This window comes from Nicotiana tabacum, chromosome 12 (assembly GCF_000715075.1).
Source record: "Nicotiana tabacum cultivar K326 chromosome 12, ASM71507v2, whole genome shotgun sequence".
Classification (NCBI taxonomy): domain Eukaryota; kingdom Viridiplantae; phylum Streptophyta; class Magnoliopsida; order Solanales; family Solanaceae; genus Nicotiana; species Nicotiana tabacum.
In genome coordinates, this window is record NC_134091.1 from 93,958,495 (window position 1) to 94,022,398 (window position 63,904).

The window sequence follows — 63,904 nt, forward strand, 5'->3', positions numbered from 1 at the left end:
ATCTGTTCGCTTTGTAGGGAGTGCCATATTTTGCAAACGATTTTGGGCCACAAACCCTACAAGTGGCTTTGAGGACAGCCTTACTGCCTCAATTTATTTTACCGGAAGAGTTAACTCCTTTAGCATGTTAGTTTGGAGATTAGATGATTCACCTTTATCTTTCTTCTTTTTAGGGACATATTGGAGAGAAGGAAATACTTTCTTGCCATAAGACGCAATATCCCCTCTATAAGATTTATTTGAGTTAGGTTGCACCTCTTTAGTAATAGCTTTGTCTCTACCAACAGTCACCTCAACTCTTTGAGTTGTGGGCTCGTCATTCTTGTTTTTCATGACATCATCAGCTTTTAGCTCCTTCACAATGCGGTTCTTCAAGTAGAACTTTGCATCGGCGAAGTGTGACTCAGCCTCGGTGAATGGCTCATAATCAACGACTATCTTTTTCTCGACTTCATCCTCGTAGTATTTTAAACATTGATGGTAGGCATATGGAACTACTTTATTCTCATGTATCCAAGGCCTTCCAAGCAAGACGTTGTATGAAGTCTTTGCATCGATCACATGCAGCCATGCACTTGATTGCATATCTTCAATGGTGATTCCCAACTTGATAGCACCTATGGCTCTTTTCCCCCCTGGTTGAATCCTTGAAACATCACATAACTTTTCGAGAGTTCGTTCATGGGAATACCAAGTTCTTTCACAGTGCAAATTGGCAAGATGTTCACTGAGGATCCTCCATCAACCAATATTCAATTTACCCTTTCATTGCGCATATAGCCAACCAGGTACAACGGGTGGTTATGAGAAGTGTCACCTAGTAGAAGATCGTCATTTATGAACGTAACTTTTTCCTCACAAGCATTAACTTCTTGAGGAATGGACTCGATGAGCTTTTCCGAAGATGGTGCTAATAGTAGGTCATCACTCTTTGCTTCCCCTTTGTCAGCATGGAAACAAGAGGCATCAATGCCCTCATGGGAAATCTTCGTGCAGAACCAACTTGGTAAGAACTCCTCCAAGGTCACTGGATATCGTCGCTCTTGAGGATGGTGTACCTCCACTTTTGCTTTCTTCAAAAGCTTAGCTGGATTCCATCTCCTTGGTCTTTTCACCATCATTTTCCTTATTGGTTGTTCTATTGATTCTTTTCGTAGGCTCCTTTTGTGGCACCTACATCGAGTCACCAATGGCAAACCCTCATCATCATCATCATCGTCATCTACTTCGACTTTGTTATTCTCCAGTAATTCTTCATCTTTGATTTCTTTTAAACTGCATAGCTCATCTAGACTGAATGAGCCAAAGGTGATAGAGACTTGGTTCGCACTTGACATCTCATCTTCAAGCACGATCTTCTTTTCACGGGCTAAGTCCATAACTTTGTCCTTGAAGACAAAGCACTTCTTTAAAGGGTGGCTCACGAGTCAATGGTATTTGTAGTAATTTTGGTCATTCGTTTTACCAGCTTTATTTGGCTGCTTCTTCTTCGGAAGCTCAATGAGATTTAACTCGAGGAGTTCTTCAAAAATTACTAGCACATCAGAATCCAAAAATAGGTACTCCTTCTCTTGCATTTCTTTTAGAGTCAACTTTCCATTTGGTTTATTTTGTAAAGAAATGGATTTTATACTCTACTTCTTGCTCACCTTCGTTGTGAACTTCACAGGTGATGTATTGACATTCATAGCTTCTTTGTTTTCAGAGTTGGCTGTAAACTTGCTTCATTTCCTGACTTCTTGCTTGTCGTTCCCTTTGCAAAGCTCATAGATAGGCAGCCTTTCGTTTCCAGTGGAGGCCATGCTTAACTCCATGTCATGGGCACGAGTCGCAAGTTCTTCAAATGTGCTATGCTTAATACCTTGCAATATGTAGCGGAGTCCCCAATGCATGCCTTGGATGCACATCTCTATGCCCGAAGCATCACTAAGCCTGTCTTTGCAGTTGAGGCTTGCATTCCTCCAACGATTGATAAAGTCGATAACTAGTTCACCCTTTCGTTGATGAGTATTTGTAAATTCTATCATACTCACAATACGTCTCGTGCTATAAAAGCGACTGGGGAATTCTTGCTCTAGTTGATCCCAACTATCAACAGATCCAGCCTCGAGGTCTGTGTACCAATAAAAAGCATTTCCTTTTAATGAGCGGACAAACTATTTGACGAGGTAATCTCCATAAGTCCCAGCATTGTTGCATGTCTGAACGAAGTGCGCCACATGTTGCTTTGGATTGCCTTTGCCATCAAACTATTGATATTTTGGAGGTTGATAGCCAGCATGCATCTTCAACATATCGATCCTTGAAGTGTACGGCTTTGTGTAGGTAAAGGAGGACTTGGAAGCAACTTTATATTTGTTTTTTATAGTCCCCTCAATGAACTCCTTTAGTTGATTGATTGGAATCATACCTTCCGAAGAGACTGGAATTTCCTTAGTGGATGTAACTTGTCGTGGGGGAGGATCAATCTCTTGAACTTTTGGGAGTTTTCCAGGTGCATGGGTGGATTCTTCTTCTATCAAGATTCCTACCTTGTCTGTCAGCTTGTCAATTCTAGCATCTTGATTTTGCATGCACTTGGTCAAGCCAGTGATTGCTTCCGTCAAGTCTTCCACAGATGAAGTGTTTGTCACCATGGCTTGTATGATTATTGTAGATGATGGGGAGTATCATGTATTGTCACACAGATTGATTCTCGAATGGCTCACACTATGCGGTGTAAGTGGAGAGGATCCATCACTTGAAGCATCATCATCTTCCTTCACAGCAGAGTTCTTGGATCCGGAGAGGTCAAGCAGAGCAAGAGTTTTCTTAATCTTTTCAGCAACATCGCTTCCTCCTTCGGGTGCGTTTGTGGAATATCTTGCTCCTTTTGAGGATGAAGATCCGAAAATAAGGATTGATGCGGACGTCACTTGGAGTGCTTGTTATCCTAAAGAGCTTTCCTTGATCCTTATAGTTGGTCCAAAGCTTTCAAAGGTAACATCAAGGATGCTTTCTACATCAGCGTAGAACCTGGAATTAACAGCCTTGGTGGAAGTTGATCTGAGGTTGATTTTCTTTGAAGCCATTTCGATGTTCTTAAACTTTGGTGATTGAAAAGTTAAGATGAGAGGTAGAGATTGTGCCACTGGGCGTGCCAGAATTTGTAGACAATAAAATTGCGTCGAGAAAATAAAATCAAGACCGAAAAAAATTACAACGATCGTAGTATTTGATTTCAAATAATATGAGCGTACAATCTCTATGAATCCTCCGATTCTTCTTTTCCAATATAAATTCAAGGGCCTTTGAGCTTGATCTTGAAGTTGAATTTGATTTATCCATTGCGAAAGCTTTGATTGTTGCCGCAAATTTTATCACGAACAAGTGGCCTTGATCTTGAACACCTTGTATTTGATTTGACTTCGTTCTTGATCTTGAATACTTGAAATTTGTGTTGAAGTGCTTGAATACTTGAACACTTGTAGTTTGGAGAGAATTGTGGCCTTTGATCCACGAGCTCCCTTGTGTCTTCTTGTTATAACTTATGATGTCTTTTCTCAGTTATGAAGCCCCTATTTATAGTTGTGGGGGAGAAGAGTTATGATAAGAACAAACTCTTTCCGACCAATCAGATTGAAGAGTGACAATGCCGCATTTGATTGGCTAGAACATGTCACTTGCACATGTGACGTGGTTTCATTGGCCTTTTAATTTGAATTGGCATGCCTTGTCATTTTGAAACGTGACATGATCTCATTGGCTCTTCTGTTTGACTTGGCGTGCCACGTCATTTGACACGTGGTACCAAACTGGGCCTCTAGGAAGATGGCATATTGGGCCTAATGAAGTGGGCTCATGATTTGTAGCCCAACTAAATGGACTAACCCAATGAATTAAGACTTATTTATTTAATCCATATATATTGGATTTATATAATTAATTCAATTATATTGGCCCATAATATTCATTTGGACCAATATATCTTGAATTTAAAATATAGTTCAAATTATTTTATGAATTTAATTTTAATAAAATTTATATGCCTACAAAGGGTATGTTTAAAATACTCTTAAATATATTTTTAAACAATCTTTGGTCCTTTTAAGTTAGCCAAGTGATTATTTATTATTTTTTGTCAAATATTTAGCAAATTGTAGATTTACAAGATTTTTTTTAAAAAAGAATTTAATTCGAACCACCAGAAAAGTCTTGCAAAATCAACACTTATTCTGAAAAAGTAAAAACAATTCTGGAAAAAGTATTTTCCGAAAAAATAATTTTTCGGAAAAAATATTTTTCCGAAATTTTAAAAAAATTACAAAATCAACACTTATTCCGAAAAGTGTTAATTTTGTGGTCCAAATGCCATTAAACCGTTATATATGTTTTCGAAAAAATTATTTATTTCGAAAAAATTATTTATTGATTTTTGAATAAGTTTTAATTTTGTATTTTTTTAAAATTTCGAAAAAATATTTTTTCCGAAATTTGTTTTACTTTTTTCAGAATAAGTGTTGATTTTGTATTTTTAAATTTTTTTTGGAAAACTAATTTTTCCGAAAAAATAATTTTACCATGTTGGATTGCTTAGGTGGATGGCCATGTAAGCAAATCTAACCCAGTTGGACTGCCATGTCACCTTCAATGACAAGACTAACAGATTAAGGGCATTTATAGTCCAAAATATAGACGACAAGGATATTTTTGGTACCAAAAATAAACGGAGGACATTTTTGAGCTATTTCAGATATTTCAAGGGCATTTTTTGCCCTCTTCCGTTAAATAATCAAAGTTGCTCAAGAGTATACTTAAAAGATTACTTTGAACTTACCACCAAACATAAGTGACCATTTTTGTCATCGGCTCTTCCATATTCACTAAAACAATATTATTAATCACGATTTATTAGTAAATTATCTTTAAATTAACTATAATCAAGTGGTAAGATTATATGTAAAAGATACAATTATGTACTTATTGATTGGATATAAATAATTTATATGAGTATTTTTCCCAATACCTACAATAAAACCTTTTATAAGAAAAAACTTACTCACACATGGTATTTACACCAAATGAATGAATGCATGATATGTATTAGCTACATATTATAATTTGTCACTTAATTGTGATTGATTAATTTATTCAAAGTTTTACCTATTATTTAACTATAATAAACTAATGACGTAGCTTAGTAGTTAAATTACTAATATTCTAGTTCGAGTTGTAGAAAAATAATTAATTTCCTAACGAGGGTAAAGTTTTCATTTAGAAGACTTTTGATTGTGTGGGGAGTGAAAGGTTGAGTGACAAAGCAAAAGGAAAACTTTTCAGAGCAAAGAATTTTGTAGAGCAGAGAAAATACTAATATGAATTAGTCACAGGCATTAATATGATTCAATGTAGTATTGAAACTCCGATGATTTTTAAAAAGTTTCACCAATAAACTCTAAGAATAAAATGTCATCTAATAATAGAGGCAAAATGCATAATCTGCATCTTGAACTTGTACGAAATTCGATTGCACACATGTTGTAAACTATCTCTTCTGGGTGCGTATTTCACTAATTTTAAAGGATAAAATGAATAAAAAAAGAAAAAATATTTTAGATTCTTTATAATAAACACACCAACGGTAAATTTCCTATCCGACCCACTTTTCTCATCTCTCGAGAATCCTATTTTTTTTCTTTATCTATAATCAACCCTAATTTTTTGCTAAAAATATGAATTTTCGAAGTGAATCAAAGCTTTGGAGCTGACACCATCGAGATTGCATGAATGTTTCCATTCAAAGTTGAATAATGTACAATCCAACATTATTTTTCTTTCGTTTATTTATTAGTTTTTGCAACTTTTTTCTATTCTTATTTTATTCATCTTGTCCAAAGTATATGGCTCCACTAGTGGCTAAACTTTCTTCTGATTTTAGGTAAGTTTCTGTGAAGTACAAGATGCGATCAATTAATTTGACTAGGTTTTGTGTGGAAGAGGATGACCATATTTTGAATGAAGAAGTTTGCCGCAACCATAGATATAGGGGTGAATATTCGTTACTTCGGCTCACTATTTAAGAATTTTAGTTCGGCATTCGATTTATCAATTATGCATACTAAATATCGTACCACAGTAATTCAATATGATTCGATATTTCTTAGTTTGGTTCGGTACGATTTCACTATGATTCGATATTTTCAACGTACGAAATAGTGTGGCTGACGAAGGATGAATTTCCAATGTAATACTAAAATCATAGAGCTGCAGCACAGAACGCAAATGGTCCCATATCTAATACAGTTCAAGTTGGTATAATAATATATTCAAACAAGATATATGCAACTTTGTGATTTCTTCTTCGCCCAAATTGGTACTCAAATCCCCGAAATATACTTCTTAAAGTGTAGGCAAAAATCTCAAATTTCCTTTCAAAATTCTAAGTTTTAGGTGTAGAAATCCATGGGTAATCAAGACATAAAGCCAAATCCAAGTGAAAATTGCTTACCTCCAGTGTACTAGTGAAATTGCTCTTCAAAATCTCCTTTTCTTGAATTCTAAGGCTCAAAATATTAAATAATGGGCAAAGTTCTGAAATTTGCAACCTAAATGCACAGTCCTGCAGTACTTATCGTGATCGCGGCCAAGCCATTGGATTACGAAGCACAAACAGCCTCGCCCAGAATTACTTCATCGCGAACGCGAAAAACCATCGCGAACGCGATCACCAACTTACTAGCCTTCCGCCAACGCGAGCAACACATTGCGAACGCGAAGGCCTACTCCCCCCAGCCGGCTACTTCCTCATCGCGAATGCGCCCAAGTTCTCGCGAACACGTAGCATCTGACCTCCAACCAATACGAACGCAATAGCCGTATCGCGAATGCGAAGTACATGAATCCAATGACCAAAATTACTCTACGTGAATGCGACCTTTTAGCCGCGAACACGAAGAACATCAGAACACCAGAACATCAACAATCGCAAAGTGGTTCAAAATGATGCGAAATCACCTCGAAACACACCAGAGCCCCTTGGGACCCCGTCCAATCATACCAACAAGTCTAAATATATTATTCAAACTTATCCAAAGGCTCAAAGCGCCAAAAATAATAATATTAAAATCAAAAATCGTCAATCAAGGTCAATCTCTTAAGTTCATAAGCTTCCAACTTCGAACCAAGCATCTCATTCAAGTCTACCAATTCAGAATGAACCCAAACTTTGCACACAAGTTCCAAATGACAAAACATGCCTATGACAAAACAAACATATTCCAATTTATGGAATAGCTATCTGACCCTGAACATGATATAATGCGCCTAGACCCGTCCATTTTTCATGCCATATGTTGCTAGTGCCTCTGTTCATCTCCCAGAGGATTTCATGTTCCACTTCTTCCCTTGCGTCCAACATTTTCTTCCAAACATGTGAGCCTTTCCTGAAGTGAATAGTAGTTGGAAATTCCTTTTTGCAGTATTTATTATGGAAAGTTCACATTTTTAAAGTTTAAGAATTTCTTAAGTTTGGTTCGGAGTGGGATTTGGTGTTATTGATCTCCGTTTGGGATTCAGAGCCTTGTAATAGGTTCGTATCATGATTTGTGATCTGTGTGCAAAGTTTGGCGTCATTCTGGAATGTTTTGATATGAATCAGACGTGTTCGTCGAAGTTTAAAAGTTTGGAAGTTTTCAAAAAGGGTTTTGATCGTCAATCTGTAGTTTTGATGTTGTTTGGTGTGATTTGAGGCCTCGACTAAGTTTGTAATGTGTTTTGGGAAGCGTTGGTATAATTAGTTAAGGTCCCGAGGGCCTCGGGTGGATACCGGATGATTAATGGATCAATTTTTTGACTAAGGGAATGTTAGGATTTTCTTGTTGCTGGTGCGATCGCTTCTGCGGAAGCTAGATCGCAGAAGCGACATCGTGTCGCAGAAGTGGTTGGGAGTTGAACTGGATGAGGTCGCAGTTGCGAAGAAATTCCCGCACATGCATGATCACAGATACAACCATTGGAACCCAGGTGCAGACCTTGCTAGGGGAGGCTGGGACCGTAGATGCGGTCGAATTCCGCAGAAGCTGAACCACACCTGTAGATGAAGCATCATATAAGTGAAGGTGCAGAAGAGGTGGAGGGGCCGCAAATGCTGAGGTTGAAGGGCCTGAAGGGAGCCGCAAAAGCGGACTCTGAGCCGCATAAGCGGATCCGCAGAAGCGGCTAATGTTCCGCAGATACGAGAGGTCGCTGGGCAGTGTGTTCTTGTAAGAGCGGGATTTGGCCCATTTTCTTCCATTTTCACTTGGTTAGGGCAATTTTGGAAAGCTTCAAGGGGAGATTTTCATCAATCAAAACGAGGTAAGTGATTCTCACATATTACAAGTTAGATACATAGTTTATATATGGATTTAAACATGAAAATTAGTAGAAATTTGGGATTTTGGTAGAAAACCTAAAATTTGATATTTTTGGATTTTGACCATAAAATTGGACATGGAATTTGGAATAAATTATATATTTGAGTTCGTGGTATTATGGGTAAGGTTTAGCTTTAAATAATTTCGGAATCTGGGTACGTGGGCCCGAGGGTTGACTTTATCAATTTTTCGAGCGGAGTTGGGAATTATTTAAATTGATTAATTATGGGTATTAGAGTATATTTTGATTGGTTTGCATATTGTTTGACTAGTTTTGGATCGACGTGCATCGGTTTGGAGTGTTAGAGAAGCTTTGGAGCCGGTTATGGAACTTCAGAGCGAGGTAAGTCTCCTGTTTAACTCTGCGAGGGTGAAACTACCCCTAGGTGATGTATTTGCTATGTGCTACTTATTGCGGGGGCTACGTACGCACAAGGTGACTAGAGTCCGTATGTAGCTAGATTCATGTTATGTCCGGGTAGACTTAGGTTCCCGCCATGCTATAACTGTACTATTTGAGTTGTCTTTTACCTATTAAATTCCTTTATTTTACATTGCAACTTGGGACTAGACTTGTGTAGAGTGATAGACTTGCTATTGTAGAGATTCAACGGGCTTCATGATTAGCCGGGAAATAACTGTACTCCTCTTACGAATTTCTCTCGCACTATGCGTGCTCATCGAAAGGTTTCCCAAAAGTTTATAATGCACATGTCTATTCGTGAGTGGGGTCAAGGACCCGTCAAAGCTTTTTATTCTAATGGGATCGGGCTGTTCGCCTCGACAAGCTAGATACATCTATGGTTCATGCCGTTCGACCCTCGGCAGCGCGCATATTATGATGGATATGATCGTACGCCTCAGCAGGATTATGTATCACACTTTCATAGGAGCGGGCCGTTCGCCTTGGCAATATAATAGATGTATCTATGGTTCGGAAATATTATGATGGATCGGGCAATACGCCTCAGCATTTCTATAAAATACTCTTATGAAATCATGCGTAATAATTGATAAGAAGGCAGTATATCTGTGAGTTTTTCCGATTTGAACTGTGGCGACCTATCTGGTGAGATCCATGATATATACTCCGATTGAGGAGGTAACTACTAGCCGAGAGTTTGAGTTATTGCTGAGAGGAGAATATTACCACGTATTTATACTTGTTATTTCGTTTATTCTCTCTGACTCACATTTATTTACTTCTACTGTATCTGTCTTATTGGACCACAAGTAAGTGTGGATGTCGGCCCCTCGTCACTACTTCTCTGGGATTAGGCTAGATACTTACTGGGTACACGTGGATTTACGTACTCATGCTACATTTGTTGCACTTTTTGTGCAGGTACATATATGTCTGGTGGTCGTTTGGGCGCAGAGGTGCGACTATTACGGGAACTTTATCGTGAGCTGCATTTTATGTTACGATTCGCAGTCTGCAGAGTGTCCATCAGAGTTATTTATATTTTACTGTCTAATTTGTATTCCAAACAGATGTTGTATTTTATTATATTTCCTAGTTGATACTCATGCACTTGTGATACCGGGTTTTGGGGGTTCCTTTGGTTGTTCATTATTGTAGTTCATGTAAATCCTATTTCATACTATTTAATTAATAAAAATTATGATTTTAAAGTACTAGAATGAGTAATTAAATTGATCAATCACTGTTGGCTTGCCTGACGGCGATGTTAGGCGCCATCACGACCTATAGTGGATTTTGGGTCGTGACATAGTGACTACTTCCTCTCTACCTTCACAAGGTAAGAGTAAGATCTGTGTACACACTACCCTCCCCAGATCCCACTTTGTGGGATCGCACTGGGTTTTTTGTTGTTGTTGTTGTTGTTGTTGTTGTTGTTGTTGTTGTTGTTGTTGTTGTTGTCGTCTTAGTGACTACTTAATGAACTATAGTTACTAGTAAAATATTCATCTGCTGCTGAAACAACCAATATCATCCCTTTGCAGTGTATCTAGGCTGTTGGTGCATCACTTGCAGAAGTTTCTTATACGTTTTATATATGCAGCACATCAAGGGAAATCTCCAATATTGAAGGATAGCTTATTGCCTTGAGAAATCTCTTATCTACTCGAGCTGCTTGTTCATGGTTTAGCTGAAGGAATTAATGTTGATTCTCTATCTAGCTTTGAGGGTTTGATGCAAGATGATAGTTCTATTTTTGGTGACAGAGATGCCGCCAATTCTGAGAGTTGGTTAGGACAATTTATAGAGAAGCTTGAAGTGCTGCTTGTTGAGAGGAGAGTGGATGAAACTTTGGATGTGCTGGATGAGGGTGAACATATGGCAAAAGATTCTTGTAGTAAACAGACATTGACTCTATCAACGTTATTATCATTGCAGAAAGCTATCACTGAACATAAGCAAAAGTTAGCAGCACAGTTAGCAGAAGCTACTTTCCAGTCTACAGTCAGTGCTGCTGAGCTTCGCTCTGCGGTGCAACCTCTAAAACGTCTAGGTGATGGGCCTCGTTCTCATAACTTGATGTTAAGTTCTCACCAGCAGAAATTGCAAGGTAATATGCAGGGTCTTCGGCCTTTAGGTACTTCACATGTAGTAGCATATAGTGCTGCTCTTTCAGAGCTTGTATTCTCGACCATTGCACAGGCCACAAGTGATTCCTTGACCTTATTTGATGATGAACCTTTTTTATTCATCTGAGCTAGTAACTTGGGCTGTCAACCAGACTGAGAAATTTGCTCGTGTAATTAAGAGACATGTGATAGCTTCACCAGCAGCATCAGGATGCTTAAGACCTGTTGCTGAGAGTATTCACATAAGTCTCGGGCACTGCTCTTTGCTCGAAGCTCGGGGGTTGGCCCTTTCACCGGTTCTCTTGAAAATCTTTAGGCCCTGTGTTGAGCAAGCACTGGTTGCCAATATAAAGGGGATTGAGTAGTGCACTGCTGCAATTGCTGCTGATGATGATTGGTCGCTAACTTCTCTAGGAACTGCATCTCTTGCTGTTGTCATTGCCTCCCAGCCAAAGTTATCAAGCAGTGCTCATAGATTCAACACAATGGTTTAGGTGATTCATTTACCAGCAATAACTACCTCTTGCATTTAGCTTTGGTTCTCATATATACCCAATTCTTGTTTTTGTTCCCTGTGGATGGTGTGATAACCGTGGTAATTATTTTCATTCGCGACCCAAAATAATTACAGGTGGTAGCACAAATAAACAAAACATATATTGATTATGCATATAGTATATTATATGTGTATTTATGTATGTTATATGTATATGTATACTTAATCTATATTATACTAAAAGCACGAATGCTCTTAGCGAAATGTCGTTTGCCTTTTTTACCCTTTAAAAATATATTTTATATTGGATAAAATTATAAAATCAAAAACATTTCGTAAAATTTAGGAGTTCAAAATCAAATAAGTTATTTTCAATATTATTATATGTTGGATATCTTTTACAAAAGCATTACCTGGTTCAGTGGAGAATGAGAATCTTGAAGGATCTGTAAATAGAATTGTAAGGATGGCTGAGACAGAATCTGAACAGATTGCTTTACTAGCCAATGCATTATTGCTAGCGGACGAGCTAATCCCTCGTGCAGTCGTCAAGCTTTCATATTCACAACAACCTAATAAGGCAGATGATACATCTAAACGGACTACAAATAGGCAATCCCATCATGTAGAGTAGAGAGAACTGAAGCGAAGACTCCAACGTCTAGTTGATCAATTACGTGATAGCTTTTGTAGGCAACATGCACTTGAACTCATTTTCTTAGAAGATGGTGGTGTTGGTCAGTGATTGAATAGAAGGGGGAGGATGTGGTGTTGAAGGGTAGGTTTATTTCTTACCTTAAGGCCACGAAGATGATTAACAAGGGGTGTATCTACCATTTGGTCCGGGTTACGAACACCGATGTTGAGGCACCTACACTTGAGTCCGTGCCTGTTGTGAATGAATTTTTGGAGGTCTTTCCGGATGAGCTCCCTGGGGTCCCACCAGACAGGGAGATTGATTTTGGGATTGATGTGATGCCGAGCACACAGCCTATATCTATTCCACCCTACAGAATGGCACCAGCAGAATTGAAAGAGCTAAAGGAATAATTGAAAGATTTGTTAGAGAAGGTTTCATTTGACGAGTGTGTCTCCTTGGGGCGCACAGGTACTATTTGTAAGAAAGAAGGATGGGTCGCTAAGGATGTGTATTGACTATCGACAGCTCAACAAGGTTACAATCGAAAATAAGTACCCACTGCCAATGATAGATGATTTTTTTGACCAATTGCAGGGTGCTAAGTATTTCTCCAAGATTGATTTAAGATCCGGGTATCACCAATTGAAGATCAGGGAGCAGGATATTCCGAGAACAGTTTTCAGGACTCGGTATGGGCACTTTGAATTTCTGGTAATGTCTTTTGGGCTAACAAATGCCCCAGTAGCTTTCATGGACCCGATGAATCGAGTCTTCAAGCCTTTTCTTAAATCTTTTGTGATAGTTTTCATTGACGATATTCTGGTATATTCACGAGGTTGAGAGGACCATGCCGATTATCTCAGGACAGTTTTACAGACTCTATATCAACACAAGTTGTATGCGAAGTTTTCGAAATGTGAATTTTGGCTTGCATTTGTTACATTCTTGGGTCATGTCGTCTCCAGAGAAGGAATTAAGGTCGATCCTCAGAAGATTTCAGCGGTGAGTAATTGGCCTAGACCTACTACCCCAACAGAGATTCGCAATTTCTTAGGCTTAGCTGGGTATTACAGAAAGTTTGCGGAGGGATTCTCTACCCTTGACTCTCTGTTGACTAAATTGACACAGAAGGCGGTTAAGTTCCAATGGTCAGATGCTTGTGAAAGGAGCTTTCAGAAGTTGAAATTGAGGTTGACTACGACACCAGTGTTGACCCTACCAGAGGGTACAAATGGGTTTGTGGTATATTGCGATGCTTCAAGAATCGGACTTGGGTGTGTTTTAATGCATCATGAAAAGGTGATAGCTTATGCTTCTAGGCAACTCAAGAATCATTAAAAGAACTATCCAACACATGATTTAGAGCTTGCAGCGGTGGTCTTTGCATTGAAGATTTGGCGTCATTATTTGTATGGAGTCTATGTGGATATATTCACGGACCACAAGAGCCTTCAATATATTTTCAAGCAGAAGGAATTGAATCTGAGGCAGAGAAGATGGCTTGAGTTACTCAAGGACTACGACATTGATATTCTATATCATCCAGGGAAGGCTAATGTTGTGGCGGATGCTCTTAGCCAGAAATCTATGGGTAGTTTAGCACACTTGGAGGCATATCAAAAGCCATTGTCCAAGGAAGTTCACCGATTGGCTAGTTTGAGAGTTCGTCTTACGAACTCTAGTGAAGGAGGGGTGATTGTGCAAAATAGGGATGAATCATCACTTGTTGTGGAAGTCAAGGAGAAGCAATACAATGATCCATTGTTAACACAATTGAAAGAGGGGATTCATAAACATAAGGCGATGGACTTTTCTCTTGGCATGGGTGATGGTACACTAAGGTACTAAAGGCGTCTATGTGTTCCAAATATAGATGGTCTCCGAGAGTGAATCATGACTGGGGCTCACACTTCTAGGTGTTCCGTGCACCCGGGCTCTGCAAAAATGTATCATGATCTTAAGGAAGTCTACTGGTGGAATGATTTGAAGTGGAATGTAGCGGACTTTGTGGTAAGATGTCCAAATTGTCAGCAAGTGAAGGTAGAACACCAAAGGCCGGGTGGGTTGGTACAAAATATAGAAATCCCAATGTGGAAGTGGGAGATGATCAATATGGACTTTATGGTAGGACTACCTCGCAAGTTCGACTCGATTTCTGTAATTGTGGACCGACTCACGAAATCAACACACTTCTTACCTGTTAAGGCTACCGACACAGTAGAAAAATATGCTCAGATCGGGGGGCACAGTTCACGGCTAAATTTTGGAAGACGTTTCAGCAAGATTTGGGTACTCAAGTGAATCTTAGTACATCCTTTCACCCATATACTGATGGGCAGGCAGAGCAAACTATTCAGACACTTGAGGATATGTTGCGCGCTTGTATTCTTGACTTTAAGGGTAGCTGGGATGATCATTTTGCCACTCATAGAATTTTCATACAATAATAGTTATCATGCTAGTATCTAGATGGCGCCGTTTGAGGCTTTATATGGTAGAAGAAGAATTAATAGGGCCGGACCTTGTGCATCAGGCTATGGAGAAGGTTAAGATCATTACAGAATGGTTGAAAACTGCTCATAGTCGTCAAAAGTCCTATTCGGATGTGCGTCGTAGGGATTTGGAGTTTAAAGAAGATGATTGGGTATTCTTGAAGGTTTCCCCCATGAAGGGCGTAATGCGGTTTGGTAGGAAAGGCAAATTGAGTACGAGGTATGTCGGACCGTATAGGATCATTCAGAGAATTGGTCGAGTGGTGTACAAGCTTGGGCTACCACCTGAGATGTCATTACTGTACCCGGTATTCCATGTGTCTATGTTGAAGAAGGTAGTTTGAGATCCGTCGCTTATGGTGCCAGTTGAGACTATTGAGGTTAATGAAGAACTGACCTATGAAGAGATTCCAGTCGCTATTCTTGATAGGCAAGTCCGAAAGCTAAGAAATAAAGAGATTGCCTCCGTGAAAGTGCTATGGCAAAACCAACAGGTTGAAGAGGCTACTTGGGAGGCCGAGGAAGAAATGACAAAGAAGTACCCTCATTTGTTTGAATAGCTATGTAATTGTATTTATGAAATTGTTGCCTATGAATTATATGTCACTTGTATAGTTGATGTTAAAGGGTGTTCCTTCCTGGTTATATGTTGCTTATGAGGCTATGGTTGGTATTGTTTTGTGTTATGTTACATCATTGGATTATGTATATGTTGTTAGGATCTATTTCTGGGGTCCTCTAGCAGGTAGATAGGCCCAATTACAGGGGAGACTCTGACGAAATATTTGGAAATTTAGAGAGTTACAAATATTTGGAACTACTGGTGTGTGGTGTAGCAGCTGAGTCACATTAGATGCTAGTGGTGAACTTTGACCCTCATTCGAGGACGAATGATATTAAGTGGGTAATAGAGAATTTTTGCGGCCCACTATACAGCCGCAGAATCACTCTGTGAGCCGCAGAACGATCGCAGAGTGAAGCAGAAAACTGGACGAATTTGGATGACATTTTGCGGTCAATTATGCGGCCGCAAAATATTTTCGCGGGCCGCACACCAATCGTAGAACCAACATGGAGATTTTCCAGAGGAAAGTTCTGTGGCGCATTATGCGACCATAGAACAGATCTGCGGTACATTATGTGACCGCAAAACAGGTCTGCAGGCCGCAGAACTGCCGCAGACCCAACCCGAAGGTCCCAGTTTTGGAACACCAATTGTGCGGTCGATTTGCGGACCGCATAAGTGTTATGCGGTCGCATATGCGACCGTAGATATGCGTTGGGGCTTCATTTTTATAATTTTATATTCTGACCCCCATTTCATTTATCTAGCCTAAGGGTTCATTTTTGGGGAATTACCTGATGTTTTAGAGAGAGGAGAGAGCTATTCTAGAGAGAGGAAAGAGAGGGATAAGGATTTCACTACTCAACTTGAGTCAAGCCTTGAAATCTCATCAAGAGGATCTTGTTAGGGATTCTAAAAGGTAAGAATTTCTTCCCCCAATTCTTTAATTTCGGAATTTAACTAAAAATGGGTAATTAGTAAAGTAATTCTTGGGTGTGGGAGTTATTTATTTTACATGCATGTACCATCTAGGGTAGTGGGGATATTGTTGAGATTTTTTGGGTGAACTTTGGGTTGTGGGGTGAAAGAATCCACCATAGAAGGAACTTAAAATAATGATGCACACCTAGTGTTTGATAAAATACTTAAATGGGGTGAACCCACGAATATCTTCCTAATTATAGTTCAATTTTGTTATGTTTCAAAATAGATTGAGGTTGCTAGAGTTTTTGAAACATTGTAGTAATTTAAGGAAGCTCAAAGCAAGATATTTTGGCTAAACTCTTCTCTTAGAATTGAACCCCACATTACCCTTGTAAGTTCCGAGTTGATCATCATAAATCGATTATTCCGAATAAGCTTTGTGGCAAAGATGTATGTTCAATACGTGTTTCAAATGCTCTTATTATGTTGTGCTACTAATTGAGGATGTGTTCAAAGTATGGATTGCGTGTCTTCATGTTATAACTCCAAGTCGTGTTTCAAATGAAAGTTATTATGCCAAATTGTGTAAAGATTATGATTGGGATTACACGTCCACCCATATATATATTGGGGTGAGGCGCCAGGTCCGCTTTGTGTAGGATTATGGTATTGTTGTTACACCACCACCCATACATATTGGGGTGAGGCGGCGGGGCTGCTTTGTTTAGAGTTGTGGTATTGTGAGTACACCTCCACCCACATACATTGGGGGTTAGGCGGTGGGGCTGCTTTGTGTAGTATTGTGATTGCACCTCCACCCGCATACCTTGGGGTGAGGCGGCAAGGCCGCTCTATGTAAAGATAGTTGTAGAGGATCCCCGACTTGAAATTTATAATGTTATTGGAAGTTCTTAATAATACCTGTTTTGACTTGTATGGCTATCTAAGCCCTATTATTGTTACCATGATTCATCATATTCATATTGTATTTACAAGTCCTTGAATAGATGTTTTGGTTTTCATACTAGTACTATTCGACATGTACTAACGTCCCTTTTGCCGGGGGAGCTGCATCTTTAATAGATGCAGGTGATTCCACAGCGGGAGGCATTGACCAGTGATAGCGGTACACTTTTTCCTAGCCAACTTGGTGAGCCCCACTTCATTCCGGAGTTGTGCATTTTTGTTCCGTATGTATTATGTTTTGAGGAATAGCCGTAGTCTTGTTGCCGGCACTAATATTGTACTCTTTTATATCTATTAAAGGTTTCATAGACATAGTATGGGTTGTGTATTAGTGTGGGAAAGTTAAACTAAAATGTCGTAATTGTATCTCATGCTTCCACTGTAAAACTATGGTTGTGAAATGTATTATTTTGGAGACTTATAAATGAAGTAACTAATGGTGATGGAACTAGTGTTGCTAATGAACCCTCGTGGTATTAATTAGTGAAGATTATATTCTCTTTGTATATGGGTGAGTTGGGTAGAAGGAAATCCAGCAGGCTTGCTCGGCCGGGTTATCTCGGTTGAGCTCCGGTCGTGCTCCCCGAGGTCGGGGCGTAACAGTTTGAGTCCAGACATGTACATAAATATGGATGGAAATCCAGAAGAGATAGAGTGGTTTCCATCTCCAATATATCAGGAACTGTTTGGGAAGTTGACTAGAATTGCTGGCATAGCATCAGACAGGTTTGTGGGAAGAGAAAGATTTGCTACTACTCTTTTGATGAGGCTCACTAAAACTATTATCCTATGGCTTTCTCAAGATCAAACCTTTTAGGAAGAGATTGAGCAAGGGCCAACGCCTTTAGGTCCTCTTGGGCTTCAACAGGTTTGTTCTTTTTTTGTCAGATTATTTAGTTTTAAGGGGAGCCTTGGAGCAACGGTAAAGTTGTCTCTTTGTGACTTATAGGTCGCAGGTTCAAACCATGGAAACAACCACTAATACGTGCGTTAGGGTAGGCTGTCTCACACCCCTTGGGTGCGGCCTGTCACGACCCAAAATCCAATATAGGTCGTGATGGCGCCTAACACCACCGTCAGGCAAACCAACAGTGATTTATCAATTAAATACTCATTTTAGTATTTTGAAAACATAATTTTTTTTCTTAATTGAACGGTATAAAATAGAATTTACAGAGTAAATGAAAATATTTATACAAACCACAATAATGAATAACCTGAAGAAACCCCCAAAACCCGGTGTCATAAGTGCATGAGCCTTGTTTTAAGAAGTACAACAACAATACATCATATGTCCAGAATGTAAATAAGACAGGATAAAATAGTTAGTACGATGGAGACTTGGCGGAATGCGATGCGTAGCCTGGGGTGTAGCTCATATAAAGTCTCCTCAATAGATGCGCCTGCGCGCCAAGATGATCTCCAAACGAACCTATCAGATGCTGCACATTTTGTTAGAAGTGCAGTATGAGTACGTAAATCAATGCGTACCTAGTAAGTATCTAGCCTAACCACAGAGAAGTAGTGATGAGGGGTCGACATCAACACTTACTAGCGGTCCAAATAAATAATAGGATAAATTCATAACAGATATGAAGTGTACTACTATAGTGAATTAAATCTGTAACCCATAATTAATTTCCAATTTGTTCCCTTTAAAGCATAAATTTTCTCAATCTTGTATTCTTCCTTAACATCTCAGAACATGCCAAGTGTCAATACCAAATAATTAGAAAATACCATAAAATAACGGGCATCAGTGAAAAGATTAGCTCGTAAATATTTGGGCTACTAGCGATATAACGCACGATACTGCCAAGGTCGTTTGACCCGATCCAGAATAATGTGTACACTGTCGAGGGACGTGCAGTATGATCCATAGATGCATCTATATACTGCTGAGGCATTCGGCCCGTTCCACAAGAAAAGGAAGGAAGCCATCGAATTACGAGACACATTTCTTTTAATAATACAACACATGAGCATAAAATGAATATAATTCTAACCATTTCTCAAATAACTCGCCCACGACTCGAAGTGTTAAGGCTTGGCCTAGTGTTCATATTTTTATTTATAAATCGATTTTCAGTTATAACTTCAATTAATTAAGAAAGCAGAATGAGTTCAAGTAATTCAAACATTTCATGATAAGATCCTAAGTCTACTCGGACATAAACATGCTTTAGCTACGTACGGACTCTCGTCACTTCGTGTGTACGTAACACCCACAAATAGTAGCACATAATAATAAATATCACCTAGGGGGTAGTTCCCCCTCACAAGGTTAGACAGGAGACTTACCTCGCTCCGAAGTTCCATAACCAGCTCCAAAGCCTCTCTAACACCTCAAACCGATGCCCATCAATCCAAAACTAGTCAAACAATGTGCAAACCAATCAAAATATACTCTAATACCCATAATTAATCAATTCAAATAATTTCCAACTCCGCTCTAAAAGTCAATAAAGTCTACCATTTGGCACATGTGCCCGGATTCCGAAATATTTCGAAGATAAACTTTACCCATAACACCACGAACTAAAATAAATAATATATTCCCAATTCCATGTCAGATTTCTTGGTCAAAATCCAAAAATACCAAATTCTAGGTTTTCTACCAAAAACTCTAAATTTCTACTAATTTCCATGTTTAAATCCATATACAAACCATGTATTTAACTTGTAATAGGTGGGAATCACTTACCTTGTGTTTCTCGATGAAAATCGCCCCTTAAAACTCTTCAAAATCGCCCCAACCAAGTGAAAATGAAAGAAAACGGGCTAAATCCCGTTCTTAACAACACACACTGCCCAGCGACCTCTCGCACCTGTGGCCAAACTACCGCTTCTGCGGTCACCCTTTAGCCTCCTAACCTTCGCATCTGTGGACAAGACCCCACCCCTATGACCAAGAACCCGTTTCTGCGGTCCCGCAGGTGCGACACAAACCTCGCACCTGCGCCTCCACCTGCCTCACTCCCTACCGCTTCTGCGACTACTGGGCCGCATCTACGGTCACGCAGTTGCGGGAAAATCATCGCACATGCGGCCACTGCTAGTCCCTTCCCATTCCGCTTCAACGAGCTTGCTTATGCGATGTCACTTTTGCAACCAAGACACCGCAGAAGCGATCCCACCAGCTGCTGCCCAGCTTCAGCATTTCTCAAGTCCAAAAATTAATCCGTTAGCCATTTGGAATTCACCCGAGGCCCTCGAGACCTTAACCAAATATACCAACATGTCCCACAATACAATACGAACTTAGTCAAATCCTTAAACCACGTCAAACAACATCAAAAATCATGAATCGTGCCTCGAATCAAACTCATAAATTTCCAAATTTCTAAATTTTATAAGTGCCGAAACATATCAAATCAATCCGGAATGGCTTCCAATTTCACACACACGTCCTAAATGACATAACGAAGCTATTCCAAGGCTCGGAATCCCAAACGGATATTGATAACATTAAAATCCACTTCAAATCAAACTTAAGAATTTCTTAAATTTTTAAAATACCAACCATTCCATAATAAGTGTTGAAATGCTCCCGGGTGATCCGATACTCAACCCAAACATACGCCCAAGTCCGAAATCATCATACGAACCTGTTGGAACCTTCAAATCCTGATTCCGAGGTCATTTACTCATAAAGTCAAACCTTAACCAATTCTTTCAACTTAAAGTTTCCGAAATTAGATTTTTCTTTCCAAATCAACTCCGAACTTCCCGAAATGCGATTCCGACCACACATATAAGTCAAAATACCTGAAGTGAAGCTACTTAAGGCCTCAAACCGCCGAACGACACGCTAAAGCTCAAAATGACCGGTTGGGTCGTTACATTCTCCCCTACTTAAACATACGTTCGTCCTCGAACGTGCTAGAGACTGCTCTAGAGTTGTCCAAAATCACTGTTTAACTCCTCGTGCACCTATCCATTCCACCATAATCCAGCTGAAAATATTAGCTCGAGTCAGACTGAAGATCCTCCCCTTTATTTAGTCAATAAGCTTAGAACCAAATTCCAACCTCCGATTTTCTCTACAGGTCGTGATTCTAACATATGAACACGGTACCAATCACCACGCACTGTACTAAAAAATGATCATGCACCATATATCACAACCACCTGCCGAATCAATAATTCATGGAGTCTCTCCTCCGGAAAAGAAACATTACCTCATTCTGAACTGATTAACGATATTTTCTCTTTAATGTACCTTATATAAATCTAATTGCACTAATTTCAGGTCCAAAAATCTCGTCTCACCCAGTACAAGCTGCTAGGCAATAAGCCATCTCACACACTGCCAAAAAAATCTTATATGATGCCCACAACGCGCCAACAAGCTAAAACTCGAATGCGATGCATAAGGAAAACGAACTCTGGAGAAGGACTACCCAGCCCGCGTAACGAATTAATCGGCCGAATAGATGCTGTGAACCTACCTCAGGGATGAAAACAAGGCTCACAAAATATGTGTAAGGAGCTATGCTCAACCTCTTATTGTTGCGGCGTGCAACCTGATCCGACATGACACTGTTGCGGCAAGCAACCCGATCCACATAACATGCCCGTGGTGGCGTGCCACCCGATCCGCACATAACAATCATGAAGAAAACACACATATCAAGCCGTAATGCTTGTACTTATGAAATGCCCTAATATCGACCACAAGCACTCCAAGTGCATAATACCAAATTCCGGGGAGATGGATAGTGCCATACATTACGAACCCCAAGCACAACTAAGGTGAAATAAATGACCTGTATTTCGAGAGCTATCCTGCTCACATAATACCACAAGCTACACAGGACCTCAACACGTGTGCGAATAATCAGGCCGTCTCACAACCCACATGGAACAATAGAGATCTACATAGAATAGCTGACGATGGTAAAAACATCCCCCCCGCCCGACGATTCCTCCGTAAGCAATGCTATGACGAACAAACACATCCGACCTGATGTAGAGCACACACTCACATTAGTCCCACCAACGGATCTCACACCGATTCTGATCATACCATACTGGGCCAATAACTTTCCAAAGATCCACATGGCCCTATTCATGACACATAAGAACAACCGTCAAATCTGAAACAGACTCACACGAGCCATAACCCAAGGAATAGTGCGCCTCTCAAGCATAAACTCTCGCATTTGAGATATTACCATAACCTCCATACTTGGTCTTAATCTTTAACAATCAAGTGACTAATATGCCACACTTATACAAATCTCCCCGTGGGGTACGCTCCCACTACCTTCCGCTCAGGTAGCAAAATCCGCACATCCAAACCACCAACCGTACTAATATTGCAAGGCAAATCACAATCCCCCAATTGATACACAATGCCTCTTCCACAAAACATCATTCTCAGGTGACACTAAGATAACACCAACTCACTCTAAACATATGAATTCTTCCCTGCTCATCCGAGCTCGTGACATTCTTATCAACATAGGACCTCAACCTTGATCCTCAACATTCAAATTCCCATGCTAGTCACTGCACCCATCACGCCGCTACGAGACAATACAAGAATTCATCATAACCCCTGAATTACCAGTAGAACAAACACTTCATTGGCTAGAAGCTTTTTACTTAACTCATTTCAGAAGAACCGATGCAACACGCAAGCGAATTCCCAAACCGTAGAAAAACACAAACCTCAAGTCGTGACCTAAACCGCCGTGACTCTTCTGAAATCTATTTACACGACAAGGCCATTAATCAAATGCCTCCTAAATCAATCAAGTTATGGTGGCTGTCAAGCAGCACATACGTCCCTAAACCACATGTATAACTTCACACACTGAAGGGACTGATCATTGACACAATCATGCCGATCAAACCATTACTAACCGACCCAACTCCTTTTAATTTACTCTTGACTTGTCTTAGAAATAATAATAGCTCCATTCACAATATAACAAACTCAATCCACACTCATCCCGAGTGACCCACATCATGAGACCACATCGTTTCAATACACATGAACCATCTCATACCCTCTTTATGCACACAATAGTATCTCCAACTGGTACACCCATTCTGCAAGACCTTCCGCAAATTCGAAGCTATTTATTCCTTTCCTCCAATACTGCACCACATACCCAATGATAACATAGAACGTTCCAAGTCCCGTTCATAATCCACTGTGAAAACTCGATCCTTAACCAGACGACGGACCCGAAATCCTTAGGCACTACACTTAAATTCTTGAACCCACTAGATCCGTTGTTGAGAGTACCCACTCTGACCTGATCCCGAATATCACCAAACTTCAACGCTCTGCTAGCACATGAACACACTCTCAAAGAAGCAACCAGCTAAATTCTTTTCCTTGTACATTACATTTATAAGAAGCATAAACTCGGAGTCTTCCTAAATCCTGCACCTCAATCGATAAGGCAAAGTATAGCACACATTCATCGAGTTCCTTGTTTGACTTACTCCTGACATTTCCTTTTCCTTAGTCGTAAATAATCCACCAATACATCGATAACCAGAAATCGCATAAGCAGATAACCACGCGATCCAATCGTGGATGGTGGGCTCCCTCACTTAGATTTAAACTACCACCACATACTGTAGAGCCCACAATGATTCCCCCTTCTCATTTACCATGATCTCGTACCGTTAACCTGCCAATTTTCTATTTCGAAGTCCTTTGTTAAGCTTTTCATGAACATTCTGAATCATCAGACACAATCACATATTTGACCTCATACCGGGTAGCAAGTAGTATTCTTCGCAGGAGCTACATCAACATCACGTAACCGCTAACCTGCTCACAGGAGATAACCCACCTGTGGAATTCCTTATCGACATCCTCCAACGATGCTGCACTGGGTACATCAACCACGCAATCAGTAAACTCTTCTGAACCCATGCTCTTCTACCAGCTGCACAAGTTTGTTCCTTCCCCGTTGACACCAACTGAAAGTTCAACAATACCTTCCAAACTCAAGCCATGTTTCATAAGAAATGACAATCAAACCTTCACATCCTTATTTATTTCAAGCCAAATCCTTTCTGCCATATTCAATCTTTCCCCATACAGTAACCACCATCCCAATTATAATCCGTGGACCTAGTCACTTCCCACCATGCCTCCCAAAATGCCCTAATCTTCCTCAAGGTACGTGGCTCTCCTACCACATAATTAATATGCTACTCTGCCACCCCCACTTCGGTCAAACCATCTCCTTTAAGCAACTTCCCAACCTCTGTTGTCCATACTTGACCTGCTAGTAATTCAACTACCGCGAGACACCTTCCGCCGTGTCCTTCCTCATACTTTGCTGCCCCAATGTTTCTTCAAATCAAATCCATACCTGTAGCACCATTTCACAACACCTTGCCCCGAAGGTAAAAACCAAAGGATACTATAACACTGACGAACCGTAATGCGTTCAAACAAGGGCGACGATACCAAATCACAATGAAATTTTCACCACGCTTGAAGATACCAAGTCTCGTTACTCCATCAACCAAAACCTGAACATCCATCGTCTGATTGCCTTTCCTTTGCTGGAATTAAATGCTGAACCTCTAAATCATGTACTGAGAAATCCTCCTTCCGAGCCATTCATTTTCACGATCCATACATAAGCACTGTACCATTACACCAACACGGTGCGATAACAACTCATGAATAACATAGCAATCAGTGCATAGCCTCAAAACCATAGGAAGTACTAATACTGAACTGAAACGACAACACATTCTTCCGCAAGGCAAAGATAATAGCCTGCCAGAACACGCAGGGAAAAACATCCTGCACCACATCTGCAGTACCTCTACAACTCCTTGACTCCCAATTGATAACAAGCACATTGCGTCACATAAGATCAAGTAGGAAGAAAAATAAAGGCACCAACCTCAAAGGAATCAAATCGCATGATGAGGAATCAAGAAGGGAAGTGCTACTAATAACCTTATAGTCTCTCGAAGATAAGTACAGACGTCTCCGTACCGTTCCGCAAGACTTTACTAGACTTGCTCATGACTCGTGAAACCTAAGTGAACCTAACGCTCTGATACCAAGTTGTCACGACCCAAAATCCACTATAGGTCGTGATGGCACCTAACACCGCCGTCAGGCAAGCCAATAGTTATTTATCAATTTAAGTACTCATTTTAGTATTTTGAAAACATAATTTTTTTGCTTAATTGAACGGTATAAAATAGAATTTACAGAGTAAATGAAAATATTTAGACAAACCACAGTAATGAATAACCTGAAGGAACCCCCAAAACCTAGTGTCACAAGTGCATGAGCCTTTTTCTAAGAAGTACAACAACAATACATCATCTATCCAGAATGTAAATAAGACAGGATAAAATAGTTAGTATGATGGAGACTCGGTGGGCTACGATGCGCAGTTCACATATAGTCTCCCCATCAGCTGCGCCTACGCGCCAAGATGATCACCAAATGAACCTGTCAGATCCTGCACATTTAGTGCAGAAGTGCAGTATGAGTACGTAAATCAACGCGTACCCAGTAAGTATCTAGCCTAACCCCGGAGAAGTAGTGACGAGGGGTCGACATCGACACTTACTAGAGGTCCAAATAAATAATATGATAAATTCATAATAGATATGAATTGTACAGCTATAGTGAAGTAAATCTGTAATCCATAATTAATTTCCAATTTGTTCCCTTTAAAGCATAAATTTTCTCAATCTTGTATTCTTCCTTAATATCTCAAAACATGCCAAGTGCCAATACCAAATAAATAGGAAATACCAAAAAATGTCGGGCATCAGTGGAAAGATTAGCTCGTAAATATTCGGGCTACTAGCGATATAACACATGATACTACCGAGGTCATTCGGCCCGATCCAGAATAACATGTACACTGCCGAGGGACGTGCGGCACGATCCATATATGCATCTATACACTTTCGAGATGTTCGGCCCGCTCTAGAAGAAAATGAAAGAAGTCACCGAATTACGAGACACATTTCTTTTTACAATACATCACATGAGCATAAAATGAATATAATTCTTACCATTTCTCAAATAAATCGCCCACGACTCGAAGTGTTAAGGCTTGGCCTAGTGTTCAGATTTTTATTTATAAATTGATTTTCAGTTATAACTTCAATTAATTAAGCCAGCATAATGAGTTCAAGTAATTCAAACATTTCATGATAAGATCCTAAGTCTACCCGGACATAAACATGCTTTAGCTATGTATAGACTCTCTTCACCTTGTGCATACGTAGCACCCACAACTAGTAGCACATAACAATAAATATCACCTAGGGGTAGTTTTCCCATCACAAGGTTAGACATGAGACTTACCTCGCTCCTAAGGTCCATAATCGGCTCCAAAGCCTCTCTAACACCTCAAACCGATGTCCGTTGATCCAAAATTAGACTAACAATGTGCAAACCAATCAAAATATACTCTAATACCCATAATTAATCAATTCAAACAATTCCCAACTCCGCATTAAAAGTCAATGAAGTCGACCTTCGGGCCCACGTGCCCGAATTCCGAAAACTTTGAAGATAAACTTTACCCATGACACCACGAACTAAAATATTCCAAATTTCATGTCCAATTTCGTGGTGAAAATCCAAAAATACCAAATTCTAGGTTCTCTACCAAAAATTCCAAATTTCTACTAATTTCCATGTTTAAATCCATATACAAACCATGTATTTAAATTGTAATAGTTGGGAATCACTTACCTTGTGTTGCTTGATGAAAATATCCCCTTGAAACTCTCCAAAATCGCCCAAACCGTGTGAAAATGAAAGAAAATGGGCTAAATCCCGTTCTTAAAAGAACACACTGCCCAACAACCTCTCGCACCTGCGGCCACATGGCCGCTTCTACGATTCCGCAGGTGCGGCCAAACTACCACTTCTGCAGTCACCCTTCAGCCCCTAACCTTCATATCTGCGGAGTCGCACCTGTGACCAAGGACTCACTTCTGCGGTCCCATAGGTGTGGTACAAACCTCACATCTGCGCCTCCAGCTTTCCTCACTCCCTACAACTTCTGTGACCACTGGGCCGCATCTGCGGTCACCCAGATGCGGGAAAATCTTCGCACCTGCGGCCACTGCTAGTCCCTTCCCATTCCGCTTCTGCGATCTTGACTTTTCTTCTGCGACCAAGACCCCGCAGAAGCGATCACACCAGCTGCTGCCCAACTTCATCATTTCTCAAGTCCAAAAATCAATCTGTTAACTATTCGGAATTCACCCGAGGCCCTCGGGACCTTAACCAAATATACCAACACATCCCACAATACAATACGAGCTTAGCCGAAGCCTTAAATCACGTCAAACAACTTCAAAAATAATGAATCGCGCCTTGAATCAAACTCATAAATTTCCAAATTTCTAAATTTTATAACTTGTGCCGAAACATATCAAATCAATCCGGAATGACAATTTCACACATACGTCCTAATTGATATAACGAAGCTATTCCAAGGTCAGAATCCCAAACGGACATCGATATCATTAAAATTCACTTCAAGTCAAACTTAAGAATTTCTTAAACTTTTAAAATACCAACCATTCCATAATAAATGCTGAAATGCTCCCGGGTGATCCGATACTCAACCCGAACATACGCCCAAGTCCAAAATCACCATATGAACTTGTTATAACCTTCATATCCCGATTCCGAGGTCATTTACTGAGAAAGTCAAACCTTAGCCAATTCTTCCAACTTAAAGCTTCCGAAATTAGAATTTTCTTTCCAAATCTACTACGAAATCCCCAAAATTCGATTCTGACCACACGTACAAAACATAATACCTGAAGTGAAGCTACTCAAGGCCTCAGACTGCCGAACGACGTGCTAGAGCTCAAAACGACCAGTCGGGTCATTACACGAACCTTCCCTGGATCCTGTGTGAATGTGGGATGCTTTGTGCACCGAGTTGGCTTTTTTGTCAGATTATTTATTTTCACCCATCTCTGTAAATTTTTCTCTTTTCATTTCCTCTCAAATTCTGTTGTCGTTTTTTGAATGCACAAGTTTATTACTTAGTTGTACCTTGTATTTTTGAGAACTGAAATGCCATTTTCCACTACAATTTTATTTAGATATGGAGTTTGTGATACTCCTTGCTTCACAAGGGCTCTATTGTCTCGAAATCTTCAGCAAGTAATCAAAAACATTATAGGCAGAGCCATTGAAGCAGTTGCTGCAACCAAAATTGACCCTTATAGGTATACCATAGCAAATAAAATAAAGCTTATTTCACAGTCATTAGTTGCTGCTCCCTCCATCCCAATTTATGTGATACTATTTCCTTTTTAGTTAGTCCCAAGAAGTGTAACGACCCGACCGGTCGTTTTGAGTATTATAACCATGTTTCCCTATTTACTGCTCAATTTATGCTTTACAATTGTTATATAACTTACCGAGTTAATTGGTTTGGGTCCGATGAGGTTTTGGACTGAATTGGAACACTTAGTTCCAAGGTTTAAAGCTTAAGTTAAAATAGTGATCGGATGTCGACTTATGTGTAAACGAATCCAAAATGGAGCTTTAATGATTCCAATAGCTCCGTATGGTGATTTTGGACTTAGGAGCGTGTCCGAAAATTATTTGAAAGTCCATAGTGGAATTTGGCTTGAAATGGCGAAAATTGAATTTTCGAGAAGTTTGACCGGGGAGTTGACTTTTTGTTATCGGGGTCGGAATCTAGTTATAAAAATTTTCATAGCTCCGTTATGTCATTTATGACTTGTGTGCAAAATTTGAGGTCAATCGGACGTGATTTAATAGGTTCCAGTGTCGTTTGTAGAAATTGAAAGTTTCAAAGTTCATTAGGCTTGAATCTATGTGTGATTCGTATTTTTAGTGTTGTTGGATGTGATTTGAAGCCATGACTAAGTTCGAATGATGTTTTAGGACTTGTTGGTATATTTGATTGAGGTCCCGAGGGCCTCAGGTGAGTTTCGGATGGTTAACGGATCAAATTCAGACTTAAAACCACTGTTGGGATTTTTGCTTCTAGTATTTTCGCACCTGTGGAGGTTTGATTATAGGTGCGAAGCCGCATGTGCGCACCAGCCATTGCAGAAGCGAGATTTCCGCAGAAGCGGAGCGAGCCTCGCAAATACTAGCCCGCAGAAGCGGCTCCTAGCTCGCAGAAGAGGTTCCAGTGGAGGCTTGGCAAAACCGCAGAAGCGGTTGAATTCTCGCACCTGCGAGACCGCAGAATCGGCTAAGTGAGTCGCAGGTGCGGAACCCCTGGACAATATACATTTCGAAGGGGTTCCGAGTTTTGCCATTTTTAGACCTTCAAGCACGGGTTTGGGGCGATTTTCAGAGAGAGTTCAAGGTAAACTTGAGGTAAGTCACTTTTGATCATTTCTACTCCATAATATTGAATTATCATCGAATAATCCGACTAGATTACGTGTTTTTGAGGTATAAATCGGGGATTTGAACCTAGGGATTTGAAAATACGATTTGAGGGTTTGGAGGTCGATTTGAGGTCGGATTTTGCTAAAATTAGTATTGTTAGACTCGTGGTTGAATGGGCTTTCGGATTTTGTAACTTTTGTCGGGTTCTGAGATATGGGCCCCACTGGCAAATTTTGAGCTAAATTTCAGATTTTGCTGGAAAATTAGTATTTTCTTATGGTATTAATTCCAATAAATATTATTGACTGAATCGAATTAATTGTGGATAGATTGGAGGCGTTTAGAGGCCGATTCACGAGGCAAAGGCATATCGGAGTAAAGAATTACACGGTTTGAGGTAAGTAACACTTCTAAACTTGGTTCTGAGGGTATGAATCCCCGAAATTTGGTATGATATAATTTGTTTGGAGGTGACACACACGATAGGTGACGAGCATGTAGACGTGCACCACATAAATTGTATCTTGAATAAATCATGTGCAGTTGTAAAATTAATGAATCATGTTATTATCTAAACATGTTCCGCGTGTTAGAGAAATTGAGCCGAGGCTCTTATTAAATATCGTGTTTAGGCTATGTGCCAATATTTTGGGACCCATGGGGTCGTGTTGTTGTGAAATTAATTGTTTCAAAAATATACATTTCACACTCAGTCATATTCGTCCATTGTGAGGATATTTATGGGATCGAGCTGCACGCCGCAACAGGCCATATTGGCTTTATATATGTTATCATTAAATGGATCGGGGCTGCCCGCCTGCAGCAGGCCAGAATGGCTTTATACATTATTATTATATGGATCGGAGCTGCCCCCTACAGCAGGCCTTATAGGCTTTACTATTTTATGGATCGTGGCTGCCCGCCTGTAGCAGTACTTATAGGCATTGTTATTATACGGATCAGGACTGTCTGCTTGTAGTAGGCCATATAGGCTTTATGTCATGCTTGGGCTGAATGAGCCCTCCGGAGTCTGTACACACTCCCAGTGAGCGTAGATGATTATGTATATTCGGGATGGATTTCCCAGGGCATGGTCTTGCCTTACTTATTTATATTGTAGTGAATTTACCTGGACATAAATATTGTCCGTATTATTTATATTTGGGGATAAATTACCCCAGGGTTGGATTGTCCTTATGCGGTACTGAGTGACTGACTGTCAGTCGATGTGTATATATATACGGGTTGGAACACCCCTCGGTTGGATTGGCCATAAAGAGTACCGAGTGACTGAATAATTTGTGACCAGTATTTTCATGAGGTCTTTCTACTGGGATGTCATATTCCTCGTAGCATACAATATTGATCTATTTCACTTGTACTGAGTTTAACCGTTGAACATGAAAGCATGCCTACATTTTTGTTCCATTATTTATACTGGACTGTACCTGCGGAGCTCGTCATTACTTTTAACCCAGAGGTTAGTCTTGTCACTTATTGAGTTAGTTGAACTCATACTACACTCTGCACCTCATGTGCAGATCCAGGTGCTCCCGGATACGGCGACTGCTAGATTTTGAAGTTAATTCTGTTGGGAACTATCAAGGTAGCTGCTTGACGTTCACAGACTTGATTCCTTTCCTATTTAATTATTGAACTATTCTATATTTTCAGACAGTGATTTTTATCTATCAGACTTTGTATTCATATTAGATGCTTATGTACTCAGTGACATCGGGTTTTGGGAGTGTTCTATTTGAAATTGTGAGTTTCTTCCACTGAATTTAATTATTTTGTTTTCAAATTTAAAAGATATGGTGGTTTATTGAGATTGTCATCTTGCCTAGTATTGAGATAGGCGCCATCACGACAGGTGAGATTTTGGGTCGTGACAAGTTGGTATCAGAGCCTAGGTTACATAGGTCTCACGAGTCATGAGCAGGTTTAGTAGAGTCTTGCGGATCGGTACAGAGACGTCTGTACTTATCTTCAAGAGGGTGCCGAACCCTTAGGAAAATTTCACTTTACTGTATTCTATCGTGCGAACTTGTTGATTCTGGAAACTAAAAATCCTGTTATTCTATTCTCTCATAGATGGTGAGAACACGTACTACCAGATCGGATGGTCAGCCACCAGTGCCACCAGTGCCACCAGTTAGGATCGCGAGAGGCCGGGGCCGTTGTAGTACCACCAGTTGCTCCAACTCAGGAGCAGATTCCGGATATAGCTGAGCCGACAGGATCAGCTCAGGCACCAGTTGTGCCCATTGAGATTCAAGGCCTTCAGGAGACTTTGGCCCAGATATTGGCAGCTTGCACTGGTCTTGCTCAGGTGGTTTTGGCTCAGGCCGCACCTGCCGCTTCTCAGGCCAGATACCGGGGGCACTACCAGCCTATCCAGTTGTAGCCGCTAAGACCCCATTAGTCTTTATTATGGCAGATGATGAGTAGAGAAGACTTGAGAGATTTGGGAGGCTTTGACCTCCATCATTTAGTGGTGCTGAGTCAAAGGATGCTCAGGACTTTTTGGATAAGTGCCAGCGGATGCTTTAGACAACAGGTATTCTAGAGACCAGTGGGGTCTCATTCACTAGTTTTCAGTTTTCTGGGGCTGCCTTCAGATGGTGGGAGGCTTATGAGAGGCTCATGCTGGTTGGTTTAGTAGCACTTACATGGCAGGAGTTCTCCGTTCTCTTTTTGGAGAAGTTTGTGCCGCAGTCTCGCAGAGAAGAGCTGCGCAGACAGTTTGAGCAGTTACGTCAGCATGGTTCCCAATGATAGGGAGAGGATTAGGAGGTTCATTGATGGCCTCACGTATCAGCTACAGTTGCTTATGACTAGGGAAAGGGTATCTGATACCACGTTTGACGAGGTGGTTGATATTGCTCGAGAGATAGAGGTGGTCCGTAGCCAGGAGTGTGGTGACAGGGAGGCTAAGAGGCATCTAGGTTCGGGCGGTTTTGGTGGGGTACCTTCTGGAGGGCAGTTCTACCACAACAGGGGTCGTCCAGTTCACCGTGGTGCATCATCCAGCCATGGTTCATACAGTTCTCATCAGAGTCAGTCATCTCTCAGTGCACTTCCAGCCCCGATGTCACGAGAACCATCAATTCAGGGATCATGTGTACCAGGTCCTTCTGATAATTATTCTGGTTCCCGAGGTCTGCCTCAGAACTCGCCACCATTCTTCGAGATGGAGTGCTATGAGTGTGGAGAGCCGGGTCATGTGAGGAAATATTGTCCCCGCCATACGCGAGGTCCAGTTCAGCAGAGGAGTCAGGCTACTACTTCTGCACCAGTTGCTCCACCACCCGCCAAGCCAGCTCGGGGTGGGGCTCAGTCAGCTAGGGGTCGCCCAAGAGGGGGAGGTCGATCCGGTGGCGGTCATGGCCGATTCTATGCTTTTCCTACCAGACCAGATGCTGTTACTTCAGATGCAGTGATCACATGTATTGTCTCAGTGTGCCATGGAGAGGCATCTATATTATTTGACCCTGACTCCACATATTCGTATGTTTCATCATATTTTGTTCATTTTCTGGATATGCCCCGTGAGTCCTTAGTTTCACCTGTTCATGTATCTATGCCGATGGGCGATACTATAATTGTGTACCGCATGTATCAGACGTTTGTGGAAATTATTAGGGGACGAGAGCAGAGTTGATCTTTTATTGCTTAGTATGGTCAATTTAGATATTATCTAGGTATGGTGAGATATCAGATGTTTTGTTATATTACTTTGGGCCAAGTGGGGGAGTCTGCTATCTACGATTTGATTGCGTGATTATGGGCGGTATTGGATTCGTTCCGAGATACACTTGTGGATTAGTTATGACTTGTAGAGGTTGAGATCGGGGATGACTTGAGTAAGAAAATTTCTTGAATGCGGGTTATATTGCACTTTATGAAAAATCATGAGATGATTAAATTGTTATTTTGAAGGATATAGCGCGCACGGAGTATGAATTTGATTGGTTGTGTAAAGGCAAGGTTACTTCTTTGGGGACTGTTGTGCTAATGGGGGCTTGCTGTAGTTCTGTATGACTATGGATTCCACATTCCAGTATAAAAAGGGTAACATAGCAATTTTAAATTCACATGGAATATTTTCAGAGTGGGCGTTTCGATTGTGGTACTTATGGGGGTGCTTAGGAAGAATACAGTACCTTATAGGCATTAGGGCGATGCCATTTTATATCAGGATGTCTTGTAGTGAGTTTAGGGCAGGGTTCGTAGTGTTCTGACAAGGAGAAGTGACAACTGGAGGGTAATTCAGAAGAAATATCGGAGAAAATAGGGCAACCTGGTATGTAATTTGCTGGTGACTCAGAGTTTATAATGAGATTCTTGTGCTTGTCACATGATGGAATGATAGATGTGGTGTGTTGTGCGGGATTAAGATTTACATGTACAAGGTGGCAGTTCATTCTTAAAGGGAAGGTCATGAATTATAGACAACATGATCAGTTTCAGATATTTAGATGAATGTTATAACTGCTCGGTAATCCCTGAGAAGGGTGCGTATTTCAAAAGGCGCATTGTGTTCTAACTTTCGGATGTCATCGGTATTGCGATACTCACCTAGTTAATAGACTACTGATATACGAGTTATTGATATGTGGCGCAGACGAATTATGGAAACATTCCTAGTGGGATGATCGTGCATGAAAGATGTGATAGCCATGCGAGTGCTGGAGTTGTGATCAGTTATGATGGTTCATGTGTACTTATTTTATTGCTCCTGTATGATATGCTTGGATTAGAGGCCTGTGACCATGCCAGGCGGATTATGTTATTGGCACGTGAGTTATCAGTGCGGATCCATGTACTGATATTATAGCATGTGAGTTATCCGTGCGAGTGATGTTAATGTGAGCTCTAGAAGAGCTAGTTACTGTTATTAAATTTGTGTGTCTTGGTTCTACTATATATAATGAGCTTATAGCATTACAGTTGTGGTGGTGCTTGTTGAACTTACAATACGGTTCTCTACTTTGAGACATCTTCCATTTTGGGTACAAGGTTGCGCAGTTGTGGATTGAGTTGTATTGATGTGGCATGTCAATGGGATAATTGTGTTTAATAATATAAGATTATTGGACCTAGAATGGGTACTATCAGGTTTGATTACGGTATATTGGGAGGATAATATCGAAAGTCGGCTTAGAAAGTAATTATGATTTTGGTTGGGTGGGAGGGCTCCATGACTTGTCGATCTGGTAAGATGTTATGAGATTTGTGCGTGTTTCTTTCATTATCAGCAGCGTGCAAAAGTTTTAGAATAAGGTTTTGTTTGATTTGGGGTCTAATACTATTACCGGGTTACTTTGGAGTAGTTAATGTGATCGAAAATAGTTCTATGAGCATGCGAGTTGTGTAGTATGTTAAGTGATTATATCTGGGGCTATGGTTATGGCTTGATACGGCTGGTTCAGACTCATACAATGTGTTGATGTGAGATTCAGGTCTTGAAAAGAAATTCCGAATGTTGGAAAATTGAACTCCAAGGTTTATGGGCTAAGGTTGAAGTAATGATTTTTAATTGTCAAGCCTAATGGCCTATACAATTTACACAGAATAGGGTGGCATGGGATCACCCGCGGGTATGTGCGTGGTAGATAGAATAGTGATGTGATGGCTTGGAAATAACTCTTGGCATGTTCAATGACGAATGTATGCTTAAGTGGGGGAGAATGTAACGACCCAACCGGTCGTTTTGAGTATTACAACCATGTTCTCCCATTTTGCTGCTCAATTTATGCTTTACAATTGTTATATGACTTACCGGGTTAATTGGTTCGGGTCCGGTGAGGTTTGGAATGAATTGGAATACTTAGTTCCAAGATTTAAAGCTTAAGTTAAAATAGTGACCGGATGTCGATTTATGTGTAAACGATCCCTGAATGGAGTTTTGATGATTCCAATAGCTCCGTATGGTGATTTTGGACTTAGGAGAGTGTCCGAAAAATTATTTGAAAGTCCGTAGTGGAATTTGGCTTGAAATGGCAAAAATTGAAAGTTTGACCGGGGAGTTGACTTTTTGTTATCGCGGTCGGAATCCAGTTCTGCAAATTTTCATAGCTCCGTTATGTCATTTATGACTTGTATGCAAAATATGAGGTCAAACAGACGTAATTTGATAGGTTCCGACGTCGTTTGTAGAAATTGAAAGTTTCAAAGTCCATTAGGCTTGAATCTATGTGTGATTCATGTTTTTAGTGTTGTTGGATGTGATTTGAAGTACGACTAAGTTCATATGATGTTTTAGGACTTGTTGGTATATTTGGTTGAGGTCCCGAAGGCCTCGGGTAAGTTTCAGATGGTTAACAGATCAAATTCGGACTTATAACCACTGCTGGAATTTTTGCTTCTGGTATTTTCGCATTTGCGGAGGTTTGTTCGCAGGTGCGAAGTCGCACGTGCGCACCAGCCATCGCAGAAGAGAGCTTTTTGTAGAAGTGGAGCGAGCCTCGCAAATGCGAGCCCGCAGAAGCGGCTCCAGTGGAGGCTTGTAGAAATCGCAGAGGCGGTTGAATTCTCGCATATGCGAGACCGCAGAAACGGCTAAGTGAGTCGCAGGTGCAGAACCCCTGGACAATATACATTTCAAAGGGGTTCCGAGTTTTGCCATTTTTGGACCTTCAAGCACGGTTTTCGGGGAGCTTTTCAGAGAGAATTCAAGAGAAACTTGAGGTAAGTCACTTGTGATCATTTCTACTCCATAATATTAAATTATCATCGAATAATTCGACTAGATTACGTGTTTTTGAGGTGTAAATCGGGGATTTGAACCTAGGGATTTGAAAATAAGATTTGAGGGTTTGGAGGTCGAGTTGAGGTCATATTTTGGTACAATTAGTATGGTTAGACTCGTAGTTGAATGAGCTTTCGGATTTTATAACTTTTGTCGGGTTCCGAGATGTGGGCCCCACATGCGATTTTTGAGCTAAATTTCGGATTTTGTTGGAAAATTAGTATTTTCTCATGGGATTAATTCCAAAAAATTTTATTGACTGAATCGAATTAATTGTGGCTAGATTCGAGGCGTTTGGAAGCCGATTCACGAGGCAAAGGCATAGCAGAGTAAAGGATTACATGGTTTGAGGTAAGTAACACTTCTAAACTTGGTTCTGAGTGTATGAATCCCCGAAATTTGGTATGATATAAATTGTTTGGAGGTGACACACACGATAGGTGACGAGCATGTAGACGTGCACCACAGAAATTGTGTCTTGAATAAATCCTGTGCAGTTGTAAAATTAATGAATCATATTATTAACTGAATATGTTCCACATGTTAGAAAAATTGAGCCGAGGCTCTTATTAAATATCGTGTTTAGGATATGTGCGAATATTTTGGGGCCCATGGGGTCGTGTTGCTGTGGAATTAATTGTTTCAAAAATATACATTTCACACTCAGTCATATTCGTCCATTTTGAGGATATTTATGGGATCGAGCTGCGCGCCACAGTAGGCCATATTGGCTTTATATATGTTATCATTAAATGGATCGGGGCTGCCCGCCTGCAGCAGGCCTTATAGGCTTTGTTATTATACGGATCGGGACTGCCCGCCTGCAGTAGGCCATATAGGCTTTATGTCACACTTGGGCTGAAGGAGCCCTCCGGAGTCTGTACACACCCCAAGAGAGCGTAAATGATTATATATATTCGGGATGGATTTCCCAGGGCATGAACTTGCCTTATTTATTTATATTGTAATGAATTTTCCTGGACATGGATTTTGTCTGTATCATTTACATTTGGGGATAAATTACCCCAGGGCTGGATTGGCTTATACGGTACTGAGTGACTGATACAGGTTGGAACACCCCTAGGCTGGATTGGCCATAAACGGTACCGAAGGACCGAATAATTTGTGACTAGTATTTATATGAGGTCTTTCTACTGGGATGTCATATTCCTCATATCATGCAGTATTGATCTATTTCACTTGTACTGCGTTTAACTGTTGAACTTGAAGGCATGCCTACATTTTTGTACCATTATTTATACTGGACTGTACCTGCGGAGCTCGTCATTATTTTTAGCCCAGAGGTTAGTCTTGTTACTTATTGAGTTAGTTGTACGCATACTACACTCTGCACCTCGTGTGCAGATCCAGGTGCTCCCGGATACGGCTGTTGCTAGATTTCAAAGTTAATTCTGTTGGGAACTATCAAGGTAGCTGCTTGACGTCCACAGACTTGATTCCTTTCTTGTTTAATTATTGTACTATTTTATATTTTCAGACAGTGATTTTTATCCGTCAGACTTTATATTCATATTAGATACTCATGTATTCAGTGATCCGTATTTTGGGAGTGTTGTATTTGAAATTGTGAGTTTCTTCCGCTGAATTTAATTATTATGTTTTCAAATTTAAAAGATATGGTGGTTTATTGAGATTGTGGGCTTGCCTAGTATTGAGATAGGAGCCATCATGACAAGTAAGATTTTGATTGTGGATTGATACAGCTGGTTCAGATTCATACAACATGTTGATGTGAGATTCAGGTCTTCAAAAGAAATTCTGAATGTTGGAAAATTTAATTCCAAGGTTTATGGGCTAAGGTTGAAGTAATTATTTTTAATTATGTCGTGTTGTCAGGCCTATACAATTTACACAGAATAGGGTGGCATGGGATCACCCCCGAGTATGTGCGTGGTAGATAGAATAGTGATGTGATGGCTTGGAAACAACTCTTGGCATGTTCGAGGATGAACGTATGCTTAAGTGGGGGAGAATGTAACGACCCGACCGATCATTTTGAGTATTACAACTATGTTCCCCCATTTACTGCTTAATTTATGCTTTACAGTTGTTATATGACTTACCGGGTTAATTGGTTCGGGTCCGGCGAGGTTTTGGAATGAATTGGAACACTTAGTTCCAAGGTTTAAATCTTAAGTTAAAATACTGACCAGATATCAACTTATGTGTAAACGACCCCAGAATGGAGTTTTCATGATTCCAATAGCTTCTTATGGTGATTTTGGACTTAGGAGCGTATCCGAAAAATTATTTGGAAGTCCGTAGTGGAATTTGGCTTGAAATGGCAAAAATTGAATTTTCGAGAAGTTTTACCGGGGAGTTGACTTTTTGTTATCAGGGTAGGAATCCATTTCTGCGAATTTTCATAGCTCCGTTATGTCATTTATGACTTGTGTGCAAAATTTGAGGTCAATCGTACGTGATTTGTTAGGTTCCGACGTCGTTTGTAGAAATTGGAAGTTTCAAAGTTCATTAGGCTTGAATCTATGTGTGATTCGTGCTTTAATGTTATTGGATGTGATTTGAAGGCACGACTAAGTTCATATGATATTTTAGGACTTGTTGGTATATTTGGTTGAGGTCTCGAGGGCCTCGAGTGAGTTTCAGATGGTTAACAGATCAAATTCGGACTTACAACCACTTTTGGAATTTTTGCTTCTGGTATTTTTGCACCTATGGAGGTTTGATCGCAGGTGCGAAGCCGTTTGTGCGCACCATCCATCGCAGAAGCGAGCTTTCCGCAGAAGCGGAGCGAGCCTCGCAAATGCGAGCCCACATAAGGGGCTCCTAGCTCGCAGAAGAGGCTCCATTGGAGGCTTGGCGAAACCGCAGAAGCGGTTGAATTCTCGCACCTGCGAGACCGCAGAAGCGGCTAAGTGAGTCGCAGGTGCGGAACCCCTGGACAGTATACATTTCGAAAGGGGTTCCGAGTTTTGCCGTTTTTGGACCTTCAAGCACGGATTTTGGGGCGGTTTTCAGAGAGAATTAAAGGAAAACTTGAGGTAAGTTACTTGTGATCATTTCTACTCCATAATATTGAATTATCATCGAATAATCCGACTAGATTACGTGTTTTTGAGGTTTAAATCGGGAATTTGAACCTAAGGATTTGAAAATAAGATTTGGGGGTTTGGAGGTCGAGTTGAGGTCGGATTTTGGTAAAAATAGTATGGTTAGACTCGTGGTTGAATGGGCTTCGAATTTTGTAACTTTTGTCGGGTTCCGAGAAGTGGCCCCCACAGGCAATTTTTGAGCTAAATTTCGGATTTTGTTGGAAAATTAGTATTTTATTATGGGATTAATTCTAATAAATTTTATTGACTGAATCGAATTAATTGTGGATAGATTCGAGGCATTTGGAGGCCGATTCACGAGGCAAAGGCATAGTGGAGTAAATAATTATACGGTTTGAGGTAAGTAACACTTCTAAACTTGGTTCTGAGGGTATGAATCCCCAAAATTTGGTATGATATAAATTGTTTGGAGGTTACACACACGATAGGTAACGAGCATGCAGACATGTCCCATAGAAATTGTGTCTTGAATAAATCCTGTGCAGTTGTAAAATTAATGAATCATATTATTATCTGAACATGTTCCATGTGTTAGAGAAATTGAGCCTAGGCTCTTATTAAATATCGTGTTTAGGCTATGTGCCAATATTTTGGGACCCATAGGGTCGTGTTGCTGTGGAATAATTATTTCAAAAATATACATTACACACTCAGTCATATTCGTCCATTTTGAGGATATTTATGGGATCGAGATGCGCGCCGCAGCTGGCCATATTAGCTTTATATATGTTATCATTAAATGGATCGGGCTGCCCGCCTGCAGTTGGCCAGAATGGCTTTATACATTATTATTATATGGATCGGGGCTTCCCGCCTGCAGCAGGCCTTATAGGCTTTGTTATTATATGGATCGGGACTGCCCACCTGTAGTAGGCCATATAGGCTTTATGTCACGCTTGGGTTGAAGGAGCCCTCCAGAGTCTGTACACACCCCAGTGAGCGTAGATTATTATATATATTCGGGATAGATTTCCCAGGGCATGGACTTGCCTTACTTATTTATATTGTAATGAATTTACCTGGACAAGGATCTTGTCCGTATCATTTACATTTGGGGATAAATTACCCCAGGGCTGGATTGGCCTTATATGGTATTGAGTGAGTGACTGTCAGTCGATGTGTATATATATACGAGTTGGAAAACCCCTGGGCTGGATTGGCCATAAACAGTACTGAGTGATCAAATAATTTGTGACCAGTATTTACATGAGGTCTTTCTACTGGGATGTCATATTCCTCATATCATACAGTATTGATTTATTTTACTTGTACTGAGTTTAACTGTTGAACTTGAAAGCATGCCTACATTTTTGTTCCATTATTTATACTGGACTGTACCTGCAGAGCTTGTTATTACTTTTAGCCCAGAGGTTAGTCTTGTTACTTATTGAGTTAGTTGTACTCATACTACACTCTGCACCTCGTGTGCAGATCCAGGTGCTCCCGGATACGGGGGCTGCTAGATTTCGAAGTTAATTCTGTTGGGAACTATCAAGATAGCTTCTTGACGTCCGCAGACTTGATTCCTTTCCTGTTTAATTCTTGTACTATTCTATAATTTCAGACAATGATTTTTATCCATCAGGCTTTGTATTCATATTAGATGCTCATGTACTCAGTGATACCGGATTTTGGGAATGTTGTATTTGAAATTGTGAGTTTCTTCCGCTGAATTTAATTATTATATTTTCAAATTTAAAAGATATGGTAGTTTATTGAGATTGTCTACTTACTTAGTATTGAGATAGGCGCCATCACGACAGGTGATAATTTGGGTCGTGACAAGAAGAATAGTAACACATTTCTATATTTACAAATAATTTAACTTAAACTTCTTACTTTACCTTGATGAGAATTTATAGCAACACAAATATCTATAGCTTATTTTGACCGCAAGTTCCAAAAATCTTCCTTTCTTAAACTCCGAAGTCCAGTCAAACGTTGTCACATAAATTAGGATGGAGAGAGTAATAAAGAAGAATTTTAGTTAAGAGCACTTACAATGCAAAAGATTTTTCACCATTGTGTAATTTAACCTTTTATAACAGGTTATTTACCATTTTTTCCCATTAATATTGTTATATAGAGTTATTTGTAATTACCCTTTTAGGTGACGTCATTTCTTACTCCGTGATGCATAGAACTTAAACTGATTAAAAGAAATTCATTGTGCAGTGTGCTTCCAGAGGATGACTGGTTCGCAGAAGTAGCTCAAATTGCTATAGATATGCTAACTGGGAAAACACACGTTGGGACTGTGGATAATGTTAGCAGTCCTACAACATAATCCGTTCTTTCTCATGGAAGTAACTAGTAATATTTTACTTCTATCTATCTTCCTGAAATAACATTTAGATAGTAATCTTTAAATATTTCATTTAATTATCGATTAGAGAAATTTATTTTCTTAATTACACTCTGGTGTTTAGCTAAAGTCAACTTAGTTTTCTCTCATTGAACAAAAATGTATTTAGTTCTTTGAACTTTGTAATGCTTATAATTGATTAATACGAATGAATATTTGACTGTAGTCAAGCGCACCAGTACAACAGTACAACAGGCTTAGACATGTAAAACAACCATCATTCTATTTCTTTCTTTTATTGTTTATCGTTTGAGGAATAGGGATTCAAATGACCCTGTGCTACAAGATATGAAATAAGTACGAATTATTTACGCAATCGGTTGGTACTCGAAATGATTCCAAATCTAAAATATTGTCTTGCAAAGAAAGCCCGATGCTTATGTGAACCGTCCTCGACATCCCAAAAAGTCTAAACACAAACTCAATATTAGAGTTGCATAAACAATTAGACAAAAAAGGAAGAATTTCCAACTGCCCTTTATATTATCCAATGTATCAAGAAATATTCGATAAAACAAGAAGCAACATCTGCGGGATAAAATGCATTAAAACCTAGGAGGGTTGGATCTTCTAGAAATCCCAAAATTCCTGAATTTCCATATCTAATCATTTCACAAGTAGAATTTCAGAGAAGTGTTTTAAGTAGAGAAATCTGAAATAATTTAGACTTTCGGATAAAAATTCCCTTATATAAAGTAATTCATCGATCTTACCCATAATTCATGCTATGGAAACAGAGTGGGCAACTGTAAATATTGGATTTCACCATTCTTTTTCCCTTCACATAGTTTTCTTTGAAATTACCTAATATAGATTAGTATCTAACTGCTACTGCAACTTTTTGCTTCGTGTTCTCCATATTTTAATGGAAGTGGGATCATATCTAAGCAGAGGAGGATCCAAGATTTAAACTCTATGGGTTCAAGTTTAAATTTTTTTAACATTGAACCAATTATATTTTTAAAGTTATGGGTTCATATCTATTATTTTTGCAAGTTTAATAAATTTTTACACATAAACTTTTACTCCGCGTCGAAAGTTATGGGTTCAATTGAACCCGTAACTGTCACATTGCATCTGCCCCTGCATCTAAGATCTCTTTACTTCCAGGATTTTGAGCATATTTACATTTTAGAAAGCAGTAATAAAAGCATGTGTTGCAGCAAACATTTGAGACAGATTGCTGCATGATGAAACATAGAAGCAAAGTGGAAGACTCACTCTAGTAACTATTTTCTCAGCATTCAAACTCGTTATCTATATCTTGCTCGATATGCCATTTGCTTCTCCAGAACACATGTGAAACTGTAGTTGGCAGCAAGAGGTGCGCAATACTGGCAAGTCCAAGATGGATCCACATAGCAGTCTTGTCCAGTGCAAGAAATCATCTTAAAAGAGTTCCTACTATAACCAGAGGCGGAGCTAGAATTTGGAGTTTATTATGGGTTATGAATTTCAAAAGAGGCAATTTACTGGGATCTAGATAAATTATTTATACATATTAAATAAATTTTTTTAAAATAAAAATACAGAGTCTGAGCCAAAGCTATTGAATTTTGCCGAACCGGCTTGAGGCTCCGTTCCTGTATGAAATCAGCTACTTGTATATCCTCATAATACATTACGAGGCGCTGAAAACTCTATCAACTGGGAGAAAGGGGAGATATGGAGGCACAAGCAAATACACAAATGAGCTAACAATAACTTTATTTAATTGCCATATCCTGTGGATTACACTGTTTGTGCACCTATTCAAGGGGATCTCCTTGCAATCCCAGTTGCTGATAATCCACATAGTCGATTTCATTTAACCGTACATAATATAAGACCTCTTCTGCCAGTTCTTCAGCTTTGTTACCCTGATTTGAGAAGTTAAAATATTGCTTACGATTGATCTCCAAACCGAAAAAAGAAAAGAAGAAGAAAATGACACAAGTATTTGAATTATAGAACATATAGTCACCTGAATTATGAGGCCTACATTCAAGCAATAGAGCTTTAGCCTATCTAGGAATATTTTCAAACCCTTCCTAGAAATGAAACTGAATCTGTACATATCTATATCAATCTCAAAATAATTTTCTCCCTACAAAGAGACCATTAGCAACTCAGTAAGAACCTAAGATTTCTCCTTCAATATGCTAGAAATGAGACAATGATACAATGTTTGCAAATTAAATATTTTAATATCAGATCATATTACGCTGTGAAACAACATAGTTTATGTAACAAAAATATGAATTCTCTTTCGAATGAGAATTAGGAAAGGCCATGTAATAATGTTTTATACCAAGAGAATAAGAATGTCTACCACACTTCCAAGTTCCAACACCAAAATGGTTCGTGCTCTTTTCTTCTAAAAAGAAAATCTCAGAGCCAATAGTAGACTCTTAATCGAATATATTGTCTTAATCATTGTATAACACGCAAAATTTATGGATCCCTCATCAATTGAGGATTATCTTTATTTCTACAGGAAATTAATTTCATTTTTCTTAGACTAAAATTTTTCAAGGAAATGAAATCTCCGTAAATCATTCCATCGGATACAAGAATAATAACAATTTTTATTGACTCGTACTAGTGCCCACATGAAAATAGGAGTACGATGTACGTCCAAATCTAACTCAAAAGTGAAGAATAACAAAATATGGCCATTATACCTTATAGAATTCATGTTGAGGACGTGAAAGAACAGTCTTTTCATTGTAGGCATGCATAATCTTCCTCTCTGCTGCACTTAACCGTAGGTCCTCCACATTTTCTACACGACATAATATCTTCAAACGTTCCCTATAGGGAACAGTACCATCTGTTGGAAAAGCCTTCACTTTTTCCACTTCATCATCCATTACCCTCTGTTCAATAAGAAAGGGGAAGGAGGAAAACTGTAACAACCAATGTAACGACCTAGCCGGTTGTTTTGAGTATTATAACTCTGTTCTCCCATTTACTGCTTATTTTATGCTTTCTAACTATTATGTGACTTGCCGGGGTAATTGATTCGGGTCCGGTGAGGTTTCAGAATGAATTGCGACACTTAGTCTCAATGATGAAAACTTAAGTTGAAAAGGTTGACCGGATGATGACTTATGTGTAAACGACCCCAAAATAGAGTTTTGATAATTCTAATAGCTTCATATGGTGATTTTGACTTAGGAGTATGTCCGAAAAATTATTTGGAAGTCCGTAGCTAAATTAGGCTTAAAATGGCGAAAATAAGAAATTTAAGTTTGGAAGTTTGATCTGGGAGTTGACTTTATGATATCAGGGTCGGAATTCAGTTCTAAAAATTTTCACAGGTCCGTCATGTTATTTATAACTTGTGTGCAAAATTTGAGGTCAATCGGACTTGAATTGATAGGTTTCGACATCGAATGTAGAAGTTGGAATTTGTTAGTTTTCATTAGGCTTGAATTGGTATGTGATTCATGGTTTTAGCATTTTTTGATATGATTTGAGGCTTCAACTAAGTCCGTATGATGTTTTAGGGCTTGTTGGTGTAATTGGTTGAGGTCTCGGGGGCCTCGGGTGAGTTTCAGATAGTTAACAGATCAAAATTCGGACTTAGAACAATTCTGGAATTTTTTCTAGTTCTGGTGCAATCGTACCTGCGATGGAATTGGTCGCAGGTGGGCGACCGTAGAAGCGACAATAAGGTCGCAAAAGCGGATAGGGGCTGGTGAGTTAGTGGTCGCAAGTGCGAGGGAATTTCCGCACCTTCGTGATCGCAAGTGCGAGGGAATTTCCGCACCTGCGTGATCGCAAATGCAGACGGGGAACCGCAGAAGCGCAAAGTCTGCAGAAGCGGACTGGGTCTCGCAGAAGCGAGCCCACAGAAGCAGCTCCAAGGACGCAGAAGCAGAGGCAGTGACAGGCTTGGCAAACCGCACAAACAATTGGTTTCTCGCACCTATGAGACCGTAGTAGCGGCTAAGTGACTTGCAGGTGCGGAACCTCTGGACAGTGTACAAAAATAGAGGGTTCCGAGCTTTTGCCATTTTTTGACATTTCCTATACGGGTTTAGGAGATTTTTGAGCGAGAATTCACGGGAAAACTAGAGGTAAGTCACTTATGATCATTGTTAGTCAATAATATTGAATTATCATCGATTATTCCAATTAGATTACGTGTTTTTGAGGTGTAATTTGAGAATTTGGACCTAGGGATTTGAAAATAAGATTTGAAGGTCGAGTTGATGTCGGAATTTGATAAATTTGATATGGTTGGACTCGTGGTTGAATGGGCATTCATATTTTTAACTTTTGTCGGGTTCCGAGACGTGGGCCTCACTGATGATTTTGGAGTTGAATTTTAGATTTTGTTAGAAAATTAGTATTTTCATATGGAATTGATTCCTATAATTGGTGTTGACTGTATCGAATTAATTGTGATTAGATTCAAGGTGTTCAGAAGCCGATTCGCGAGGCAAATGCATATTGGAATAAAGAACTTGCACGGTTTGAGGTAAGTAACACTTCTAAACTTGGTTCTGAGGGTATAAATCCTTGAATTTCGTATTATATGAATTGTACGGAGGTGACGCACATGCTAGGTGACGGGAGTGTGGGAGTGCACCATAGAAATTATGACTTAAATAAATTCTGTGGAGTTGTATAATTAGAGAATCATGTCATTATTCGCATATCCTCCACGTGTTAAGAGGAAATTGAGTTGAGACTCATGGTAAAGATCATGTTTAGGCTACATGTCGATATTCTGTGACCCACATAATTGTGTTGCTATTTATTTATTTATTTGAATTGTAGTTTTGTACTCACTTACATTCATCATCCGCATATCATATCTTAGTCTCTGTTGTCATTCATTGATACATCATATCATCAGGTCAGGTTGATTTTCATGTCATTGAGAGCCCGAGAGACTGGAAAGTTTTAGTGATATTATATGGGATCGGGTTGTATGCCGCAATAATTTTTATTTATTATCTTATCTGTTTTACTGTGTTCTTCTTCTTGACCTCCCTTAGCTTTCCATCCTTGCTTCTGCTTAATATATTTGCCTTGCAGGTGATGTGCAGACTTGGAGGGTTGTTGATGGGCTTTAGCTTGACAACAATGCCCCAATTGTAGGCATGAACTATAGTAAAGAGGTTTCCACTCATATTCAACATTTTGCATAAATAGCTTTCTTTAGGATCCTTGAGCTTCACCTTTGTAGGTAGTGACCTGGTGATATCCATTTTCACAAGAATCCTTGCATATGATATATGATCCACTTTGGTAGTACAATCATCAGCATGGATAGGAGTTCCTAGACTACTCCCTATCCTGCTTAATGTTTCATTTTCCCAACAATTGAGTGGTAAGTTGGGAAGTATCACCCACAATGGTATAGTTTTCAACACTTATTCATTAAAATAAAACTCATCAGTCCAAGCCTTTGTAATTACTGGCCTGCTATTGATGGTGTATGGCCCTGAATGCAAGACTTCCTTTCTTTCCTTCAAACTATTGAACTTGACCACAAAGTAACCCTCATTGTGGTAATATATTTTAGACTTAGAAGTAAAGTTCCATTGGAATGCAATAAATCTCTCTACTTCCCAATGCTTGGGGCCTCCCCTACAACATAGAGTATGATAGCATATTTCCATTTTTCAGTGCCCTTTTCAATCTCAGTCTGTTGTAGCTCCACAATTGGTTCTCCATTCTGAATTGTAGGTGTAATGAAAGTTAAATCCATACCTCGTGCTGCAAATTTATTCCCAATGACAAGGTTCGCCCATGTCTTCTTCCCATTTGAAGCTTGTTGATGCTTTTGCTCTCCCTCAAATTCAATAGGTTCAGTTGTTGCCTTATGTCAATTGCTCCTTCCTTAGTATCCCCCTGGCCTAGGTTTCCCCCCAATCGATTAGGCATTAATTCCTTCTTTGATTCTAATTTCGTCTCCATAGGATTAGGGATTGCCATCATCAATTGCTTGGCTATGTCCGGAGTTCTCATGCATGCATCCTTCGATTGCGACTCAGCAGTCACTCCGACGCCAGAGCTCGTTTCCTCCATAGATCCCATAATTATTTTTAGTGTAGTTGCTGCGGCCATATCTCGAGTTAGGGTTCCCTGAGGTGATTTCCCTTTCCCCGTTGTTCTTCTTATTGTAGTTATGAAGTCTACAAGCTGCACCTTTGTCGAATTTCGTTTTAGGCGTCCTCTTACCCCCTATTTGCGACGGGCGCAAGTTAGCGACACGCTAATCGTACGTTGAGAGCTAGAGAGAGGAGAGAAGTTCTTGGCTTATGATAATGTGTGGGGATGTTCTATTAAATTTATATATATTATGTTTTCAAACATAAAAGAAATTGTGGCTTATTGAGGTTATCTGCTTACCTAGTATTGAGATAGGCGCTATCACGATATGCGAATTTTGGGTCGTGATAAGTTGGTATCAGAGCCTAGGTTACATTGGTCTTACGAGTCATGAGCAGGTTTAGTAGAGTCTTGCAGATCGGTACAGAGACGTCTGTACTTATCTTCGAGCGGGTGCCGAACCCTTAGGAAAATTTTACTTTCTTGTATTCTGTCGTGCGAATTTGTTGATTTCGGAAACTAAATTTCTGTTATTCTTTTTTCTAACAGATGGTGAGGACACGTGCTACCGGATCAGATGGTCAGCCACCAGTGCCACCTGTTAGGGCCACGAGAGGTCGGGGCCGTGGTAGAGGTCGAGGCGTAGCTCACATAGCAGTTAGAACAGCACCTGTAGAACCACCAGTTGCCCCAACTCAGGAGTAGGTTCCAGATATAGTTGAGCCGATGGGGCCAACTCAGGCACCAGCTGTGCCTATTGTGATTCCAGGCCTTCAGGAGGCTCTAGCACACATATATTGACTGTTTGCACTGGCCTTGCTCATGTGGTTTCAGCTCAAGTCGCACCAGCCACTTCTCAGGCTGGGGGAGGTACTCATACCCCTATCGCCCGTACTCCAGATCAGGTAGTACAGGGACTTCAGATACCGGGGGCACTACCAATCCAGCCGGTTGCAGCTGCTCAGGCCCAGGTGGGTCCTATTATGAATGACGAGGAACAGAAGAGACTGGAGAGATTTAGGAGACTCCATCCTCCAACTTTCTGTGGAACTAAGTCGGAGGATGCTCAGGATTTCTTGGATAGATTCCAGCGGATGCTTCATACAGCGAGTATTCTAGAGATCAGTGGGGTCTCATTTACTACTTTTTAGCTGACCAGAGCAGCCTTCAGATGGTGGGAGACTTATGAGAGGAACATACTAGTTGGTGCAGCACCACTTTCATGGCATGAGTTCTCTGTATTATTCCTGGAGAAGTTTGTGCCACAGACCCGCAGAGAGGAATTGCGCAGGCAGTTCGAGCATTTATGTCAGGAGGACTATCCATGACTCAGTATTTGATGCGATGTTCATAATTGGCTCGTCATACAGTTTGGTTGGTTCCCACTGAGAGGGAGAAGATCAGGAGGTTCATTAATGGCCTCAACCATCAGTTCCGTTTTGTTATGACTCTGGGGAATGTAGCAGGTGCTAAATTCGATGAGGTGGTTGACAGTGCTCGATGTCTAGAAATGGTCCGTACTCAGGAGCGTGAGGAGAGGGACGCCAAGAGGTCTCGTGGTCCGGGTAATTCCAGCGGTGTTCCTTCTGGGGGACAATCCTATCACAGCAGGGGTCGACATTATAGGCCCTCTCAGATGGCTCGTCCAGCTCAACGTGGCGCATCAGCTAGCCATGGTTCATACAGTGCTCGACCGAGTTAGTCTTATCTTAGTGCACTTCCAGCTCAAAGTTCATCTCATGCACCATCAGTTTAGGGTTCATCTGTACCAGGTTCTTCTGGTAGTTATTCTGGTTCTCGAGGTCCACCTTAGTACTTGCCGACATTTTCAAAGAATGGTTGTATTGAGTGTGGAGATTTGGGTCACATAAAGAGATATTGCCCCCGCATAACGGGAGGTTCAGCTCAGCAGAGGAGTCAAGCTACAACTTCAGCACTAGTTGCTTCACCACCCGCCCAGCCAGCTCGGGTGAGGCTCAGTAAGCTAGGGGTCGCCCAAGAGGGGAGGCCCATCAGGTGGAGGTCGGGCCCGATTCTATGCTATTTCTGCCAGGCCAGATGCCGTTGCTTCGGATGCAGTGATCACATGTATTGTCTCAGTATGCCACATGGAATCTTCTATATTATTTGTCCCTGGTTCCACATATTCGTATGTATCATCATATTTTGCTCGTTATCTGGATATGCCCCGCGAGTCCTTAGTTTCACTTGTTCGTTTATCTATGCTAGTGGGTGATATTATTATTGTGTACCGTGTGTATCGGTCATGTGTGGTAACTATTAGGGGATTGGAGACTAGAGTTGATCTTTTATTGCTTAGTATGCTTGATTTCGATGTAATCTTGGGTATGGATTGATTTTCTCCATGTCATGCTATTATGGACTGTCACGCAAAAACTGTGACGTTAGAGATACCGGAATGTACGAAGGTCGAGTGGAGAGGTTCTCTAGATTATGTTTCCAGCAGGGGTAATTTCTTACTTGGAATCCCAACAGATGGTTGGGAAGGGGTGTTTGGCATATTTTGCTTTTGTGAGAGATGTTGATGCAGACACTCCTACCATTAATTATGTACTGGTAGTGCGAGACTTTCAGGATGTATTTCCTGCAGACCTGCCGGGTATGCCACCCGACAGGGATATTAATTTTGGTATTGACTTGGTACCGAGCACTCAGCTCATTTCTATTCCTCCGTATCGTATGGCACCAACTGAGTTGATAGAATTGAAAGAACAAATTTAGGAAGTTCTTGATAAGTGGTTTATTAGGCCTAGTGCGTTACCTTGGGGTGCACCAGTTCTGTTTATTAAAAAGAAAGATGGTACTATGCAGATTTTCATCGACTACAGGAAGTTGAACAAAGTTACAATCAAGAACAAGTATCCTTTGCTGTGTATTAATGATTTATTTGACCAGCTCCAGGAAGCGAGGGTGTTCTCAAAAATTGATTTGAGATCTGGTTATCACCAGTTGAAATTCGGGTTTCGGATATTCTAAAGACGTCATTTAGGACTCGTTATGGTCACTATAAATTTCTCATGATGTCTTTTCGGCTGACCAACGCCCCAACAACATTTATGCACTTGATGAGTAGTGTATTCCAGTCGTATCTTGATTTGTTTGTCGTAGTATTTATTGATGATATCTTGGTGTACTCATGTAGCCAGGAGGAACATGCACAACATTTGAGTATTGTACTAAAGTGGCTGAGGGAGAAGAAACTTTATGCCAAATTCTCCAAGTGTGTGTTCTGGCTTAGTTCAGTGGCATTCTTGGGACACATAGTGTCCAGTGTGGGAATTAAGGTGGATCAGAAGAATATAGATGTAGTTCAGAGTTGTCCCAGGCCATCTTCAGCTACTGAGATTCGGAGTTTTCTCGGCCTGGCCGGTTATTATCGTCACTTTTTGGAGGGATTATCGTCTATTGCATCGCCTAACTAAATTGACCCAGAAAAGTCTTCCATTCAGGTTGTTGGATAAGTGTGAAGAGAGCTTTTAGAAGCTCAAGAATTCCTTGACCACAACTCGTGTTCTAATTTTGCCTTAAATTCAGGTTCTTATATAATGTATTGTGATTCTTCTTGGATCGGTATTGGGTGTGTCTTAATGTAGGAGGGTAGAGTGATTGCTTATGCTTCGTGCAAACCACATGAAAAGAACTACCCTGTTCATAATTAGAATTGGCAGCCATCATTCATGCATTGATGATTTGGAGGAACTATTTACAGATCATCGAAGTCTTCAGCACTTGTTCAAACAGAAGGATCTAAATTTGAGACATCAGAGATGGTTTGCACTGCTAAAGGACTATGATATTACTATTCTATATTATCCTGGGAAGGCCAATGTGGTGGCCGATGTTCTGAGTAGAAAGGCGATGAGTCTGGGTAGCCTTGCATTCATTCCTGTTGGTGAAAGGCCTCTGGCAGTTGATGTTCAGGCCTTGGCTAATCAGTTAGAGAGATTAGATATTTCGGAGCCCAGTCTAGTTCTGGCTTGTGTGGTTTCTCGGTCTTACTAATATGACCGCATCAGAGAGCACCATTATGATGATTCCCATTTGCTTGTCCTGAAGGACACAGTGCAACACGGTGATGCCAAAGATGTTACTATTGGAGATAATAGGAAGTTGAGGATGCAAGGTCAAATTTGTGTGCCAAATGTAGATGGACTGCGTGAGTTGATTCTTGAAGAAGCACATAGTTCACGGTATTCCATTCATCCGGGTGCCGCTAAGATGTACTTGGACTTGAGGCAACATTATTGGTGGAGAAGTATGAAGAAAGATATAGTTGGGTTTGTAGCTCGGTGTTTAAATTGTCAGCAGGTGAAGTACGAGCATCAGATAACAGGCGGATTGCTTCAGAGACTTGAAATTTCGGAGTGAAATACGATGGACTTCGTAGTTGGACTCCCACGGACTTTGAGGAAGTTTGGGTAATTGTGGATCTGTTGACCACGTCCGAGCATTTTACTCAAGTTGGGACTACTTACTCTTAGGAGCGGTTGGCTGAGATTTATATCCGCAAGATTATTCGCCTTCACGGTGTGCCAGTGTCCTTCATTTCAGATCGGGACACACAGTTTACATCATAGTTTTGGAGAGTATTGCAGCGAGAATTAGGCACACAGGTTCAGTTGAGTACAACATTTCACCCTCAGACGGACGGACAGTCCGAGCGCACTATTCAGATATTGGAAAATATGCTACGTGCTTGTGTTATAGATTTTGGCGGTTCTTGGGATCAGTTTTTGTCGCTTGCAGAGTTTGCCTATAACAACAGCTACCAATCGAGCATCCAGATGGCTTCGTATGAGGCTTTATATGGGAGATATTGTCGGTCTCTAGAGGGTTGTTTTGAACCGTGTGAGGCTAGGCTATTGGGTACTGATTTAGTTCCGGATGCTTTGGAAAAGGTTAAATTGATTCAGGATTGACTTCTCATGGCGCAGTCTAGACAGAAGAGTTATGCTTACCGGAAAGTTCACGATGTTGCTTACATGGTAGAAGAGAAGGTAATACTCTGAGTTTCGCCTATGAAGAGTGTTATGAGGTTCGGGAAGAAGGGAAAGTTGAGTCCTCGGTATATGGGACCTTTTGAAATACTTAAAAGGATTAGAGAGGTGGCTTATGAACTTACATTGCCACCTAGTCTATCGGGTGTTCATCTAGTATTTCATGTATCTATGCTCGGGAAGTATGCCGGAGATCCGTCTCATGTTTTGGATTTCAGTACAGTGCAGTTTTATGGTAATTTGACTTATGATGTGGAGCCGGTGACCATTTTGGACCGGCATGTTCAAAAGTTGAGATCAAAGAACATAGCTTCAGTGAAAGTACAGTGGAGAGGCCAGCCAGTCGGAGAAGCTACCTGGGATATTGAGCGGGAGATGCGGAGAAAATATCCACACCTATTTGACACTCCAGGTATGATTCTAAACCTATTCTAGGACGAACGTTTGTTTAAGAGGGGGAGAATGTAACGACCCGCCCGGTCGTTTTGAGTATTACAGCCCTATTCCCCCATTTACTGCTTATTTTATGCTTTACATCTGTTATGTGACTTGTCGGGGTAATTGGTTCTGGTCCGGTAAGGTTTCAGAATGAATTTAGACACTTAGTCTCAAGGATGAAAACTTAAGTTGAAAAGGTTGACCGGATGTTGACTTATGTGTAAACGACCCCCAGAATAGAGTTTTGATGATTCTAATAGCTTAGTATGGTGATTTTGGACTTAGAAGTGTGTCCGAAAAATTATTTGGAAGTCCGTAGCTAAATTAGGCTTAAAATGGAGAAAACAGGAAATTTAAGTTTGGAAGTTTGACCGGGAGTTGACTCTTTGATATCAGGGTCAGAATTCAATTTTGAAAATTTTCATAGGTCTGTCATGTCATTTATGACTTGTGTGCAAAATTTGAGGTCAATCAGACTTGAATTGATAGGTTTCGACATCGAATGTAGAGGTTGGAATTTGTTAGTTTTCATTAGGCTTGAATTGGGGTGCGATTCGTGGTTTTAGTGTTGTGTGATATGATTTGAGGCTTCGACTAAGTTCCTATAATATTTTAGGACTTGTTGGTATATTTGGTTGAGGTCCCGAGGGCCTCGGGTGAGCTCCGGATGGTTAACGGATTGAAATTTGGACTAGAACAATTCTACAAATTTTTCCAGTTCTGGTGCAATCTCACATGCGATGGAATTAATCGCAGGTGCGCAACCGCAGAAGCGACAATGCGGTTGCAGAAGCGGATAAGGGCTGGTGAGGCAGTGGTTGTAGGTGCGAGGGAATTTCCGCACCTGCGTGATCGCAGATATGGACGGGGAACCACAGAAGTGCAAAGTCCGCAGAAGCAGACTGGGTCTCGCAGAAGCGAACCCGCAGAAGCGGCTCCAAGGACGCGGAAACGGAGGAAGTAAAGGCCATGGAAAACCGAAGAAGCGGCTAAGTGAGTCGCATGTGCGGAACCTCTGGATAGTGTACAAAAACAGAGGGTTCCAAGCTTTTGCCATTTTTGGACATTTCCTACACGGGTTGAGGCGATATTTGAGCGAGAATTCATGGGAAAACTTAAGGTAAGTCACTTATGATCATTGTTAGTAAATAATATTGAATTATCATCGATTATTTCGATTAGATTACGTGTTTTTGAGGTGTAACTCAAAAATTTGGACCTAGGGATTTAAAAATAAGATTTGAGGATTTGAAGGTCGAGTTGATGTCGGAATTTGATAAATTTGGTATGGTTGGACTCGTGGTTGAATGAGCGTTCATATTTTGTAACTTTTGTCGGGTTCGGAGATGTGGGCCCCACTGATGAATTTTTAGTTAAATTTTGGATTTTTTTGGAAAATTAGTATTTTCATATGGAATTGATTCCTATAATTGGTGTTGACTATATCAAATTAATTGTGACTGGATTCGAGGCGTTCAGAAGCCGATTCGCGAGGCAAAGGCATATTGGAATAAAGAACTTGCACGGTTTGATGTAAGTTACACTTCTACATTTGGTTCTGAGGGTATTTATTCCTGAATTTTGTATTATGTAAATTGTATGGAGGTGACGCACATGCTAGGTGACGGGCGTGTGGGCGTGCACCATAGAAATTGTGACTTAAATAAATTCTGTGGAGTTGTATAATTAGAGAATCATGTCATTATCCGCATATCCTCCACGTGTTAGAGGAAATTGAGTTGAGACTCATGTTAAAGATCATGTTTAGGCTACATGCCGATATTTTGGGACCTATAGGGTCGTATTGCTATTGATTTATTTTTTGGAATTGTAATTGTGTACTCGGTTACATTCATCATCTGCATATCGTATCTCAGTATCTGTTGTCATTCACTGATACATCATATCATCATGTCGGGTTGATATTCATGTCATTGAGAGCCCCAGAGACTTGAGATTTTGAGTGATATTATATGGGATCGGGTTGCACGCCGCAACATATTTTATTTATTTATGCCTGTATCTGGCTATTATAGTGCTTGGGCTGAAGGAGCCCCTCCGGAGTCTACACCCCCACACTGAGCGCAGTTCATTTATATTGAGGGATGGATCTTCCCTGGACATGGATCTTGTGTGAATCATTTATATATGGGGATGGATATTCCCCTAGGCTGGATTGGCCTTATACAATACTGATTGACTGATTATCAGTTGATGTGTATATATACGGGATGGATCTTCCCCGGGCTGGATTGGCCATATACAGTACTGAGTGATTGTGTATTTTGAGATTGTGAGTGTACGAGATTTTCCACAGAGGTGCATCACATATAGCATGTACATTGGCATGTAGATATAGAGATGTCACATTTCTCATATTATTCAGAATTTATCTATTTAATTTGTACTGAGTTTAACTGTTGAACTTGAAAGTATGCCTAGGTTTCTGTACTGTTATTTCTATATTGGACTGTACCTGTGGAGCTCGTCACTACTTTCAGCTCAAAGGTTAGTCTTGTTACTTATTAAGTACATGGGGTCGGTTGTACTCATACTACACTCTGCACTTCGTGTGCAGATACAGGTACTTCCGGGCACGGCGGTTGCTAGTTTTGGGAGATTATCTGTTGGAGACTATCGAGGTAGCTGCTTGACGTCAGCATGCCCTGACTCTCTTTCCTTTTGATTATTTGTAATGTTCTACATTTCCAGATGGTGTTGGTATTAGTAAGACTATGTTATCATTTAGATGCTCATGTACTCAGTGACACCGAGTTTTGGGAGTGTATTTTATATTAGTTTATGTGGAATTTTCTATAAAATTTATATATTATGTTTTCAAACTTAAAATAAATTGTGGCTTATTGAGGTTGTCGCCTTGCCTAGTGTTGAGATAGGCGCCATCATGACATGCGGATTTTGGATCGTGACAAAAATATGTTAAATAGGAAAAAAGAATGTTCAGTAAAAACTGAATATGATGGTTTATTGACAAACAAAGAATTTGAAAAACAAATGGAATAACGGCGAGGAAACCGGATGACTCAATACCACAAGAGGATGCGTACATAGAGAAAGTACCAGAATGTGAAAAAGGATAATGTCACGACTCCAATTTACCTCTGTATGATGTCATGATGGCACCTAGTCTCTAAGACTAGGTAAGCCTAACAATTTGCGGAATAACTGAATATAAAACTGAACTCAAATCTCAACACACGATATATAATAGAAACTGCGTTTTAAATAATTACAACTCCCAAAATTCGGTAGAAATAAGTCACAAGCTTCTAAGAGAAAATACTAAGTGTCTCTATACATCAGAGTCTAAAGAGAATAAGGAAAATAACATAATAAGGATAGATGGGACTCCGAGGTCTGCTGACGCTGGAAGATATACCTTGAAGTCTCCACGTACGGTCCAACTCACTAGTATCTGGCCTGGTAGGAAGAACCTCGATCTGCACAAAAAGATGTGCAGAAGTGTAGTATGAGTACACCACAACGGTACCCAGTAAGTGCCAAGCCTAACCTCAGTAGAGTAGTGACGAGGTCAGGTCAGAGCCCTACTCGTTTAAAAGGAAATGAGGCAGAAAATGTAATAATATAATGAAATGACTAAGAAATGAACAACAAGAAATTTTGAGAAAGGTAACAACACCACAAATAGAGGTAAACAACAGGGGCGCTCCCGAGGGATCGCCTCGTAGTCCCAAATATAAATACACAACAGAGGGATCTCCCGAGGTACCGCCTCGTAGTCCCAAAAGTAAATATGCAACAGGGGGATCTCCAGAGGTACTGCCTTGTAGTCCCAAAAGTAAATATGCAACAGGGGGATCTCCCGAGGTACCATCTCGTAGTCCCAAAAGTAAATACACAACAGGGGGGGTCTCCCGAGGTACCACTTCGTAGTCCCAAAAGTAAATATGCAAACTCATAACCTATGGAATAACGAATTTACACCAAGTATGTTGCACAAATTTCAAGTAAAAGTTAAGACACGTAGCCATGCGATACTAGGCTAAACATGACAACTACACATGCTAAGGCAACTCAGTTAAGGAATTAAAAAGAAGACTACTCAGCAAGTACCGGAAATTCCACATTTAGCATGTGTACGCACTCGTCACCTTGCGTACACGATGCTAACATATCACAAATTGTTACAACAATACCAAATCCTAAGGTGAGGTTCCCTCACACAAGATTAGACAAGTCACTTACCTCAAATATCACTCAATCAATCGATAAGAATGCCTTTCCCTTGACATTCCGACTCCGATCGGGTCAAATCTAGCCAAAACAATCATATACTATAAATATATTTACAAGAAACTAATTTAAATAATGAAACTACGACTTTAGCAAAAAATTGAAAACTCGGCCCAAAAGGTCGACCCGGCCCCATGTCTCGGGATCGGTAAAAGTCAAAAAATATGAACACCCATTCAACCATGAGTCCAACCATACAAATTTTACTAAAATCCGACACCAAGTCGCCACTCAAATCCCCAAATTAAACTCTCCAAATCCCTAGCCTCAAACTCCCAAATTCCACCTTAAATACACACAAACTAGGTGGGAAAATCAATGGGGAAACAAGATTATTGATAAAAAATGAGTACAAGAGACTTACCCCAAGAAATCCCTCAAAGATGATCTCAAAAATCGCCAAGACCCGAGCTCAAAATGTTTAAAATGAAGCAAAATCGCGAACCCTTGTATTTAAGTGTTCTGCCAGTACTTCCGCTTCTGCGGCGTCGCAGAAGAGACCACTCACTCGCATCTGTGGCTTCTTCCGCTCCTTCATCCCCTCACTCCGCCTCTGCGGACTCATTTCAGTGAGCTTACAAGACGCTTCTGCGGTCCCAGCTTCCATGCCCAACTCCACTTCTGCGGCCTTCACACCGCACATGCGACCATAGGCCATTTCCTCTAGCCCCACATTTGCGCACAAATGCTCGCCTCTGCGAGCTCGCACCTGCGGTCAAAGTTACGCAGGTGCGATTACACCAGAACTGGTGCACTTCAACCATTCTCACAAGTCCAAATTGATCTATTAACCATCCGGAAATCACCTGAAGCCCTCGGGACCTCGACCAAATATACCAACTAGTCCTAAAATATCATACGAACTTAGTTGAGCCTTTAAATCACAACAAACAACGCTAAAAACACGAATTGTGCATCGATTCAAGCCTAATAAACTTTAAAACTTCAAACTTCTACATCTGATGCTAAAACCTATCAAATCAAGTCCGAATGACCTTGAATTTTGCACACAACTCATAATTGATATTATGGACCTACTCCAACTTCCAGAATCAGAAACCGACCCGGATATCAAAAAGTTCTCTCCCGATCAACTTCCCTAAAATTATCCAATTTTCCAAATTTCACCAATTGACGCTAAAATGACCTACGGACCTCCAATTTAACACCCGAACACGCTCTTATGTCCAAAATCACCCTACAGCGCTATTGGAACCTTCAGAACTCCATTCCGGAGTCGTTTTTACACAATTCAAACTACGGTCAATTCCTAGAACTTAAACTCCAAATTTAGGGACTATCTATCCCATTTCACTCCAAAACCAAAAACAAATCCCCCGGCAAGTCACATACCCACAAAATGTAATAGAGGGAGCAATAAATAGGGGTTCGGGGCTAATACTCTCAAAACGACCAGCTGGGTCATTACATCCTCCCCCTCTCAAAACAAACATTCGTCCTCGAACGAGTATAGAGACATAGCTGAAGTGGTTAAAAGATGAGGATAACGATTGCGCATATCATTCTCGGTCTCCCAAGTCGCTTCCTCTACCCGATGACCCCTCTACTGCACCTCCATTGATGCGATGCTCTTTGACCTCAACTTTCGGACATGTCTGTCCAAGATGGCCACCGGCTCCTCAACATAGGATAGATCCATGTCCAAGTGGACTGAGCTGAAGTCTAACACATGAGACGGATCGTTGTGATACTTCCTGAGCATGGAAACATGGAACATTGGATGAACTGCAGTGAGACTAGGTGGTAGTGCAAGTCTGTAAGCCACCTCTCCAACCCTCTCAAGAATCTCAAAAGGCCCAATATACCTAGGGATCAACTTTACCTTCTTTCCGAACCTCATAATACCCTTCATGGGCGAAACTCGGAGCAAGACCCACTCCCCAACCATAATAGCAACGTCGCGAGCCTTCCGATACGCATAACTCTTTTGTCTGGACTGGACTGTACTGAGTCGATCCTGAATCAATTTAACATTTTCCAAAGCATCCTGAACCAAGTCTGTACCCAATAGCCTAGCCTCGCCCGGCTCGAAGAAACTCACTGGAGACCGACACCGCCTACCATACAAAGCCTCATACGGTGCCATCTGAATGCTCGATTGATAATTGTTGTTGTAGGCAAACTCCGTCAGTGGCAAGAACTGATACCAAGCCCCCCCATATCTGAATAGTGCGCTCAGATTGTCCGTCCGTCTGAGGGTGAAATGTTGTATTCAACTCCACCCGAGTACCCAACTCATACTATACGGCTCTCCAGAACCGCAATGTAAACTACGTACCCCGATCATAGATGATAGATACTGGTAGGCCATGAAGCCTGACAATCTCGCGAAAGTAAACCTGAGCCAACTACTCCGAAGAGTAAGTAGTAACCACAGGAATAAAATGAGCTGACTTGGTCAATCTATCCATAATTACCCAAACTGTATCAAACTCCCTCTGAGTCCGTGGGAGCCCAACGAAATCCATAGTGATTCGCTCCCATTTTCACTATGAAATCTCTAACTTCTGAAGCAATCCACTCGGTCGTTGATGCTAATACTTCTCCTATTAACAATTTAGGCACCGGGCTACATATTCCACTATGTACTTCTTCATCTGCCTCCACTAATAGTGCTACCTCAAGTCCTGATACATCTTCACGGCACCTGGATAAATGGAGTACCGCAAACTGTGATCCTCCTGGAGAATCAACTCACGTAATCCATCTACATTGGGCACACATAGCATGCCCTGCATCTGTAATACACCGTCATCTCCAATGGTGATCTCCTTGGCATCGTTGTGCTGAACCGTGTCTTTAAGGACAAGAAAATGGGGGTCATCATACTGACGCTCTCTGATATGATCATAAAGAGAAGATCGAGAAACCAAGCAAGCCAATATTCTGCTCGGCTCGGAAATATCCAATCTGATAAACTGGTTGGCCAAGGCCTGAACATCCAAGGCTAAAGTCCTCTCTGCTACCGGTAGATATGCTAAACTGCCCAAAATCTCCGCCTTGCGACTCAAGGCATTGGCCACCACATTGGCCTTCCTGGGATGATAGAGAATGATGATATCATAATCCTTAAGCAGCTCCAACCATCTTCGCTGCCACAAGTTAAGATCCTTCTGTTTAAATAAATAATGTAGACTCCGATGATTGGTGAAGACCTCACAAGGGACACCATAAAAATAGTGCCGCCATATCTTCAAGGCATGAACAATAGATGCTAACTCGAAGTCGTGGACCGGATAATTCTTCTCATGCACCTTCAGCTGTCTAGACGCAAAGGCAATCACCCTACCATCCTGCATCAACACTGCGCCGAGACTAATGCCCGACGTGTCACAATACACCATATAAGGCCCCGAACTAGTAGGCAACACCAATGCTGGGGCTGTAGTCAAAGCAGTCTTGAGCTTTTAAAAGATCTCCTCACACTCCTCGGTCCACCTGAATGGAGCAATCTTCTGGGTCAATCTGGTCATAGGTGCTGCAACAGACGAGAAACCCTCTACAAATCGACGGTAATACCCCGCCAAGCCAAGAAAACTTCGGATCTCTGTAGCTGAGGATGGTCTAGGCCAACTCTGCACTGCTTCAATCTTCTTCGGATATACCTTGATCCCCTCACTCTATACCACATGACCCAAAAATGCCACTGAATCTAGCCAGAACTCACACTTCGAAAATTTTGCATATAACTTCTTTTCCCTCAAGGTCTAAAGCACAGTCCTCGTGTGCTGTTCATGATCCTCCCGACTCCGGGAGTACACCAGAATGTCGTCAATAAACACAATGATGAAAGAGTCAAGATAGGGATAAAATACACTGTTCATCAAGTGCATGAATGTTGCCGGGGCGTTGGTCAGCCCAAAAGACATCACAAGGAACTCGTAATGACCATACCGAGTCCTGAAAGCAGTCTTCGGGATATCTGGCTCTCGAATCTTCAACTGATGATAGCCTGAACGCAAGTCGATCTTAGAAAAAACTCTGGCACATTTAAGCTGATCAAATAGGTCATCAATACGGGGCAATGGATACTTGTTCTTCACTGCAACATTGTTCAGCCGGCGATAATCAATACACATTCACATAGAACCATCCTTCTTCTTTACAAACAAGACAGGAGCACCGCAAGGCAACACAGTGGGCCGAATAAAGCCCTTATTAAGCAACTCTTGCAACTGTTCCTTTAATTCTTTCAACTCTACTGCCATACGATAAGGTGGGATATAAATAGGTTGCGTGCCCGGTAACAAATCAATGCCAAAGTCGATATCTCTGTCGGGCGGCATGCCCGAAAGATCCGTCGGAAATATATCTGGATAGTCCCTCACTACCGAAACTAACTCGACGGTAAGAGTATCAGCACTAACATCCCTCACATATGCCAGATACACATCACACCCCTTCTCAACCATTCGCCGAGCCTTAAGAAATAAGACAACCCTGCTAGGAACATGATCTAAGGTACCTCTTTACTCTAGCCACGGTAGACCTGGCATAGCTAACGTCACCATCTTGGCGTGGCAATCAAGGATAGTGTGATAGGGCGACAACCAGTCCATGCCCAAAATAACATCAAAAGCCACCATACTGAGCAATAATAAATTGTCTATGGTCAATAAATCACTAAGAACAATCAAACACAACCGATACACACGGTCAACAACAATAGAATCACCCACCTGTGTAGACACATAGACATGTTAGCTCAGAGAATCATGGAATACACCCAAATACGAAGCAAAATAAGATGACACATAGGAATAAGTGGAACATGGATCAAATAAGGCTGATGCATCTCTATGCCAGACTACAACAATACTTGTGATGACAGAATCAGATACAACTGCCTCCGTCCTAGCAGGAAGGGCATAATATCTGGCCTGACCTCCCTCTCTAGGGCGAAATTGATCAAAAATAGCAACAAGATTATTGATAAAAAATGAGTACAAGAGACTTACCCCAAGAAATCCCTCGAAAATTCTCTAAACAATCACCAAGGCCCGAGCTCAAAATGTTTAAAATGAAGCAAAATCGTGAACCCTTGTATTTAAGTATTCTGCCAGCACTTCCGCTTCTGCGAAAGCTTAACCGCTTATGCGGCGTCACAGAAGCGACCACTCACTCGCATCTGTGGATTCTTCTGCTCCCGTGTCCCCTCACTCCGCTTCTGTGGACTCACTTCTACAGACTCGCTTCTGCGAGCCTCCAAGACGCTTCTATGGTCCCAGCTTCCTTGCTCAACTCCTCTTCTGCGGTCACTCTTCCAGTGAAGCGACTCCGCTTCTACGGCCTTCACACTGCACCTCCGACCACATGCCATTTTCTCTAGCCCCGCATATGCGCCCAAATGCTCGCTTCTACGAGCTCGCACCAGCTGTCAATCTTGCGCAGGTGCAATTACACCAGCACTAGTGCACTTAAGCCATTCTCATAAGTCCAAATTGATCCGTTAACCATCCGGAAATCACCCGAGGCCCCCGGGACCTCGACCAAATATACCAACCAGTCTTAAAATATCATACAAATTTAGTTGAGACCTTAAATCATATCAAACAATGATAAAAGCATGAATTGCGCATCGATTAAAGCCTAATAACTTCAAAACATTAAACTTCTACATCTGATGCTGAAACCTATCAAATCAAGTCCGGTTGACCTCAAATTTTGCACACAACTCATAATTGACATTACAGACCTACTCTAACTTCTGAAATCGTAAAACGACCCCGATATAAAAAATTCCACTCCCGGTCAACTTCCCAAAAATTATCCAATTTTCCAACTTTCGCCAATTGACGCTAAAATGACCAACGGACCTCCAATTCAACATCCGAACACAATTCTAAGACCAAAATTACCCTACGGAGCTATTGGAACCGTCGAAACTCCATTCTGGAGTCGTCTTCACACAATTCGAACTACGGTCAATTCCTAGAACTTAACTCCCAATTTAGGGACTATGTGTCCCATTTCACTCCAAAACTAAAAACAAATCCCCCAGCAAGTCACGTAACCATAAAATAAAATAGAGGGGGTAATAAATAAGGGTTCGGGGCTAAGACTCTCAAAACGACCAGTCGGGTCATTACATATACCAACAGAGAAATGAACGTTACAAGAGATAGAACTCTGGAACAAGTTGAAATGAAAAAAAGACAAATATGTAGAAGAAATGATTAAACAATTAAGCAATAAAAGGAGAAATATACAACTAAAGAAAGGCAAGAGAAACAAGGGACCGACATGGTAACTAGAACTTACTCTGATGTTATCTTGAAAATGAGAAGGAAGTTCCTTAGCATAACTTTCGGAAAGCTTAAAGTATAAGATAAAACTCATTCCTTCACCATCAATTTCACCATGAAAAAAGCGGCAGGATATAATGACACCTGTAAAAAAAATAAAGAGGGTGAAAGAAGCTACTCAGCAGCTCAAATAAATGAATATTTAAATACGAACTGGTTCATCGAGAGAATACAAACTACTTGAACACA

At 40.7% G+C, this 63,904-nt stretch overlaps 1 pseudogene; it reads left to right on the top strand.

The window, feature by feature from the left end:
- Positions 1–8,718: 8,718 nt before the first annotated feature.
- Positions 8,719–42,798, top strand: LOC107775259 (exocyst complex component EXO84B-like; annotated as a pseudogene).
- The last annotated feature ends 21,106 nt before the right edge of the window (positions 42,799–63,904 follow it).